Source organism: Musa acuminata, chromosome BXJ1-2 (genome assembly GCF_036884655.1).
Source record: "Musa acuminata AAA Group cultivar baxijiao chromosome BXJ1-2, Cavendish_Baxijiao_AAA, whole genome shotgun sequence".
NCBI classification, from domain to species: Eukaryota; Viridiplantae; Streptophyta; class Magnoliopsida; order Zingiberales; family Musaceae; genus Musa; species Musa acuminata.
This window is the reverse complement of record NC_088328.1, coordinates 28887529-28939227: the sequence shown is the minus strand read 5'-3', so window position 1 is coordinate 28939227 and position 51699 is coordinate 28887529. Positions and strand designations below refer to the sequence as shown.

Sequence of the window (51699 nt, the reverse complement as noted above, 5' to 3'; positions counted from 1 at the left end):
ATATCAACAACTTAATGCTTCAACTAGTTATCTCGAAAAGCATATATATAAGTATGCAAAGGAAGTAATCATTTAGATTCATACGCATAGTGCACAAGGCAAGACGACACACACGGGAGGAGAAATAGACGCGTGATTCATATGGTGTGATAATTAAATATACGAAAAAATAAGTTTCTTATTATTTTTTTTAAAGCTCTAGTAATCTCCCACAAATTATAAATTATTTCAAAATAAAAATTATTAAAAAATAAAAAAAAAGTTTCTATTGATGCATCTATTGTGTGGCATTAAGATGTTTTTTTTAAAGACTTAACCTTATTTGACGAAATAAGCATTTTTCGGATGAAATTCGTGAGAACCAATTAAATATTCTTCTTTGAAAAAAAATTCAGAAAATTTAAAAGAAGTGAAAAAGTCGGATGGGTATCAGATGAAAACTAGTACTGCTAAGAAAGGTTCATGAAAACCTAGTTTCCAATCTTAACCATGAACAGGAACCATCAATTTGATCCCACCTCCTTCTTCAACTGAGCATACGATTAAGTCGTGGCTAAATGTAACTTAATTCCCTGAAATTTCAATGCATGTCCAAAAGCCCACAAAAGACTGAGCTACTCAAATTAATCTCAATTTTGTCGGTTCTGATTTGATTCGATTTTTCTTGGATCAGTTTGATTTTTTTTATTTTTCTGAATGTGAACCAAAACCGGTTGGGAATTTTGATTCGATTTTTCGAGCATATATTTCCGTGATGGTATGATTGGAATTTTTTCTTGCCCTAAGAACATAAAACGTCGTTAAATCTAAAAGAAAAAACTTGAGATCAAATATTAATTTTTTATTATTTTTTTAATTTTATTTCCACTGGATAGAAATGGTCCCTGAATTTAATATTTAATTTTTTTTCTTCATCGAGAATCACATTCATATTTCTTTTTTTCCTTTGATCTTGATGAATCAGACGGTGATAGTGGAGAGAGAGAGAGAGAGAGAGGGAGCGAGTTTGCTTACGTCCACGCGAGAAGCACGTGCAAGTTCCGAATGCTGCGGAGTCCCTGACACGACTCCTTTGGGGGCTTCTCCGACAAGCTTGCGCGCCACGTACACAACCCAAGCCAAAGCCTGACGACCGCCAGCGTACGGCTAAAACCCTCGAAAATTACCGCACAGGGGCAAAAGGTCGAACACCCGTGCGACATGTCGGCGGACGCATCGCTGGCGTCCAGGACCAACAACAGCCTGGCCTTCTTCTTCCTCATCCGATCACTGCAGCAGCCATCACCAAACACAAGCAGCAGTTTCAAGTTGCAAACAATAATCCGCGATGATTAATTACATACAAGGCACCAATACGATCCAAAAGCGAACAAAAGCGTAGAAAAGAAAACAGATGATACAAGCTGTTGTATTTATATGGTCTCCATCTCCTTCCACAGAGTGGTGGTAATCATGCAGTAGAGCAAGATACCGATCAGATCCATCGTTGCATTACACGGTAGCAGCTTGAAGTGGCCCCTTGGTTTCGAGACCCTGAGCACGCTTAGGCCTCCACTCGGTCCGACCCCTCACGATCTCGGCCCCACATTCGAGACGCAGAAGATGCCGGCACTCAATGCCAGCCCCGGGTGATCCTTCAGGGGCGCTGCCATCGCCGTCATCATCGTCGACAGCCGTGAGCGATTGCAGCATGCTATCCTTCCCGCATTCCCTCCTGTATTCTAATGTCATTCCGGCGAGCTCATGGCTCTCCAGGATTGAGATTGGGGCACTCTGCATGCATAATAAAGATCAAAAAAGGAAGGGTCATCATCAAATAGTACATAAATACTTGATCATGGAAGCGACGGGTTCGCAGTAGGTCCACCAGCCTAACATTATTATAAAATGATGCAAGTGGATACTATTCAAAAGCCAAAACCCAACATAATTGCTGGCCAGGAATGTTCATAAAAGATGAAGCAAACATGAGAGGCAACATGGGGTGTTACTCCATGGACCCAAAACCATGTGCAGCCACCAACCCTAAGACCTAAGAGTTCTTTAGGTTGTAAAAGGTTAAAAGATCCTCCCACGTGCGATTCGATACAGAAGTCAGAATGAAGTAATTAGGAGCTGATGGTTTGAAATTTTGTAGGTCAAGAAAATTAAAAACTGACAGAAAGATGTTGCATATAGCTTCAGCAGCTAAAATAAGATCTTGTAATGCATCATAACAAGCCTGTCGGTGTTTAAAAATGTAGAATTTATGAATATTCAAGACAGCCAGGCATGGACAGAAAAGTTTGCTGAAAAACCTAATACTAAAAACATTCAAGCTAGAACTCTAATAAAATAGCTTGTTATGTGACCATACAACTAGTAAAGACCTTATACAACATCTTCAATACTTCCACTATAAGAAACTTAAACAAAGACATTTCTAAGAATGAACCTGGCTATCTTTGATTTTCAATATGATGACAACATGGAGAACAAAATTCTCCAAAATGAAAAAGAAAGAATTAAGCAGAGTCAAGGTGTAAACTTATGCAGTTTCAAGATATCATTTTCTATTTCTAATAAATATCTTGTGACCTTAACTACATTACCTCGATGATCCAGCCAATATACTTAACATTGTTCACATGTTGGTTGATATCCAAATCACCCCATCGAGGCTGCATTTAATAGCAAAGAAGATGCTTATAAACCACATATGTGGCATGAACAGGAACAAATAGATGATATAATAAGTACTAAAGATGGAGTTCACAGACATACAGTCAGCCCCTTTCGAACATAATCTGCAGTACTATCATCAAGCTTTGCTAGCTTTCTGCTATCATCCTCTATAATAGGACCACGATCCACAAAATAGGATCCTATTTCTGCCCTAACTTCCTCTGGAATTTTAGACAATTTCCTTGTCTGTTTGTTCATCATTACCCACACACTGAAAGTGGAAGGCCAAAGCCAAGAAACATATATAAGCCACATAACATTTGCAAAAAAAAAAAAAACATTAAGAGGTGAACAATCGCAAATTGCTGTCGCTGCATGAGAGAATCTGTGAAACTAAATGCAGAAACCAACCTGGTTGCTCTCAGAACAGTTTTCCCTGTTCGGTAGTCACGAACATGCCAGTCACGGCGCATCCCATTTTTCCCAGATGGAGCCACCCATGAATCTACTTCAACAACATCTTCCCTGAAAAGAAAAGGTAGGTTGTGATTCCCAATTTTAAAAACAATGCATACAGAAACCACTATAAGATGAACAAACAGTACATCAGTTTGTTCAATCTAGCAATGAAAAGCTATATTTAAGGAGGGTGATCTAGTAACTGAATATGAACCCATTAATGAGGCTGATCTAGGAACTGACATAAAAAATCAAAAGCAGTCGTAATCCATAACACAGTCCACGTTAGGCAAGAAAGGAGGTAACAGTTAATGCAAAATCAAAACAAGAGTTCAAACGACTATTATGAAGAGCTTGACTTTTAAAAGAACTTAGTCAGCTTGTAGGTCACAACACTGCCATTAATTTCGAACTTAATTAAGACAAATTCTCCACCCATGCACTGAAGAAAATTTATGGTACACACAGAACAAACAAGTGGCAAACATGCATGCGGAGAACTAAAACAAATTCCTTGCAGCAAAAAACTTGCATAGAGTTCAAGCAAATGTATCTAAGGAAGGTACTAAGATGGGTTATCCTTTTAATTGATTGAGAAAAAAAAAATCTGACATGGGGAAAGAACGCACCAGGAAGGATATTTTTCTACAATGACCTGCATTTTTGTGACAACCCAGATCAAATTTCTCTTGCTCATTTCAGGGGTCGAACCAAAGCCATCACCTAGGAGGCCAACGCTCCTTACATGGTTAAGAGCTGTTTCCTGCACAATATACAGAATAAGAGGATGCGTTATCATTGTGAAATCAAAAAAAAAAAAAAAATCAGGTGACCCGAGCAGTTATCTTCCACCAAACCTGTAGATGGTTCATTAAAGTCTCTATAGAAGCTGTTCGATCTGCCCCTATCTCATAAGACCTGATGGAGAAATTCTGCCTGAAAACTAGCCCATCTGGCATGATCTTCCCGAGCCCAAATGCATCAGCAAGCATGTCAGGCCGCCTGGGCTTCCAGTCAATCAGGGTAAATTGCTTCTCCGCAGCCAAGAAGATAGTTGTTATGGCAGCAAAAAGAAAGCTCCAGTCCGGCAGTTGATTGTAGAATGTTCTCGGTGCCGATGGAGAATCTTCCTCGACCTTTTGGGCTTCAGTTTTCAGGCCGACCTTAGTACCGTTGACCTTAGGAAGTGCTTGGGCCTGCGCCTTAACCTCCATGGCACCTGACACTGACATAGGCTTGGCTACAATGCCTCGGACGCCCAAGTTTTCAGGGCCTTCACCAATGGCTTTTGATGCTTTTGCTGAAACCACAGACGAGGAAGACGGGCCGGGGAAGAAGGCCGAGGCCACCGCCATGGAAGCAACCATGATGATCGATGGAAGGTTTTCACGCTCCCTCTTGATTACCCGGAATTAAAGATCAATGACAGCACCTGGAGACGTGCCAAATACTAAATTTTCATCAGAATGTGGAAATTAAAGCTCAAAAAAGATTGGTGGATCTCATTAATCATCATGGACAACATCTTACCACCATTTCCAAAAAAGGAAGGAATTTTTCTACCTTTATTTTTTCTAGAATCTTATGCACCAAAGGCGATCTAACTGAGACAATATTCCCACAGAAACTAAGGAAATGAAACGAAAACGGGCAATCTGAACAGTGTTGAAAGGCTAAAACATTGACGAATTTTCAAATCAAAACATTTGTGTCCGGAAATATCAACAAGCAGAAATTGTGAATCATCAAAGCCGCCAGCAAACCAAATAAACTATAACGAATTTGATCAAAAAGGAATAAGAAAAGGCCGCATCTTTCCATCAGCAGATTCAAATGCTTCGACACGAAACACAAAAATCCAAGCGGGATCCAGATGTCAAAAAATCCCTCTTTGAATCACCCCACATGGACATAGCTCAGAGCGCGTCATACCCAAACCGTAGCTTCACGAAATCTTCCTTCAAACCAACAAAAAGGGGGAAAAAAATAAAAAAATAAAATAAATGACAAAACAGAAGCAGAAACCCCCAAGCCGCCGCTGCAAAATCCGATCGAGATGGACCGTACTCCGGATCCATTCTGCGAGCAAATTAAATCCTCGAGAGACACAAATGCTGAAAGAAGGCAACGGAAGTGGGAAAAGAGAGCGATGGCAAGAGATCCGGTCATAACCTCGGATTGGATGCGAGGAAGAGGAGACAAGTGACGAGAAGCTTCCACCGGATTCCTGCGCTCACATATGGATCACCACGCGGCCTCCTCCTCGATCCCTTGCCCTCCTTCCTCTAGGGTTTGGGCCGCGTCCTCCTTCCAGAAAAGAGAGATGGAGAGAGGGGGCGTGGAAGAGAAAGGAGCGAGCTTTTTTTCTTCCTCTCTTTTTTTAGCCTTTTGTTATTCCAAAATCCAAAGCCAGCGGTGTTTTGGGAAGGAGGCCGAAACGCTTTATTATACATCTACGAGAGTCACCTCCCGCCCGCATAGATCTTTCTAACGTTTCCAACGCATAATATTACATGTATTACAAATGAGAAAAAAAATCTCTAATTTAATTTACTCGACATTAAATACCATGAAATTTATGACTATTTTTCCTGCAATATGTTTACTCGACGCCTGTAAATTGCATCTCATTATTTGGATTTTTAATGAATTCAGACAGTTAAATCGATTTCAAATTTATTTACTCACAATTCTCATTTAATTAATTATTTTAATTTATATATGTACGTCGCCATCACTTCTGTGTGACTTTATATCTGCCGTCCATTCGACAAGGCATCAACGATGTGGTATCATCTAAAAAAAACACTCTCTGGATATATACTCACATTTAAATTCTTCGAACTAATATTATTCTCTTAAATTCTTTTAATTAAATTAAGTAGAATCTTATTTGGTGAGCTCATGCTTCATGGTTTCATAAGATCCACACCGAACAGTCAATAAATGATTAGGTCGAGTCAATTTCATGACCACACTAATTACCTGAGCAATATTTGATCCTGTCCATGTTTCTCATTCCACCTCTCATTGTTCAATTAGAAGAGAAAGCCTTAACAGAAGAAAAATCTAATATCGATGAATTACAGACTAATATAATCTAAGAATACAGCAGTTGGTCGATGCAACAATACAGTATTTTTTATGTTATATTAGTGTGTATATATAAAAATTAGGCAAGGTAAGAAAGATTCGGAGAGAATCCATCCCAGAGATCAGTTCCAGGGGCAGATCCAATTTAGGATCCATCTACTTACAGTTGAGGATCTGATCTGCTCATTAAATGATGCTTCCTATTTTAGCTCATCAATGGAGAGGTCCATCTTGATGGAGGTTTGTACTTGAGAGGAACACATACCAGTATGATATGGATGGATTGCCACCCTTTTAATTCCACGTCCAAGTAAGAGGAAGTCCTTTACCTCTTCATTACGTAATTATCGTGTAGGCTCCAGCTTTGAGTAAACATACTGCATTCTTCTGCATCTGAGTTTTTTCTGCTGCTGTCAACTTCCACCTGATGTCAAAAAAGAGATGTTTAATGGATGCCCACCTCGATCGATGTTGGCGAGGAATAGGATCCTATGCCTGTTGATTGAATACTATTGTCCAGGCTCCAGTTTAGCAGAACCCATCGTTTTTCTTGATGTGATATTTCAGCTACTGTCAATTGTCCCTCCTGTAGAAAAGGATGATGTTCATTGAATTTGACCTGCTGTTTGATGTGAGAAATCTGGGAGACCATGTCATTTCTGGCTCGTTAAAGATTGAAGTATCATTAGAAATTTGATTTGAGGTTTCAGCTCATGTCTTCTACAAGCCAAAAGCATGACAGCCAACTACTCCGCAATGCATCCACCTGCTATTGACTTCCACCAAATCCAAACACGACGAGTTTGTTGCCTCCTTGGGAGAGGAGAGAGGCGTTCTGAAGCTTCGCAGATGTGTGGCTACCCATGCAAAGGTTTCCAACGTCAACAGTGCATGAAAGTGAGCCTCTTTATGAGACTGCCACCCACAAGCAAATGGTCAACATCACACCTTTGTACCTACTTTGGGATCTTGCTGCTGAAGACGCCCCCAGTGTGTGTGACCAGCACGGCAATTCAACGTGTGATACTTGGAGCTAAAGAGGGAGAGGAAGAAGCTGGGTTGGATGTTGTGGCTGTCGAATTGACAATGCAGCACAATGAGTTCCACAAGCCCAGTGCTAGAAATTTCCATCGTCTTGCTGTGTGGAATGTGTTCATAATATATTGCGTCGGAAACTATGCAAACCTTCTCACCTTAGTCTTCCACATGGCTCAGTCAAGATTGTTGTGTCAACATAATCTTCAACATGGAATACTGACTGACAAGCTGCATCCTTAAACAAGCCTCGAGACATCACATTTGTTTTAGACTGCAGGAGAAGGGTATTTCCAGGGTAGAGAGAGGAGGTCAGGGTTAGGTCATATGGCAACAGAAGAACAGTGCATGCCATTTGTTTAAGATCTTAAGAAAATGATCATGTCACTTTTATTCGCTGAAGAAGCTTGTGATCAAATCTATGTATCTGACTTTGGGAAAACCCAAAGAGATGAACTTGGTCAGTCAATGAACAAGGCAAATTGAATTCTTTCTATCCCTGAAGAAGGCTAGTCAAGGTAGGAGAGAGTTGTTGAACTACACCTGCAAGAACACTTGAGATAAAGACAACATTGTGATTCTACAAATGATACCATGGTAGTGTGCCCAACTCAAACTTTAATCTTGGCCAGCTACATAGTCCAAACATGAACTTGGAAGCTAAGCCTTGCTAAATTATTTTGAAAATATATATCCAACATAAAAGGTTCCCATCAACAGGGAATCTAAAGTGGATTAATGCATGTAATTTTATCTCTAAATATGAAAATTTTATTTCCATGGTTCAAATTTTAGTATCGGAAACCTGTCCTCTTGACATGTATAGAACATAATAAATTTATATTTGATTTGTAAGAATTAATATACATAGTCTTAATTTATAAATAGATTTTTTATTTTAATATCTTACTTCATTTTGATCTACAACTTTTGGATACTAAGATATTAGTGTAATTGGATCTAATCTCTCTTAGTTCCCAAGCATCATAAATGATTGAAAGACGGTATATTTCTGCTTTATTATGGTTGGAGTTGTTGTTGAACTAAGAATCAATTTCCTGTTCTGGTGGACTACAATTTTTTCTTTTCCAAAAAATATTGAAAAAAATTAAAACAAAATGAAAATTGGTGATGAACTAATTATTCTTAAAAAATATTTCTAGATAAATGTCAATCATTGACATGATTGCGGCAACAATTTACATATGAAGAGATTTGATAGGAACTTGCAATCCGTTCATTAAATTTTTGAAGACCATAAATATGGATAGATAAGAAACAACATCAAATTTGGTGGGTATTCAATTTCACTTCTGATTTGCTTCGTTGTGGTCGTAGCAGTTGGAACTTAATTCATCTCTCATTTACTTCTCTATGCTCCAACTAATTCAAATCGACATGTATTTAACATCTGAATTCATTAAATATTGAGGAAATCATGTTTACAAACACCAAGCAAAACCTACCTTCATCCGTGACAAAAAAACAAAAGAAAAGACAATAGAAAGAAAGTGTTACCAGTAAGCTTTCTTTTTCGTCCAATTCTTCCATAGTAAACATATAAGTTACTCATGAATCATAACAGCACCAATAAATTTGTAAATCCTAGTTGTTTGGGTTTATGAATGTTTTATCCTAATTAAGATAGGTATAAAATTTTTATTTTTATTTATAGTTTTTTATAATATATTTTTAAGTTTTATTTTATCTTCTCGTACTATTAATGACTTTATTATTAGGTCTCTATATCCATTCATCTTAAATGATTCTCTTTCCATCTATCTTTTATCGTCATCTTAAATGATTCCATCGTAATTTATTCTCTACTAAAACGATACTTAATTATTTATAAATAAAAATATTTTTTAATAATCTTTCACAAGAATTTCATACATTCATCATGACATTTTCATCTTAGTTATACAAATCTTTTATATATACATTAACTACTTAATACTTAGATCCATAAAATATTGCTGGTTTAACAACTATCACACAAAAAAAAATTTTAATCTTAAAGTACTCTATCTATAATCACTTATAAAATCAATGATTTTGATAATTCAAAAATAAAAACGTGATTTTTATAATTTATGGTACATAATTTTTATATTTTTCTGACGTAATACCCATAGCCTTAGGTTGGATCAGTTAACTATTAATTGAACCAGTGGATGAACCAATCGAATTATTGATTTAATAATTTTATATTATATTTAAAAAATTAAATATATAATATTATAGGAATAAATTTTATGAGGATGATGGAGAGTACCATAAGAGAGTAATAAAATACATAATTTTATATGATAACAAGTAATGAGTTGATGATGTTGCAATCTTTTTACTCTAAAATAATAAAATTAATAATATAATATGTTAGAAGTTTAGACGTCCATTTTTTCAAGTCTGAATTTTATAACTATAATTTTAGTTTTGGGCCTTATATTTATAAAAAAATCCTTCTTTTCACATTATAAATTTTGAAATTAATGAAAATTAAATTACATCTCAAAAATCATCTAATAAATATTACTATTAATTAATGTTCAGCTATTAAATCACAGATGAGAAGCACATCGAGTGTTGATTGATGGACTGTTGATGTAACTGGGCCGGGACACGTGCGATGGTTCAGATCGACACGTACGTTGGTCCAGTCCGGCACGTGCCTCCCGGACGAGTCATCCTCGCTTGGTTCGGTGGTCCCACTCGCGTGAGGGCGGCTCGTTCGACCAATCCTCCCCCTCTCCCTCTTCCTCTTCCGACATCGTCTCTTCCTCTCACTTCCTCGGCATCTTCTCCTGGCCTCGTCGTCCTTCTCCTCCTCCTCCGCTGCCGACCGAGGAGCGGCGTAGATAAGAGCGGGACGGGTTCCGAGATCGATCGGCGAACGACGCCTTCATTGATTTAGCGATTAGAAATTGCCAAAAAAGATGTGGTGTTTTGATCGAGAAGTGAACAATTGAAAAGGAAAAAGTCGGCAGCCTGAAGGCGCCGTGGTCGGGTTACGAGCTGCGGTGGGCAATCGATGGCGGAGGAATAGTGATTTGTGGGGTGAGTTTCCTCTCCAATCCCCTCTCGTTCTCGTTCTCTTGTTCTGTAATCGCGTGGATCTCCTTTTGGTCTCGTGGTTTCTGGTCCAATATCGGTGGATTGAGGCCGAGCACGTCTGAAAGATGCGTTTCTCGTTGACTCCATTCTTGCTCGTCTTGGATTCTTCGGTTAGGGTTTTGTCGCGTGTTGTAAGGGTGAATGACATGGAAATTTCTCCTGGATAGATCAGGCATGGGTTTCTAACGATCTCCTGCCTCACTATTGATTGATTGTTTCTTGGTTTTATGGTAATTTTCCCCGTTTTTGTATTATTTGCTGCCTTATCGGAGCTGATGCACCGAGATTTTGTTCTCGATGTTAGCCCTAACTTTGTGAGTTAATAGAGACTTTGGTGCTATCCAGTGCAACGAAAATATGCTTTAATGTTTCTTATGTTGATCTTCTTATTTTAATTCTTTCGAAGTCTCTTTAGCCGACCCCAAATAGTTGGGACTGTATTCTTTTAAGGTATTTTTCTATTGTTGTTCATTTGCCATCAATTACTGCGTTTTGCTTGGGAATACCATAATAGGAATGATATTGAGGAAAGCCCAGGCCTGCTAGTTGAGTATAATCAATCTATCTTTATTTCTCAAGGTGCACAGCCATAGTTTCCTATTTCCAAAAAAATAAAAGACTTAGCATTTGCCAATTACAGTTGGTCGTCTCCATATCTGAGGCAGGGTATAATATAGCTTATCTGTCGTTAATACATGTTGGCCTTACTGTAATTAACTTGAACTTTGCAATCTAATGATTTATACCTAATTTGTTCTGCTGCACAAGAACTACTTTAGGCTTTAGGGTTCACTTTGAATTTTAAGTTTGGTTCAGCTATATCAGTTTTCTCTCTGTCAACTGCTATTTATAATGAAAGAAAGGCAAATGGTTCAGAGTATTAAGAAATAGAGATGTATTTAACTGTGTTTGTTCAGCAGTATTAATTTCAAACTCAATGCTACAAACTTTCACTGAGCTGAAGTTACAGTTGAGAATTACTTGTTGTTGCTACAGATCTATATTTAGCACTGTGGAAGAACAAGAAGCAGCTTAGGAAAGTGGTGGATTACTACTTTTCTATGCTAGTTTATCTCACTTGCTTTAGTGGATGTTGATGGCTGTTCCCTCTGTGGAACTACATAGTGAAAGTGAGACTGATAGGCATCCTTTGCTGATGGATCGGGCAACTCCTTCTAATGGACATGAACACATAGTCGATATACCACGAGGCATTAATGGAGATGAGAACAATTTGTTAGGTGAATTGCATAATCTGGATAGAAATTCAACCAGCGCAACTGCTCAGATCTCTCAAACTTCTCCAGTGTCACCGGATGCTGCAAATTCTGGAAATGCTACTCTAACTGCGAGAAGTGATAACTATGGTCGGCGTAATAGAAGCCCACTGAATTCTGGATTATGGATTTCGGTGGAACTTATTGTTAATGCGAGCCAAATTATAGCAGCTATCATTGTGCTCTCCTTGTCAAGAAAGGAGCATCCACGAGCTCCATTATTTGAATGGATCATTGGTTATACCGTAGGCTGTTTTGCTAATCTTCCTCATCTATATTGGCGCTACATTCGTCGCAACAGTTCTATGCAAGAACCAGCTCGTTCAAATCAGAGTACCATTCATAACAATCCTCCTGAATCAAGTGGTTATACAACTAGTCCTGTTACTCAGGCCTCAGAACAAGAAAATGACAATACCATTGTTTCAGCAGCACAAGTCAGACAAAACAGAGCTATTGCTAATCCAAGGTACTATTTTAATGAACTACCTATATGGACACTGCAAATGCTTGTTTATTTCATCAAAGTTTGTTGCTTTTTATATTTTTTAATTCTATGATCTGAACTTCTTACTTGATATAATAATATACCAATAGTTACTTTATATTAGAAATAAGTTTTAATGTTGTCGTCACATTAATCATATTGCTGCTTCAAATTCTACTGAATGTTTTCACATAATTTTGTTGAACTCTAGTCTAGTGTCAGCTACTGTTTTTTCCCCCTTCGAATTCTGTTGCTTCGCATAGGTCTTCATGGCCAGCCATTTGTTGCTTGCGCTTTTGGTTGGATATGTTCATTGGAATTTTTGCAAGTGGTAATAGTTGAATTTGCACATTGTCATTTGCTGCATGGGTTGATATCTTGATGTAGAAGATTGCACTAATCTGTCCATGCCGTTATGATATTTTCTTTTGATTGGTGTCAAATCAAGCCTGGAGTGATTGGACTAGACTTGGTTGTTTAGGTTGGTTTACTTTAACCATGCTTGAATTTCTACTGGGTGAATGGACTATAGTATGCTTGTTCAACTGTATGATACAATGACCTATCAATTTTAGGACCTTATGAAGGTTGATGGATTATGGCTACCTGTGTGAATTCTTTATAGGTGGAACTGATTGGTGAAGAGAGATTTGCTGGTCAATCATGGAATGAGCAAATAGACTGGTGAAAGATTTTTTGCTCAAAGAAAGAATATTTTACAGATTTCATGACTTTTAACTAAATCTTATAAGGTAGAAGCTATAATCAGAGATGAGTTAATTACCAGACAGCGGTATCATGCTTTGCAAATGGCACTGCCACATTGACCAGGGATGAGAAATGAAATTTATAAACTTTAGATTTCTCCTCTTGACACTTTAGGTTAGCACCTGGAACCCTTTCATCAGAGTGGCTTGACTAAGAATGCATATATCATCATAAAATTTAATGCAGAATATATGGAGAATAAAAATATATCTAGTTAATAATTCATGAAAGATGGCGCTCAAACTTTTTGTCATTTAGTTTCTGAAGCAATCTAATGATAGTCATGAATTCTGACTGAATGACTTTTGCTAAGATGTTCTTATAATTTAAAGTCCTCTCTCTGGAATATGGTTAAGTAGTCCCCTTTCTTGTAACTGAGAATAGTTGAAGAACAGCGTTATTTACTCCTCCAGAGAAATTGAGAATTATCAAACAAGATATCCTAAAAAAGAAATCCTTAAACAAGATGTTACTTTATGCTGAATCTGATACTGTATTCCATGTGTCTGACTTGGCATATGTTTCTGTTATTTGATTCTCACCTTTTCCAAAAGAAGTGTTTTTTTATAGAATCTTTATTAAGCAAGACTTTGAAGTTCTTATGGACCACTGCATTTGCCGGTTGCTTTTTAAAACTTAATAATCCTAATAACCTTATTGAGTTGAATGCAAGTTTGTAAATGAAAATTGATCTTCTATGTCGATTGTTATATCCATCCTTTTCCTCCTTTTCTTGAATTCCTCACTATCTTTTTTAATTTATATGTATCGGTTTGGTTTTATCTATGCAATGATGCTGTACAGATAATGGGTAGGATACATAAAAGAAAAAAAAAAAGAGGGGATGGGAGTTGGTTGTTAAGCAGAGAGAAATTATCTCGTTTGAAAGATTAAGGAAATTTTTGAATGCATGTTTTGATAGTCATATTTTGATAAGTTGTGCTGGATCGGCAGGTCATGTTTTGATAAGAGAATATTAAATCTTCCTGGATCGGTAGTCCATGTTTTGATAAATTATTATAAATGTTGGAAAGACCCCCTGGATTAGGCCTTAGTGTCTAGAAAAAATGTGATATCTCAATAATTGCTTGATCTGATCCATCAGTTGGTTGATCGATTCAGTTGTGGCCTGTTCAATATCATTTGGACTTAAAGTTGGATTTATTTTGATCTCGCCAATTGCCAGCCTGGACCGCAGGTGATGATTGGCTGAATGTCTTCACCTGAACTAGAAAGTTTAGAGATAATAATGCGTTGCATGCAGAGTATTGGTGCAGGGTAATGTAGAGTTGGGATTTAATGGCCTTATTTAGGTTCAATGTTAATTTTTGGAGCATGTTCAGCTGAACGCATTGAAGTTATATGATGCTCCTGTTAATCCAGACAATTTTTAGCTTAAGAGTTCTCTAAACTTTCTTAATAAGAATGTGAACAGGAGTATTTGCTTTAGCTTTGAAGATGAAAGTGACAAGAAAGCCAATTCGGTAGACTTTAGATGTACTCCTGTAAAGACAAGTAAAATACTGTCTTTTGGATTCTTATTTTTATTATCAACAAAAGTCAATGATGTTGAATTGAATTAAATGAGCTAGCTTCCATAGGAAATCATGTAGCTAGTTGCATATAAGTTAATTGTATAAACTGCAAATCATCATAATATCTCTTACAATCTGTTTGGTGCTTTATGCTAAGAAGCCATAAACTTTGTAGGTTTAAAAACTTCAACTAGAGCTAGTCAATGAGAAAATTCATACTGGAATGAGTTATAGACGAGAGAAAAGACAGAATGAAATTGGAAGCAAGAAGAGAAAACTTGGTTAGGAGCAGTGAATTAGCATATAGCGGCTTTTCATTCCCGGTGACATTGATAACCAATTCCTGAAAGGGTTCCTAAAGCCAGTGTAATACCATTCATATGATGTATTTTCACTTGCTTTGTATGCTTATTTTTATCTGTGGACTTAGAATGATCAAAACAGATGCATAATCAAGCCCTTAGCGAAAGCCACATTTAAGAGTATTTGTTTTGATGACTTATTTTCTACATTGTTAACCAACTGCGGTAACCAGCTGCAGATTTATAATCAAACACTTGTGCTGTTTTTACAGGATTAATGCACTTGTCGATCACTTCAAGATGGCTTTGGATTGCTTCTTTGCCGTGTGGTTTGTTGTTGGAAATGTGTGGATATTTGGTGGGCGTGCCTCTTCTGAGGATGCACCTAACTTGTACAGGTGTGCATAGAATATTTTTCTTATGCATCTTGATCATATATGGTCATCAATCTTTAATGTTACGTATTTCTTTAATCACAGGTTATGTATAGTGTTCCTTACATTCAGCTGTATTGGATATGCCATGCCTTTCATTTTGTGTGCAATTATCTGCTGCTGCTTGCCATGCATTATATCCATCCTCGGCTTTAGAGAAGATATGGGCCATGACAGAGGTGCTACTTCTGAGCTAATAAATGCACTTCCAACCTACAAGTTTAAATCTAAGCGGCATTGTATCAAGGACGAGTCTGGAAGTAACTCGGATGGTCAGAGTGATGGTGGGATTTTGGCACCTGGCACTGACAAAGAGCGAATTGTTTCTGCCGAAGATGCTGTGAGTTCTATTACATTTGTTGATATCCATCATCGAGTCATATCTGCTAAAAATGCACAGCAGTTTTGAGCATGATCTTTGGCTTTGTATGTAAAATTAATGTGTGATTAGCAACGAATACAGATTATAAATGACCATATTTGGTTTGTTTATTCTGCTGTTTTTTTTTGTAGGTCTGTTGCATATGCCTGGCGAAATATGTGGACAATGAGGAGCTTCGCGAACTTCCATGCAGCCATTTTTTCCACATGGACTGTGTGGACAAATGGCTTAAGATAAATGCGCTCTGCCCCCTCTGCAAATCCGAGGTCGGAAACACCACCACATCTTGAGGGACATGCAGTTGACATCTTGATAATGGCAGTAAAGAGTGGGAAGTGGTGTAGAAACAGTGTAAAGCAATGTAGATGCCTATTCTTACTGGCAGAGATGTACCAATCTACAATCTGGAATTGAAAACTCTTCCGAGTCCGCCTGCATCTGTAAATTTATGTATGGAAGAGTCTGTAATCGATTAGGCTCTTGTCATTCTTTTTAATGGTTGCATTGGGTGGTTCTTGCAGCTTTGATGGCTATATATATCGGTCTGTTTATGGTGCTTTCATGCACGATATGAGAAATATGTTGTTTAAATTGTTCGCCGTGCTTAAAGATCACATCATGCAGAATTGTAGTTTCTCAAGACTTAATTTATGAGGGTGGAATTGCCGAGTACTTGGCTTATCGTCATACTTAAATCTCATTCATCTATGATTACACGTTGACAAGGATATTTTATGCCAATAAATTCACTTATAATAAGTTTTCATCTACGTGTGAAAACAAGGAATATAAAGTCTACAAATATTAATTATGTTTAAATGAAAACATACTTATATGATGTTAACTTTATAACTATTGGTTTAACAATAAATTATAAACCCTTTACGCATATCCAATAGATAGGTCCTTTCTCGGTGGTAGTTGACATGATACATAATTGGCTAGGACGACTAAATAATTTATTTATTTTTTATCTTCTTTTATATTTCAAGATAGGTATTGATTATCCTAGAACATAATATTTATTTCGAGACCTACGATGACTATATAATTTATTCTCTTTTTTTTGTCTTCTTTTATATTTCAAGATAGGCACTGACTATCCTAGATCATAATGTGTATTACCTCTATTAAAAGATAACTATTATGCTTTTAAGGTACTTACGTGCTTAGAATATTTTTTTGTTTAATAAAGAGCAAAAGGGAATACTTTGAAATATGTTTAATTACTTAAGATATTTTTTTTATTATGATCAAACAACATGGGTAAAGGATACAATTCAGAATATATTAAGCATTTCAAATTCTTCTTTGTCTCAACGATACATCACACATCGTAAAGGAGACATTATGAAATGTGTCAATCGCATTAAATGCTTCTTTGTCTTAGGTACGTAGACATATAAAGACAGTCTTTGACATTTTAGATATATTTTTGTCCTATGAGATATTGTGCCAAAACAAGATAACTTAATTTGGTAGGCTCCAAATGAGCTAATCAGGCTGAATTAACTCGACCCAAGTTGGTTGAAGAACTTTGCCTAATGGTCAAACAAATTAACTAGACCTATGCTAGTTGTTCAAATCAACCCAAACTAAGTCGTTGATCAAAATTGACCCAAATCCAGTGAGTCAATTAAAGATGACTTGACCTCAGTTGGTCGAGCAAATTGACTCGACTTAGATTGGTCGATCAAAATTATATGATTGAGGCATAGGAAATCTTCTTATATAATTATGTGCAAATATTAAACATGTATAGTTTATTAGTATAATGGTAAAAATTAAAGACTTTCAAAATATCACCTATATGAAGACTTAACGGAAAAGAAGTAAAAATTTTATTTATTTATGATATGGGCTTAAAGGAAGAGTGGTCTCAATTGTATTCAAGGAAATGATTTTCTTGATTCAAATAGAAGACGATCGAAGTTAGGGTAAAACTTAATGTTATGCCCACCCGTAATAAAGGCTAATTTAATGTCCCTACCGAGAGGATAATGTCCAAGGACAAAGGGCCATTCTCTTAGTAGACGGCTGGATAGGTTTTCTATACACAAGATTAGGGATGAGATTAGAAAATAATTGATTCTTTAGTCATCTCTCGTTTTAAGAAAATGCATGTCCTGAAAATTATTATCATTACAAAAGATGCAATCATTTTGAAGATATAACCAACTTGAGGAAGTGATTAATGTAGAGAGGTTGAATTATCCAGACACATAATCTTTCCCTTGCTGAGGCCATCTTTTATCCTCAACTAACTATTTGGACTTATCATTGGTAGTATTAAGAACATTACCTAAGGCTGATTGTGCAAGTGAAGTTAGAAGATGAGTCTTTTCATCGATATGTTCTCGTGCGATTTGTATGTTTAATCTTCCTTATGATATTGCTTTGAGGATTATCTTTCTAATGCGAATGATTTGGTCATTAATTTAGTTTGAAAAATTAGTATGACCTAATTCATTTTTGATGTAATATCATGTATAGTATTAAGAATATAAATGTGAAAAATATATTTATAAAGATAGAGAGAGTTGAATCGTTAATAGTCGATATTTCATCTATAAAATAAGATTATATCGAGTGTTATTAGTAAAATTTCTTTGTCGATTTAGTATAGTTTATATGTGTCTACATATGGTAAATAAATATTTATGATTATTTTTTTTAATGAAAATATACTTGAGAAGATTAATTTATATAATATCATTATTGTAAGGCCCATCCAATAAGCTCTTCGTTAGTTGCAGCAAAATGGGAGAAGTCAACGGTTTATTTTGACCAATAACCCGGACCGACAAAATCGAACCGAACCGCACCGCGCCGCCCGGTTCGATCATAGCTTTGCAAACATTTAAGCCATCGGAAACCCTCTCCTGCACGCATTCTCTCGCCCCCCTTGCCGATCTTAGGGTTTGGTTTCTCCGCTTCCGCTCCACATCGCCGCGAAAATGGTGAGCTTCTCATCGATTCACTCTTGTTGGTCCCGAATATACATGTCGGTTCTAGCTCGCCGTGTTCGTTTGCAGTTTTTTGTTAATCGTCTGCCCTTTCCGTAGTTTTTTTTTTCTTTTAATTTTTCTTGTGGCGGCGTCCTTTTATCTGGTGTCGAGATTATCGTGTTTCGTTTCCTCGTGTTGTTACAGCTGGTGTTTAATCTGAACAATTAGTGAAGAAGGGTCGTAATAGTTTTATGAAAATAAGGGGATTTTAATACAGATTTGCTTGCTTGGGAAGAAATTGATTGGAAGTTGGTTTCAGATCTGTTCTCGTTTTTTTAATGTTCCTGCCAATGATTTTAACTTGGCTATGAGAACCTTGGGATCGCTGAACTAATTTACACAAATTTCTGGGTAGAATTCGTCGTAATATTCTTCTATATCAAAAATGTATTTTTTACCACAATTTTTATGTTAAATGTTTACCTGCGTTATGAATTCTGATATAAACGATTGGTCAATGCAGGAAGAGAATCTAGATGCTGCAATAGAATCCCTATTGAATGTGGAGAAGCAGATGAGGCTTGCCGGTGATGTGGCTGGCACAAAGAAAGCTGTTCTTGACATTGTGGAGCTTTGCTACAAAGCACGTGCATGGAAGACACTGAATGATCAGATTGTTCTTCTGTCAAAGAGAAGAGGACAACTTAAGCAGGTAAGCTCTTGGAAAGTTAGCTTTCCATCAAATTTTTGTAGATTTAACTCTGTCATTGTAGAAAACACCTATGTGCATGTGTTTGCGGTGTAAGCCATTTTTTGTTCTACTTGTGCGGTTGAGCCTTAGGATTGTGAACTCACCAATCTAAAAACACAAGTGTTTGCCAACTAAGATTTTTGAGCATATAAAAGTATATGTTGGACTTAGATGAATCACATGAATTATTTTCTGCCTCGATGTTAAATGCTTTGCAGGTAATTTCTTGCTCTTCTGTTTGATGCATAGTGGAACTTGTTGTTCAGCAATTCTGTTGACAACATATGGACCTTAACTTCATGCTCAGATGTTTTCTGTTGGCTCTTTGTATTACTGACTGAAGTATGTTGTTGGGCTTCTATCAGATTAAGTATTACAGAAAACTATCAATATGGCTATGTTCTTTGTTTGCAAATAACCATTCTTTTTCTTCAAGATTTGGATATAGGTCACGTCCGTTGTGTAGCATCTTGAGTATATATTTTTCATCTGGGGAATTGAATCTTAGGAAACCACTGTATGGAACTTTGTTATTATCCTTTATTGCAAGGTGCATCATCATGTGCAGAAAAGATATCTGATGATCTTTTCTTGATTGAATACTAGATAGCTATGGTATGGGCCTGTTTTGTGGCTGTAACTCAACTTTGCCCTACATTCCAACTGTTTGCTATGGTGATTGTATAACTCTTGTGGCATTCTCATCTTCCATTTAATGCCTTTCTGCAAACTGATATAATTGTGACTGTTCTGATATTAGTTAGATCTTTGATTTTTAAAAATATTAAGTGAATTACAGTGTTGTTGATTTTAATGGTATAATGTGCCATTTGCATTATGATATTTATTCTTTTCTTGTGCAAATTCATTTATGTTTTTCTTCTGATATGCTATTGTTCCTTAGATTTGAACATGAGATGTTTAATTGAGTGAGCAGATGATGAACCTGGTTTGTTATACCTGTTGTTACTTTTCTATAGAATTACCCTAGTTGACACTAGCTATAATTTATAACTCTAATAACCACAAAGCTACAGGATTACACATCTATGTGTTTCTCGGAGCCAAGGTTAACAAATTCAGATTCAATTTCAGGATTTTATTGGGGACTTGGGATCATAATCAGTTTGAATATGAATCATGGGATTGACTCATAAGTTAGTTGAATTTCAAAAGTGATGATAATTATGTAGGGATTTGTTAAAGATCAATGCAGCCTATTGAATCTGCCGAGATTGGTTATGTCTGTTGTACCTGTTGGGATGATCTGGAAACCACAAGAACTTCTTTGCAATCTGCTTTGTTTCATGTTGCTCTCCTTGTTGCTCACCATCTAGCATCTACCTTGAATGCTCTTCTTGACATGTGCCTAACCTGCACCATTTATGTCAGCCCATATAAAAAATGCAAGAGTAGTCAACTTTCTAGTTGATAATAATTGTGTATATAAGATCATATCCTTACTGGCCTAAAACTTGTGTGTTGCAAGAAGTCAAACAAGGAAAAGAACTAGTGTTTGTACTTTAAAAATAATTTTATTCTTTAGGGTTCATTTACAAAATAATGCTCAGTGCAGCTGTGTACATGACCTTTCACAATATGAAAAGAATACTTGGATCTTACTTAGGAGATGACCGTGTTTGGAATGTTGTTTTAATTATGATGGTGATAACTTTATGTTGGTTTTTGGTTTCCTGTCAGTGATATTATCTCCTTGTTTATTAACTGAATGTCTTGACAGGATCAAGTGCCAAATTCTTAAGTAATTACCTTTGAGTATGTTTTATTTGACAATTAATATTGGATTGTTGACATTTTAATGCTTTGATGCTTTGATTTCCTTATTCCCATTTTATGGAAGAAATTGGTCTACCTATTCCGTACACATTTCTAATTTAGTGCTGGTTTAACTTATTATCTGTTATCATTTTCTTTAAGGCTGTAACTGCCATGGTGCAAAAAGCAATGCTGTACATTGATGACACACCTGATCTTGAAACACGTATAGAGTTGATCAAAACACTTAACAGTGTCTCAGCTGGGAAGGTGAATGACATATTTAAGTTGGATTTCAAGGCTGCTATTCTAATGTGTCATATCTGCAATATTCTTTATATGGACTCAGAAGCTATTTTCTTGTTCCTTTTTTAGATATATGTTGAGATAGAGAGGGCACGCTTGATTAAAAAACTTGCGAAGATTAAAGAAGACCAAGGCCTTATTGCTGAGGCTGCTGATTTGATGCAAGAAATTGCTGTAAGTTGAGGCTTAATTTTATATTCTTATGTTTCACAGGCACGTTGTGAAAGTCTAAAATAGTGCCAGGAATGTGTTCCTTCTTTTTAGTTGTCTGTTTATTCTTGATAAGTTGTTTTATTTTGCAATTCTGTTGATCTCATTTTGGTTGGCATGATTCTCAGGTGGAGACTTTTGGAGCAATGGCCAAAACAGAAAAGATTGCTTTCATTCTTGAACAAGTATAATATCATGATAACCTTTTTTTTGATAAATGACCCAATTTTAGTGGCATAAACACTGTTGCTTACAGATGCTTAAAAAAAATTCCAGGTACGATTGTGCTTGGATCGTCAGGATTATGTGCGGGCACAGATATTGTCAAGAAAAATTAGTCCTAGGGTGTTTGATGCTGATGCTTCAAAGGAAAAAAAGAAGCCAAAGGAAGGTGACAATATTGTGCAAGAGGCTCCTGCAGATATACCTTCACTCTTGGAGTTGAAGCGCATCTACTATGAGCTAATGATTCGGTAACTTCATTTGATACTTTCTGGATCAATCAGTTGTTTGATTGTGGATCATCTATCTTATTCCAATTGTGAAACATTTGTCATAATGTAATTAATAGGTTTTTGGCCCTGCCATAAATTTTGGAGTGTTCTTGTTATATGCTGTTGGATTCTGGTGCATGAACATGATATATCTTGTGGGACAGTGGAGGTGCTTGTTTGCTTAATGGCATACCTTGGTGTTTTTGAATATAGAAGTCTAGTTATATCAACTGATAAAAACATATATCAGAGATTGATATCTCCTATAACATCATTGCCTAGTCTTAATCTATATATAAACCCATTAAAGCATTTAATTTTTTGAAGATTAATATCGTTGTTTAATATATCTAAGTTCTTTCATTTTTTTAGAAGAATAAGGATCTCATCTGGTTGAACAATGTCCACTTGTCATCTTAAGACAAGAAACTTTATATGTATGAACGATAGGCCTATGCATATTAATGTTGATGTAATACAACAATAACAATAAAAGCAAAACTGTGAGTCTCAACTATTTGGGATCGGCTACATGAATTTTTTTTCGTTATTGAGATCTGTATGCTTAGTTAAGTTTAGAGTACTTAAAGTTTTATTTATAGTTTCTATTAAAATCTACCTCGCTGTCATTGATGCTGATATAATAGTTCTGCATAATACTCATATGAGATTTCTTTTATAGTCATGTAGTTTAGTGCTTGAGAGAGTGCAGGCAATGTTGTTATGGAAATTGCCTAGATGCCGGTGGCGATACCTGAGTTGTAAAGACGCATTAGGACATCTTGGCTATATGCTTACTTAGACCACCATATGAAAACACATTAATGCATACATTTGTGTGTATATGATATGAATATATATCTAGGATGCAGTGTATTTACTCATATATCACTTTACTTGAGACTTGTATACACTTATTCAAGTTTAGCTGCTTTTGTAAATGTGGTATGTTTTCAAGTTTTTGCTATGGAGCTGTTGGGCCTGGACCACCCATGAAGAGTTTACCTTTGAGTTGAATATTCTAAATTTTCTTATTATTTTCAGATGTATTTTGGTCCATATCACTAGTTATTTTGGATAAGGTTAAGCATCATTCTTGAGTTGTATTCTCTGTTTTGAATCTTGCTTGTATTCTTTAATGAATAGTTTCAGCTATCTCTCTCAAGTAGATCCCTTTTAAGTCTCCATTGACTTTTTAGCTGGAGCCAAATAGGACATTTGATATCCAAAGAAAGAGGAAAGCCCCTATTGGCATTCACCACATTTTATTGGGGGATACTTGGAACTGTTCCCTTGGAAGTTATTTCCCTCTGTGGTGCTTGCATCTTGCACTAAAGTGATCTGGTTTTTCTATGGTTGGGGCGTATGTATTAATAAAGTTGCACCAGAGATGAGATTCATGAAAGGGAGAGACTCAATGGTTGAGGCTGCTGCTAATGTGGGGTTTGGAGGGGATTAATCTATGCAACTTTAGCCTACAAGTAGAGAGGATAATCCTGGGACATTAATTCTGATCATTTAGGTCGCAAAAGAGCAAACTTACCATTGTATAAGGCCTACTTCTAGAAATAAGATGCATTATTTATGAATATTTCTTCTCAAGTTTAAGTCATGAAATCTCTAAGCTGATGCCCCAGGAATGAATGACTGATAGCTCCTTTCCTCCTTACGGTGCAGCTACCATTCTCATAACAATGATTACCTGGAAATTTGCCGGAGTTACAAGTCGATATATGATATTCCATCTGTAAAGGAGGACCCAGCACAGTGGATTCCGGTAAAAGTTTGTTTACTTGTTGGTTTCCTTGGAATATTGGACAGAGCTATTTTTCTTGGAATAATTGTCAGAGCTATTCTCAGAAGAATTCTTCTTGTAGGTGCTTAGAAAAATCTGCTGGTATTTGGTGTTGGCGCCACATGACCCTATGCAATCAAGTCTTCTCAACTCTACTCTAGAAGATAAAAATCTTTTTGAACTTGCTAATTTTCGGTAGGATGTGTTCAATGTTTTGTACATTATATAATTACTATTAACTTAGTTTGATTATCAGCTACTTTGGTCTCATATGCTGTTTCTATTTTCTCCCCATTTTGCTAGTTTTATGTTGAAGCAACTTGTGACAATGGAAGTTATCCACTGGGCAACTCTTTGGGAGACTTACAAGGATGAGTTTGAAAATGAGAAGAATCTTCTTGGAGGGTCTTTGGTCCCCAAGGCTGCAGAAGATCTAAAGCTGAGGATTATTGAACATGTATGTATCTTTTATTGACTACTATCAAGTTTTTTAACTTGTCTTTTTTATTGTTTTCTGGAACTAAAATTTTATTTTGTCACATTTTCAGAATATTTTGGTAGTGTCAAAGTACTATTCAAGGATAACCTTAAAACGTCTCTCTGAATTACTATGCCTCAGTTTGCAGGTTTGGTTTATCATCCTTTCTTGAACATATTGTTGTTTGCTTGATTATGTGATCCCCATCTCTTTTTTTTTCTGAGTTCTCTTGCTGTTGTTATTATTGCATAAGCATGATAAGTAGGGAAGTCTCTCTAGCATGATCATTCTTTTCAAGATTTTTGATTGACTAGGTATGGGAACTAGGAATAGACTTTTGATTGGATAACTTTTTAAGATTTGGTGGTGGTGTTATGTTGCTTGTCACTTGATCATAGATCTCAAGAATAAAATTGCTTGTGAATGACATGCCTCTGAATCTATATCACTTGTACACTGCAGGCACTTCCTTCAACGAATTACTTTTATTTTTCAATAACTTCTCATAATGATCTAACATCTAAACCTGTTACTTGGTCATCTTCTTATTTAAAAAAAAAATGGGATTAGATTCTTGCAGCTTTACATGAAAAATGTTACTTGGTCATCTAAACCTGTTACTTGGTCATCTTCCTATTTCAAAGTTTGGAACTATAATTTCTTTATTTTGTGGCAAACTGGTCTGCGGCATCAAAATTTGACTTCTTTTTGAAGTTTGGAACCAAAATTCCATTCCTTTTCTTTGTTTGCAAGTTTCAAGTTTAAATGTTTCTCCACCTTCACGGTGAGTGGGGGTTCAGTTAATTGTCATATGCAAATAAGTAATGCATAAATTAAGTGCATTGTCATATGAAAATAAGATGCTTAAATTAAAATGTGCCCATCCGTTGGTTGCTATGTGCTAATTTGGCTTGCCTATATCCTAATATGAGCTGCATGATATTTGATTTGCAACTTCCTTGTTTTAGTGTTCAGTCACTTATATCACTCAATAGGGGTCCATGGTTTATTAAAAAAGAAAAAAACTTAATTATAAAGAAGTTGAGTTGCTGTTATGCTTTTCAACCAGAATGAGACCTCATCTGCAAATTTCTTTTTTTTTCTTCTCTTCTTCTTTGCTAGGTTTAGGATACCTTGTAATATCTTTTACCTTCTATTTTGCGTCTCTAATTTATCTATCACCTATTCACAAATCTCCCAAAAACTGTGGATGTCTAAATGTTCCTTGTCGCATAAGTTATGAAAATTTCATCAAGGAGATTGTTGATGCATAATTCTTACAAGGCATTGGAGAGGCATGGATTACTAATCAGATGATTTCATATCATGACTACATGACAAGTTAAAATTTTGATTTTTGTGGAGGTAATGACTGACTCTTTCTGATTGTTGATGCCAAAACTTTTCTAAATGTTCCATTATTTTAATTCTATATATGAACTTGTACTCTTGGCTGCTGGCCACCAGCCTCCAGCCTCCAGTCTCCTCCAAATGTTAATCTAGAATTCATTAAGTTCTTTGTTCTATGTGGAAGTCTTTTGTCTATTTTGATTTACAAGTGCCAAATTTTATCAGAATTTGGAAGTGGCTTCTTTTTTTTTTTCCCACAATTTTGGTTGCACAAAAGCTAAATAGACATACAATACGTAAATTTATGAAAATGCTCATGGAGAACCTTATGTTGACCTTTGCCTAGGTGAAACATATAACTTTGATCTTTGTAAATATGGTGCCTGATGTCATTTCCAAAACTCCAAGATTCCTTTCTTGTATCAAAGAGATGGAAAAGAAAAAAACAAACAAACAAAAGGGAAATAAAGGGCTTAGTTGATGATTTATTCTTTCTGCACTAAGCTAGTGCTGCCTCTCCTGATCAGTAATATCTTATTGCCTTGATTTTTTTTCTTTCTATTTATCGATTTCTTGTGACATAGAAAGTAGCATTCCTCCAGTCAAGCTAATTTGAAGACTGGCATTCTGCCTATTATTGCTTTGTCTGATTTAAGGTTGAAAGCAACATTTTGTTCCCTTGTAGTCCTCTCAGCATATTGGATGAAATTGTGAAGGATGGTTTTTGCATTGGTGCTCCTGTTTAAGTAGATTTATCACGGGAGTATAGTTCTCATTAGATTTGGTGCGTGATCTGAAGCCACTTGTTACTCTTTCAGGAGGTGGAGAAGCATCTTTCGGATATGGTAGTCTCGAAAGCCCTGGTTGCCAAGATCGACAGACCCATGGGAATTGTGTGTTTCCAGAGAGCCAAGGACAGCAACGACATCCTCAACTCCTGGGCAATGAACTTGGAGAAGCTGCTCGACCTCGTCGAAAAGAGCTGCCACCAGATTCACAAGGAGACCATGATTCACAAAGCTGTTTTGAAGGCCTAGGTTTAATTTAATATCTTGATCGGAGTATACTTTTTGTATTGTTTCACCAGAATGTGTCAGATTTAAGCTGATGATGATCCTGTTTCAGTATTCCAAATCTCCTCGGCTATCATTTCTTTTGCTGGGGCTATTGCATGTGGAAATTCAAGGCATTCATTCCTTTCATATATACTGAACAATTTCTACCATCCTATTAATGCAACTGTCTTGTGTTTCTGATATCATGGTGGTAAAAACTATATGCAGGCTTTGAATCTGATTACGTAGATCCGAGCACAACGCTTCGTGATTGTGATCCCAGCAATTGCGCATGAGAGGAGGGAAGCTTCTTGGATTCTCCTGTGCTGAATCGCTAAGGTGCATTATTCAACTACTGTTGTTGACTCAACCATATTCATCTATTTCCATCCCTCTTCCATCTTTGCTACATCATCAATCTCATCAACTGCCATTCTTATTGACCAGTGGATTTGAGGTGATATGATCAAGTTAATGATGCCCTGTGTGTTCTCCTTTTTCTCTCCTTTTCCTTTTCAGATGCTCCATTCAAAAAGTTAATTTGTGTCCAGAGCGTTGACCAAACTACCAAAATGCATGCCAACATCATCGAACAGTATCCATAGGCTCTTTGACTACCTTGAAAACAAAACTTCTTCCTCCAAAGCTAATCATTTGACTAGTTGTTTCTCTCTTAATTGCTTGCTGGGTCCATTTTGGGTGTTCTCGCACCAACTAAGTGGGACCTGATGTCAACCTCTTTATGGGGTTCCATCCAATCATGAAAAGAAAATTTCTCATCACGCTTCGAGACTTCTTGTTATACTCGATAGTATGTATAGTCTTAAATAAGATCGTGGTCATGAACATCCAAAATGCATCCAAACTTAAATATGAACTCGATACATCCCATGAGATTCACATAGAAGCTAAGGATTCTATGAGTTGTGTCACATAATAAATTTGTGGAGTTACATTTAAATTTGTCAAATACTCATAATTACACTTCTTAGGTTGGTAGTGTCTTTCGTCTTTCTACATCAAACAATTTTTTAGATAGCTATTACTTCTCTTATGTCATAGTAACCTTGTTTGTAAGGTTATCATCGTCGCAAGATGATTGTGATGATTCTCTCGCAGATAGAGAATTATGATAATATATTATCATAAATTTTAATATTAAAAATTATCAAAATTATCACAATCATGATAATAATCTTATCGTGTTTTCTTTCATCATATATATCTTACATCTATTATTGATTGAGAAAATCATATAATTAGGTGTAGGCATTCAAGGTAATCCGTCATTTGAAATATTTGTTTGTGTATATATATTCATACACACTTTCAACGAAGATTCAAGATAGTTGTTTCTTTCAAACCTAACCATCTAGTGACCAAATTCATGTTCAAATCTAACTAGAATGTTAAGTAGGTGCAAACATTCAAATAAAAATTTTAATTATTTATCATCTCAAATTATATTTATAGATATAGGACCTCATAATGCACAAACATCAATCGACTTGGGTTTTTGGAAGCTAATCGTGTTCGTATGGGACTACTAACACAAACGAAGAACGATTTAGGGTTCATATGGCAATGAGAATGACACTACAAATAGAACAGACTGTAAAGTTGGCCACCTAAAAAGCATACCGACCGATGGTTGGGAACATCAAGTTGCATATTGACATCTAAACCAACCCCGGTTTGGTGAGACTCGCTTTAACACATATACACAAATACTTCCTTAAAAATTAAGTATTTATTACAAATGGAATATCACACATGATCGGTATTATCCAATCTGATTCGAATATATTTTTTTGTTTCCAAACACACACACACATATACATGTACATATACATATACATATACAAATAATCTTATTTGTTATAATGCTATCAGTTGCATTAATGAAAAATACAACATATGACATCGCACGTTGGATCAATACAAAAATGATGAATAAAAAATAATTTTAATATTTTTTTTTTATTTTTAATGACTTTATTAATAAAAATATAATTTTAATATCTCGTATGTTAACACTTTTGAGTCGATCCAATTTACGATATTGACGTTAGGACAAATAAAGTTATTTATTTTACTTTCGGATTTATAAAAACCTCATTATAAATTTTTTAATACAAAAAGAGCTTAGCCCCATGTTCTCCTTCCTTGTTATTAAGCATAGTATTGACTTAATTCATGCCCTTTCTGCAAGATATTTAGTCCACTACTAATTAATTCAATAAAGAATAGTTTGAGTCACATCAAGTGTCCACTTATATATCCCCCATGCCAAACTCCACCAACCCATCATCAACATGAGAGTCCACCACAACAAATTTCTTGACCCAAACCCAATTCAAGTCTAATGGTTTGGGAATTTAGTGTGTGGTTAAGCAGAGCATTTGTAAATGGGCACAAAACACAAGGAATCCCAATCACATGAATCACATGTCTCTCTCATTGATGATAAAAACATGAACAAACATCTCAGATTAATTTACTTGGCAACAAGATTTATTGCTTTATTTGTGCTAACATAATTCTTGCCTTGACGCTAACTACATGAAGAACAAAGTCACCTTGGTGGCTTCCTCACCAACCATTCCAATTAATCTTTATTGGACACATTCACATGGAGGGGACAAAAATGTGTGGTCCTATTCTTTATTTTAATGATAAGCACATAAATAAATAAATAAATAAATCATGTCTCATCTACTGTCTTAGCAGTTTAAACAAATTAGTAATAACTAATAATTTAGCATTGATTTTAAAAGGTCTCATTACTTGAAAAAGGGAAATAAGAAATTTATGGATTTATTGACATATTTCTTTCTTAGAAGTTACATGTATTGTGTCTTTCTAACCCTAATTTCATATGAAGATTCAAAGCATCATTAGTGAATATTAACCTAATATTGGTTTTAAACTATCTATCTGAATAGATTATAAGAAAATTCTATTATTAGTATTTATTATTGTTATTACTGTTACATACTGTTAATTTTTATGTTTTAACCCATTTAGGATTTTCTCTACACATTTTTTACGAATTCATGCACCACTATGCAAGTTGTGTGAGACAAATTTGTAATATAAGAAAAACTATTTGAAAATATAGAGTTAAGTAAAGTAATTTAAAATTTTATAATAAAATCTTATAATAAAAATATTCACTTTTTTGGCGGATAAGTTCCTCGGAGAAGTCCTTCTTTCCACATTTTCTTTTCAAATTCCTCATCCTTAAACTTTTCTCAATTTATAAAAAAAAAACTTTTACTTTTTTATTCATTTTTTCCCATCATTTTGATATTATTAAAAAAAAGGATGTTTTTTTGAGAAATTTCTTAAAGAGGAACACTATGCGGGGGAAAAAAGAAAGGATTTTTTTTTCCAGAGAAATTATCCTATTTTTAATATTATATATTTATTTACGTGATTTTTCTAAAAATTTACTTTTTTTAGGCTTTTCTAGGTAGGTACCCTTATTATTATTTTTTTCACAAATGGTAAATATCTCTTGTGATCGTCTATCACTCATCTATCACTCACTACTTTCGTCTTATCGAGGTCTCACTCTAATGAATATTTTTTATCTTCGCCTCACTACTTCTGCACCATCGTGAGTAAAGTGGCCTGGTTATCCATGACATAAAGGTCTAACTTGACATTGAAGACATTGCAGAGGAGGTTCGATCATTCTTGTTAGAGGTCGGATCGCTCACCTTGTGCTTCCCTCATGAGAGTCTTCGTTAATAATCTCTATCTCATGGTCTGCAGTACCGAACTGTACCGCCCGGTACGAGCGGTACGTACCGGTTCGATCGGTTGTCGGTACGCGCACCGTTTGTTACCGGTTCGAGTGCACTGTAGCAGTGCACTATAGCAGAGCTACAGTACTCGGTACACCTGGGTGTATCGCTCAGTATATCGTACCGTACCGGTACCGAGCCCAGGTCGAAACACCGGTACAATACGGTATTACGAACCTTACTCTATCTCACCATTATCAATTGTCTCCTAATTTGTAACGATCTTCTTATATAGTACAAAAGTAATATATCCTCACGATGAGAGTTGGCGAAAGTAGCGAATACTTCACGACGATGTCACAGGGACAAAGGTGGCAACAAGAGATGATGATAAATGGAGCGACAAGGGAGGGGCCTCACAATGGGAGGTAAATAACGTTGAAAGATATTTATGAGATTATAAAAAAAATATCATCTTGAAAAATTTAAAATAAGAGTATCTTTTGAAAAAAAAAAATCTGAAAATAGGACTTCTTCTGGTAAATCACCTTATTTATTTTTGAGAGAATTAAATTTTTTTTTTGAATGTTTTCAATGGTGGGTCCAGTGTAGTCGTGCTGGTCATAACTTTGCTACCATCTTCCCACATTTATTTGCATACCTATCACCTTCCTTTGTACTCTTCCCTCTACCTTCCCATAGAATTCTCCTCCCACATGAGAGAGAACAGATCTCTCCATCTCCGACTTATATATTTGTCCCATCCTTCTCTTGTTTGAAAGGAGAAGCGTAACAAACCAAGCCTTCTCTTCCTCGCCACCGACGTCCCGCAGCGTCCGTGCGCACCACCAGCCATGGGGTTCACCGTCACCAAGGCGTCGGAGGGGTACGTCCGGCCGGCGGAGCCGACGCCGCCGGGCTCGCTGACCCTCGACTGGATCGGCCGTTACCCGACGCACCGCGGCCTCGTCGACTCCCTCCACATCTTCAAGCACGGCAAGGAGCCGGCCAAGGTGATACGAGAGGGTCTGGCCAAGGCGCTGGTGCCGTACTACCCCCTCGCCGGCCGCATCGTGCAGCCAGAGGGGTGCGACCCCCGGGTGGAGTGCACCGGCGAGGGCGTCTGGTTCGTGGAGGCCTCCGTCGATTGCAGCCTGGCGGACGTCAATCACTTGGAGCGCCCCTTGATGCTCGCGCATGAGGATCTCGTGCCCTACACCGAGCTGGAGACCAGCCCCGCCGACACCATCATGATGATTCAGGTGAGCAGCTTCGTTCCTTTTTCCTTTATGTTCTTTGATCTTTGCCTTGTTGCTGAATTCAGGGAGATGTGCCATAGGAATACAGATAGCTCAGGATTTAGATCTAGCATGATCTTGGCTTGTGGATCTACACCTCTAAATACAGTCTCTGATTTCTCGGGCTCCTAGATCTGAGAGGATGTATAGGGTCCAATTTGGTCAAAGTTCTTGAAGCGCCCCCAAACTTATTTGACCTTGTCGCCGCTCTTGTTTGACTTTCCATAGGCTATGAGAGCAGAGATCGAAACATTCAAAATGGAGCAGGTAAGTTGTTTGTAGAAATAACTATTAGACATATGGATCCACTTGAGTCTTGGCCTGGTCGGTGCTCCATCTATTCCATACTCTGCTAATTAGCTGGATCCCATGATGTAACTGAACAAGGTGAGAAGGTGAATTTGAGACTTGACAAATGGACACATAGGAAGGAGAATGATGTGCTCGAGAGCAGTGACCAATTTGAGGAGCCAAGATTAGGGAAATAGATGATGCTCCAAGCCCCTGCTTCCCAGAATATTTTAGAACTGTCTGAAATGAGTGATTCTGTAAGCTGGCACGAGATCCAAACTTGAGCTGTTTCTATGAACGAGCAATCTTAATAGCAATGGTAGGTGGGGGCTTTTTATCTGGAACGAGAATTAGGACTAGCATATGGAATGAAACATAAACATCTATTTTGATCTCATGGAGGTCAAAAGGAACGTTTTTTTTGTGGGAAAAAAAAACTGTTCCTTTTTTTTTTAATACAACACTTTTCTCAGGAGGAGATATGTTTAGGGGCATGCAGTCCAAAAATATGCTCATTTTATTAACTTATCTATTTTTTAGTTTAACAATCTTGTATTGTTGTTGTTTTGATGATTCTGCTTTTTATTTGAACTCGACTTTGGCTCTGTTCATTAAGTATACAAACTGGCTTTCAGGCTCAATGATCTAAATTTAAAATTGCAGATCTAAAATGATCCATTATTTAAGTTGGTCATTCTCAAACTTCTAGGCAATGAACATGGAGAACAAATTCACCTCTTTTATTGCTGTTGGTTGGTTCAACTAGCAGTAGCACATTTTTTTCTTACTATATCTATCTTGTTAAAGAAAAAGTCTATACCTGCCGACTTGCATTTGACAAGTCCCAACCACTCGAGTTTTGATGTGGTAAATTGCCAATTAAATTATCCTGTATTCATTGGTCAATTGGAAATATGAAAGATGTTCTGAACTAGTAAGAAACTGTAGACCAAAGTAATGAGACTCTTCCTAATCAATCCATTACTTTAGCTGTCATGGAAACTATTTAGCTTGCCTAAACTCTTCAACCGTTTGTTTAACAAGTTCTTTTTTTCCAACTTTGGATCTGAAAATTGAAACTTTAGCGGATTTCCCTGAACAAGCAACTATTTGAGATGATACTGGACCCTCAAATGCCATTTCTTTTCTAGGTCCTGATTCCTGTGAGCATCATAGGTCACGTACTGCAGTATTTGTTGTTTTAATGTGCCACAGTTATGTGAAAGCCAAGCATGATATGTCCATGATCATTGTGAATGAAATTATCGACTAGCTATTGCAATGCTGTAACGATATGCTGCTAACCATCTCTCTCATGCTTGCATGACAAGAACAGGTCACTGAATTCACATGCGGTGGATTTGTCGTCGGCATACGCTTCAATCACGCGTCTGCAGATGGCATGGGATCGGCACAGTTCATTTACGCCGTCGGCGAGCTCACCAGGGGTCTTCCGGAGCCAACAGTCAAACCAGTCTGGGACAGAGACAGCTACCCTAACCCAAAGGTCAAACCTGCACCACTCCCTGACCTCCCCAAGCTAGCCTTGGATTACTCTGAATTGAACTTCCCGGCCCACTACATCAACCAATTGAAGAATCAGTACTTGGAGCACGCCAATGGCCGATGGTGTTCAACCTTCGACATTGTCATTGCCAAGGTTTGGCAGTGCCGCACTCGGGCAGTTTACTCCGACCCCGACGTCAACATCCGCATGTGCTTCTTCGCCAGCACTCGCCACATACTGAAGGTCAACAAGGGATACTACGGCAACTCGATCTTCCCGGTTAAAGTGTCGACCACCAGCGGCGAGATCATGAGCTCCTCGGTTGTCGAGATTGTGGACTTGATCAAGAAGGCCAAGGATCAGATGGCGGTGGATGTCTTGAAGTGGGCGAACGATGAATTCGAGTCGGATCCCTTCAGCATGACCTTCAACTACGAGACCATCTACGTCTCGGACTGGACGAAGCTTGGATTCTCCGAGGTGGACTACGGATGGGGAATTCCCATGTACTGTGGTCCATTTACCAACAACGACTACATTGCGTCCTGCATTCTCCTGAAGGCGCCGGCGCCGTTCGAAGGTACTCGGCTCATCGCCAGATGCGTCTCCAGTGAGCACACGGATGCCTTCAATGAGCAGCTTAACAGATTCGACTAAGAGTGTGGGAGTGTCTCTGCTTTATAATAATCTTGAGGCTTTGTGCTCGTCATTTGTGGAACTGGTATTGGTTTATCGTTGCTTTTACTTGATATTATGGAAGGAATTTTATCGAACAGATCGTCTTAAATTTGTGGAACAGATCTCTTTGTTCTATCCAACGATGATGATTGACAGAAGCCAAAGGAGTAGTTTGCGGAACAGATCTCTTTGGTCTATCTAATGATGATGATTGACAAAGAGGCCATGGGAGTAGCTTCGAACGGGGATGACCCAAGCACTTTCTGGCTATATATATATACCTTGACACCTCTTGAAGGAAACCATGTTCCTTGTGTTTTATCTGCATCTATCCTTTGCTTTTACCTTTAAAGATCCAAGGAGTCATGTGCCAAGGGCCGAAGGCAAAAGCACTCATTCACCAGTCACGCTAAAGTCCTCGAATCATTCTTCCTTCATGGACGTAGATCTCCTCAAATCCCACGCACTTGTAATAAATCTCTGTTCGATCTTTTAATTCGTCGCAGCGTCTTCGCCTCCATCTGTTCTCTTTTGGATCTCGGTGTTGATCGAATCTTGGCAGTATTCTGAAACCCTAATATCGAATTCCTCTGCTTTGAGGTGGATCGAAGCGACTCTAAGCCAAACGTCGCTTCGTGATCAGCGACGTAATCCATCAAAAGGTACTCCATGTCAGGCTGCTGAACCCCCCAATCAATTTACGGAAACATGCATCAGAAGATATATAAACATTTCCTACATCATTAAGCAGAACCATCTGTTCTCTGCCATAACTGCTCGATTGGATCGACAGCTTCTATCTTTGGTTTCTTCTCTTTGTCGCATCAACAGATTGTTTCCAAGCATTCTGTTTAGCGTGTATCATTGTTTTATTGTTACAACATAAATGATATTACACATTTATCATTAGATCAACTACAAAACAAACCAATATAGAGCAATGCCTATTGCTTCCTCATGGAAGCTTTCATGAACAAGCTAGGGAAGATGCAGCCGGTGTCGGTCAATGGAGAATGTAAGTAACAAGGAGAGCTACGAGCATAAGCGCGTAGGCGACGCCTTGGTCGATCGCCTTGCCGTCGATGATCCCCCGAGCTGGTGCGGTTGCCTCGCCGTGAGCAAGTTGCATCAAGCCTGAGATGAAGAAGGTCAGGAACAGCAGCTCGAACACCATTCTCGTGGAACAACTCATTTTGCTTCCGTCTCCCAAGGAATCTGAACGTAGTCTTTGCTGCGGAGAAGAAGACACTGGTGAGTCTCAGTGAGGTGAGAGGTGGTGGGTATTTATAGGGGCTTTACTTGGCCGACGAGTGTTTCTTCCGGTCTTCCTTGCCAACGCTGAGACCGGAAATGGTCTAAAGAAGCCGGCGGTTTAAGCTGGACCAGGAGCCGGTCCAGGACTTGGTTGATACGGCAAGCTAGAAATCGCGTGCATTAAATTAGGATTAGGAATACAAAAGATATGATTCAAACGTTGTCGTTCTCTCTGTTCTGTACTTTGACCGGTAACTCAGCATTGGATTCGATCTATAAAGCATATTCTATTGTTTCTTTGATTGCTATAAGTTCATCGTAACAATTGCCTTCATCGTGGATGCATCGCACACTGCTCGATGTGATCAAAAAGTCAAACCTCTTTATTCTGTACATTATTGTGCCAAATTTTCTAGTGAATTAGAATATGACATATCTCTGCTTGACGTCCTTCGAATCCTTCCATTAATTAACAACTCGTCTTTTTATTTTATTGTCTAAAGTTATTGTCTAAAGTTGTTAGGACATGAATGCGAGGTGCAACCGGTAAAACTTATTCGAAGGTTAGAGAACACATGAAGAACCCGAGCTTTTAGTAAGTTTAATTCGTTCATAATTAAAATATATTTGATGAAGAAGCACCTCTTGTGGTATTCCTTCTGCAACCATACGAAATATTTCTTTAGATGTGATGATAATGTGGCATGTCGAATACATTAGATAGGTAGATATACATCGTAGTTTCAAGCAACCAATTGACGCCCCTCGGTTGACATATGGTTTGCAAATGATCTGAGATCAGCTCGGCCCCTGCAAAATGGTTGACGGAACGGCGAACCTCGCCGAGAAGGACCGAGACGAGCTCTCCGGCTCGGCCCACGTTGACCCTTCGTCAAAATTCTGCGCATAAGTGTGGGCATCATAAGGAACAAGCGTTCGCGCCGCCGCCGCTGCCGCCGCGGCGGATCCCGACGCCTTGCTCCTCTCCGCCATCATCCTCCTCCACAGGCCCCGTAGCCCCGTCACGGTCGACGGAGATGACGACCGGCCTTCCCACGGGTCGAGCTCGTCGTCGGCGAGGAACCGGGTGAACCTGGCCGTCCCACGGCGGCTGCTGCACCGGTTGCCGACGTCGAGCGGCAGGCACGCGCAAGATCTCTGCCTCTGGAGCTTCGACCTGCGGTCCATGATGCAACCTCTATCCCTCCGAAGCTGTGTGACGATCTCGGGATGAGCACTTGTGAGTGACGTTTTGACCTGTGATTCTCATAACAGGTGTTATTAGACGGCTGGTGTTTAGATATCTCAGCTGACGATTTGGCGACGGCTGCAGGAATATGGGTGGATGATGCTTTCGCCACGGACACTGGTTGGCTTGCACCACGCAATCTAATTGCGGTCGGATCTAACCGTGCCTTGTTTTGAATCCAATAAGTCAAACTTCGACAGCGTTGTTGACCAATGATTCAGGATCGATAAATTGATTCGTTGGTTGATCCGATCCATCGGATCGTACCATAACAAATGAAATAAAAGGAAAAAAAACTCATTTGATTTTATATAGCTATCAACGTTGATTTCTGTATAATTTAATCAATTAGGACAAGCTTGTCCAAATCATCTAACACAATAATCCAAAAAGGAAAAAAAAAATACTGAAACCCAAATAGGTAACTTTCAAACTAACATCTTACTTTTTCATTTTTTTTATCTTGCAGGTGAAAGAAAACAATGGTTACCAAACCATTTGAATTGCCACAATACATTTTTGTGATTCCTGTACTTGAACACAGTTCCAACAAACCACAAAACTTAGATACAAGTCGTAATCAGATCTCAGAATCATTTCCTGACAATTACACATAAATGCTAGTTCAGTTAAATGAACAATAAGGGATACTGATTAGACATGGAAATCAGTGAGATTTCGAGTGCTGTAGATGTACAAAGTTACATCCTGGAGTTTAGCATTTTAGTACTGGACATCATATGTCAGAAGGTCATCTCATATTAGATGTGCTGTCACAAAGCTTGCATTCTTATCTTTCTACAGGCCATGGCAATTACGGAATCAATGACCAAAACATCTGTTGGCAACATTCTGTCTGTCTGCAATAGAAGGGAAAAACTATCAGGTCTCCAGATCAGAAAATTGAAAAGTTTTGAAATGCATCCATGCTGCTTGTAATCAATCCGCCAAGATCAATAGTTTCCCCATCATTCATCTCTCTAGAGCAAGGGGCAACGTACTCCAAGGGACCTAGGGAATCAGGCTGTGCGGTCATGAAGATACAAATGAGTAATAGCTTAGAAATCAGCTGAAGTTCTTTAGATAAAGCAGATTAAGTCTTGAAAGCGTAGATGAGTACCGGACTGAGGTTCATCCCTGCAAATTGGTTGCCGCCATTAAGTGAATCTTCTGAATGAGATTTGGGTTCCGAACATGCATCAACTGTTACTGGTATAGGGCAAATATTGTTTAGTGATGTCTGCCCCACCTGAGGGCCTAGCTGCAATTTGAAGTTGGTAAGCAGGTCTTAGTCTTGCATCAGCTACCTATGTCTAAATAAAAGAAAATATAAAAGAGAATAAAAACATGCAATATACCATATTAGCTACAAACAAGTTCAGCACAGAGAAATTAGAAAGTACCATATCGCTACAGTTCTCTGTGGCAGGAGGATCTCTAGTTGAAGCTGGATGATTATGACTTGAAGAAGCAACCTTTGCAAATGGAAATGCATGGCATGTTTCTTCTGCTTCCAAGATGGATGAATGGATCAACCGGTTTGATGGATTTGAGGGTTGATGACGGGCCATAACGGAAGCAATAGCAGCATCAAATGAATCACAGGTCATAGGGATCTGCTGAAGACTAGAATTTGGAGCAGGTAATGGATGGCAAAGGTTGACAGGAGTTTCCGACACTTCAGATAATATAGCACCAAAGCTCATGTTAGATAGGCAATCAACCCATGACATATTGACACTTCTGCTATTGTTCTTCTGGTCAACCTTGTTCATGTTAAATAAAAAAAAAAGAAAATTTTGAGTAAAAAGAAAATTTTGAGTAAAAAGAAAAAAAAAGACAGATAATAAGGTGGAAGATATTTGATACAATTACCCCATTTTGGATAGTTTTCTCCAACAAAAGGTGTGTTTCAACTGCTTGGTTCGCTGAATCATCCATATGGCATGGCCCATGTCCTTTGCTCGACTTACAAAGCAGTTTATCACCACTGGTGATATGCTTTTCGAAACTCTTATTAGGCTCCTCATAAGAATGCGATGTCATAGATGTCTGGCATGCTGTTTGCTCAAGATTGGAGAACCAACCATATCTTTGAAAACGAAAGAAACTATTCAGCTCAACATCCTTATCACGACCATGAAAATCTAGAGAATAAAAAAAAAGCACATGCAACCAGCATAGGGTAAAACAGTTAAACCTTAAACGAAACATGGCAGGGCTACCAAGTGAAGCATGCACATCAGCCGCGGTGACATCAGAGTCTTCTAAAGTCCATCTTATGCTGTTGGCCAAATTATCCAGGTAAACATTGTACGGAAAAAGCATGAGTTCTCCTGTTGCCAATTTTGAACTGCCCCACTTGAAGTTGAGGTGCTTCACCACTGAAGAGATTCTTTTTCTAGTTGTTAAAGTTAGTTCCAGGTAAGGGTTGTGATTATTCTGTAACATCACAAAGCAACAAAGCAAATGGTCATATGACAACTTAAATTAAAACTAAAAATAACAATAAATAACAGACTCTCCTTGTTCCCTGTGAAGTCACCACTAATCATATGTCTTAAACTTCTTAAATTTACCTTCTCCAATGCTTTCCTAGTAGCTTCATCTATTGGAAAAAGCTGAAGCTTAACTTTTCCATTGAAATCTTGAAATTGTTCTTGTACAAATTTCAAATCTCCTGGTGCTGCTTCCGGTAAGCTAGTTTGCATATCCTGAATCTCCAGCTGAGGTAATTGGATAGAAGAAGTGTGAAGTTGTCCATCTAACTCAGAACTCTTTTTTCCTGGAAAAAGAGAGATGTCAATGAATGTAAACAGCATTTAATATCCTACAGCCGGAATAAGTTGCTACTCAACCCAAATGGTCATCAAGATATCTAATCATGATTCACACATTACTATTCATTAAACTGCTGGAATGGAAGGAAAACCAAATTATAATATATCATCATATGTCCTTGGTTATCTAAGCTACGTGCATTGTCATAATTACTGAAGTGGAACATGCTGAAGAATCACTTGGAAGGGAAAAAGACTGACAAGCAAGACAGAGGTATGGGGAAAACAGCTTATGAATGACAGAGTACCCGTGATCTCCCATTTCTGCTTTGTGATCTTTAGGCTCTTGGACTTGTTGCAACCAAGACATTTTTTTGCAAGACCTTTATGCTGAGAGCCAGAAGCTTTCATGATAAACCCTCTTTTGCTCTGAAGATACTAATAATTATAGCCTTCTTTATGGATGTTGCACTACAAGATCACAAAGGTGTATTCGGTGTTTTCCTGCAGGAACAAGATTGTTAAGCTAAAAATTTTGAGTGGTTCAATCAATAAAAAATTTAGATTAGATATGAATTCAACCTACCTTGTAAATTGTTCTGGATAACATATCTAAATTCAGATATCCAATTTCATATGTTAAAGATCTAAAAAGCCAAGAATCACAAGTATTCTTGTCAGCCATGAATTTATTCTAATTTGCAGATATTTATAAACAACAGATGCAACATAATTACATAGGACTTTAAGTTTATTTTAAAAAACAAATGCAAAGTGTCAAAATTCCTGAATTTTCTATCAAGACTACTTCAACAAGAACTACATCAAATAGATAAACTCCACAAATGTGGATCCTCAGGGTAAAATGTGTAATTAACTCCGAACAATTCGTTACTTATCCGAAGCTGGCTATACAATTAACTTAATTCTCAGCAAAAATGAGGCCTCCCTTAACCCCAGAAGCTTTATGTTTCCATGTGCATCACTAGATCGCTGAAATCAGATACCTTTCAACGATGAATAATGTTGCATCTCACTTCTTTCAAGAAAAATACATTATGTTCTAGCTGGTTCACTTGTTATCTTTCAACATAATCCGTTCTCCTCGCTTAGAAGCCCATGTTCTTCTTTTTTTTTTTTTTTTTCAGTTTTCATCTGTAACTTTTATCCAGTTCATTTTCTTCAGCTTATTGAATTCTTTTACATATAAATTCTTTGTGTACATGCAATTTATATTGTCTGGGAGCAGCGAACAGAATTAGAAAGAACAGAAGATTTGCATGGTTCAGCTTTTAGCATAGGTCCACGAGGGAAAGTGAGAATATCTCTAGCATATAACAATAATGGTTACAAACTTACAACATCTGATAATTCACTGAAAAACAAAAGCCAAGGTGCTGTATGCAAATTCTCAAAATGCTCGGAACATGAAGAAACCCTTCTCTGATCGCTTCACCAACGCCTTGTGTGACACAAGCAACTTACGTCTATGGTACAAGCCATACAAGGACTCTGTTTTTGTAGTATATAACCAAAGTTGATTCACCTACCAATAGCAGTGACTATACGTGGTTGGATGATAATTTATGATCTCCAACCTCTGGCAATAAAAAACCATAAATATCAGACTTACCTAATCAAAATCTTACTTCAAAGGCTAAATGAGAGTTGCCATTGAGCCACATGCAAAGAATTATTGTACCACTCCATAAATTTTGAAGCCCATTATCACTTTTATATCTCAATGTGGAAACCAGAATGTTGCTCCAAGTCAAAAAAAAAATCTCTCATCTTAGCTGTAGAAAAGTAAGCAAGCCTGGCTGGTTTATTGCATAAAGAAAACAGGAATCCATACATCAACAGTGGAAAATTCCTTCTCTTGATGGGATCCAAATGAAGTGCATTAATCAAGCTTATGTTGATAACCATACAACATATATTTCACCAGACTGTTAATACTAACTATACTGTGGATGTTACACCCTGAAACTACCTACCACTACAACGAGAAAATTCATTTGGTGCGTAAACTACATTAAATATGATTTAAAGAAATGAAAATCTTTAGATAGGATTTATAAGAAAATTAGAACAATGTTAACATTAAAATAATCAAATTTAAATATATGCAGACATGAACATCATGGAAATTTAGGAAGGGTTTAAAAACTTTAGTGTCATGATTCAAACAATTAAATTAACATTAATCAAAACAATCTAGATTAACACATGAAGGCAGGAACATCATGAAAATCATTAATTATGGTTTATTAACTTTCATGTCATGATACAAATATTTAAAGCAATTAATTGAATCTAAAATATGCATCATAGTATCATACTTTTTTATTATTAAAAATCCAAAATGAATTAATATAAAAATTTTATATTAAACAATTAAAAAAATAAAATCAAATATATCAAAATTTAAATTAAAGGGAAAGAAATTGATAATAATATTTTAGTTAAGTAACAAAAAGTTATAATGATTACAGTAGATTACATTGTGAATTTAAAAGACACGTACTACATAGAGCTAGAAATTTGACAAAACTCATCCATTAGGGGACCTTCGTGATCAACTGATAACACTTTTGATAACATGAACCTTTTTGGATGATAACAGTTTGAACCAGCGGCTTTGGATCAAAACGTTCTATGCCAAGGCTGGTTGCAAGTTTGTAGATGGCAGCTATGCACATAGTTAATAGATTCAATTCAGCAGATCTATGGACAAGGATCAATGAGTAAAAGTATATTTTGGTTGAATGTCAAAGCAGATTAAACATTTTATTAAGATTAATAAGTATATAAATATCTTCAAACGTATTGACAGAAAATAAAAGTGGAAAAAAGGTGAACTAGGGCTAGTTTCTGGATGGATTAGTTACCCAAATATCACTAGTCAAAAAGAAAAAAGGGACACTAGAATCTATTGATATCAAACAATTTTGGTTCAACGAATTGGGGCATGAAAAGTTTCAACGATTTTTCAACGGCTAAGAACGGCAGAATCACCGCGAAGTCATTTCAATTAGCCCCAAAAATTAAACTCTTTTCACCTGAAATTATAACGATGACATATAGAACAACCTCCGAATAAACTAATTCCAAATTAAAAGACAAGAGCTGGAACGAGAAAGGCAACGGAACCACACAAATCGTCACCATCAAACTACACAAAAGCAAGAAAAAAGGTACAGGAACCCTAACACAAGTCTCAAATATACGAGCAAAGGGTACCAGATCCGCACCAGTACGCAATCCTCGCGTGGGTATTATTAGCCAACGAAGAACGCTAATCTCAAGAACGCGCGCCAGGCGAAACCTCCAATCTTTCCCCAAAACAACACTGGATTGAGAGAGAGAGAGAGAGGGAGAGAGAGAGGGAGTTGCCGCCTTCGCCTTCCTAAAGACCACTGCTAGATTCGAAATAGCCTCTACATAGAGCTCGTTCATCCTTAGTCACGTGTCGAGTCGGTAAGTGGATCATGACATAATCGGATCCGGATAGTCACCGGGTCGAATCAGATCGGATCGGCTGGTAATGGATCCTGAAACCATCATAAGTAAACCAAGACTTTCGTCATCAAAAACCTAAACGCTGCCTAAACCCACCTTCACCTGCCCACTGGCTTATCACCACTTGGTTCTGCTTTCCTCGTCTCTACCCTTCCTCTCTTCGATCGCCCATGGCGGACGGAATCGAAGAGGTGGCGGAGAGCGTCTCCGGTCTCTCCATCGGCAATCCACCCGCCGCGGAAGCTCCGAGCAAGAAGTATCGCCTCGATTCCCTCCTCCGCAGCCTCTTCCCCTCTTCTGTTGGAATGTTCCTTATTCATCTTTGTTCGTTGTTCTCGTTTAGCGCTTTGAAGAAGGAGCTGAAGAAGAAGACGAAAGAAGAGGAGAACCGGTTGGGAGGAAGAGAAGAAGAAGGAGGTACACTTTTTTTGCCCGCTTGATTTTCTTTGAGTTACTTGCAATATATGCTTTTCTCTTGTTTGTTTGAAGCCCTAAAAGGGCCTCACTTTCCTGCTGCCTGAGAAATCATGCACAAGATTAAATGTTCCCGGATTTTGTGTCTAATTGATTATGATGACTCGCATTTTTGTTGCAAAATTAGCAGGCTGCTGCAATGCCACAGTCGCAGAAGCCATCGGCAGTTGCTGATGATGAAGACATGGACCCAACGGTTTGTTTGACCTCAGTTTCTCCCAATCTTATAGCAGAGAAAAAAGAGATTTTAAGCTTTTTCGATTTATAGGTTCAAAACTCAGTTCAGTTATCTGCCATTTGCAGCAATACTATGAGAATAGGCTGAAGATCCTTACATCGTTGAAGGCAGCCGGAGGAAATCCTTATCCTTACAAGTTTCAAGTGTCCATGACCATAACTGAATATACCGAGCAATACAGAGTTCTGAGTGACGGGAATCACCTTAAGGATGTCGAAGTCAGTTTGGCAGGTACATTTACTTTATCATATGATTGATGTATGAGTATTAAATTAATGTGGTTCTGTTATCTCTTGATGCTGTATTGAGTTGTCCTTTGTTTTAAGGGAGAATCATGAACAAGCGAACTTCTTCATCGAAGCTTTACTTCTATGACCTGTATGGAGGTGGTCTTAAAGTTCAAGTTATGGCTGATGCTAGGTACCACTTACTAAGATTAACTGATCTGTTTTGCTAATCATATTCATTTTTCAGTTTTAAGTGGAATATATTGATACAGATATCTACTCTTTGGGTTGAACATGCCAAGCATTTTTATCCCTTTGCCCTCCGTCAAAGAATTAGCCCTGAAATCTGTTGATTTGAAATGTGGCAAGATTAGTAAATGAAAGGATGATTTGAAATGTGGCATATGTTGATATTTCATAGCAGTAAAGCATTGATAAAGAAGGCATAAATTTGATGCAAATAATAAAACAAAGAGAATATATGTTGCATATAAGGAAACTTAATAACACTATCCGTATCACTTTCAACTAAACATTTAATACTATTAGATGTGTTGTGGGAATATACTGCAAGGCTTTATTGTACTATTTAAAGGAAGCCTTGTGTATAACTGGATCCTATAAGGCTATAACCATGCTGTCATGACATCTTGATTTTGTTACCGGTAAAATGGAAACTCAGTTGAAAAGTGGTAGCATTTACATCATATGGAATTGGGTTCCTTGAATAATGACAGTGAAACTGAGGCATTATGGATATATAGTGCTGTCAGTGGCAAACAACATGTACTGCTATGATTTCTCTTTAGGGAACAGTGTTTTTGCATTTTAGTATTTATCCTCTTCATGTCTCCGGATGAGGAATTTAAGGCAACTTGTATTTGTTGGTAGGCAATTGAAAAATAAAAATTGATCTTGCTTCCATGAAATATAATGGTATAATGATGGGAAAACTAGGCTTATCACAAACACATTCCTTTCTTTTATCCTTATTTACAATATTGTTCTTTTAAATTTGTTCATGTGGCATCTTTTGTGTAACAACGATATGCATCTGTGATTATGAGATTTATTTATGAATGTTAATGTTCAAATCTTTTTTTTCTTCCATGAATAAAAGAGTATGTAACTGCTAATTATTTACTTATTTTATGATGATTACTAGCTTGATTTTTCCTGCTAATTAGGGATTCAGACATGGATGAAGTTGAATTTGCAAAGTATCACTCAAGTGTGAAACGTGGTGATGTTGTTGGAATCTGTGGATATCCGGGTTGGTAGCTTTTTATTTGGTTACTAGTATTCTTACAATAATTAGTGAACTTTTCTGGTGTCATTCTCATTATATTGGCATGCAATACTATCAGATCAAGATTTGCCTGTTGTAACTTCATCTTTCAGGAGAGTCTGTAGATAACAACTTGTAGATTACAGGAGGAACTTTTAGTTGGGTGGGAAACAGATACACATTTGGTTATTTGGAGCAGCCAAATGTTGGCAACAATGATCATTTGAACTGTGGAAATTTGTTAACGTTGAAACTCATATTAAATTTATAGAAGTGGCAACAGTAATAATGTTCCACACTGTGATTTTTGAACTAGGAAATTTGTTGATGATGAATTTAAATTTCATATAGCTAGAGGACAACATAGATTGCCTAATGATCATTTTCTTTTATGAATCACATTAAGTGATGTACAATTTGATCTTTTAAGATGTCTTATTTGAAAGTGCCCTCTCTCTAAAGAAGTTTTATGTAAAAGCAAAGGTGGCAGGATTGATTGGTTCTTGGGATGAATTTGGATTCACAATTGGACTGATATATTGAAGAGTCAAAGTTACAAAAGGATGGACTGATATACTTAGTTTTTACATATTTCTATAGCATTGAATTTTTTTATTTTAGAAAGACAAGAAAGTTGATTTTAAGAAATGCAATGCATCGATTAGGGACATGTCTTTGCTATGGTTTGTTGGATTAGCTACAGGTGACTCGATTCTAGTTGGTTACTGAGCAAATTGTTGCAAATTAGCTGACCTAGGTTAACATTTTATTACACACGTTCTGATCCATGGAAGAGGAAAGGAGGAAAGGAGTGCTATAATGTTATTTACTACTATCATCTGCCATCATTGTTTCTGCCTTTGGACCATCCTTGCCACTTGGTGCTACTATACTCACTACCATTGGATGGGAGAGAGGAAGAGAGGAGGGTGAAAGAAGAGGGGAGAGAAGAAGGAGAGAGGAGGAAGATCATGTGTTGGATTAAAAGTAGGCAAAGCCAGAGGAAGGGGCATTATGATTGTCTGATCTTGTGCCATATATCATACAACTTAGTGATCTTGTATCTCCCTTTACTGTGACCTGATTAGATGAATTATGAATGCATCGTACCTGATTCTTGGGTGAATGCAAGGAGAGACTTAGGATTTTGAAGTATTCTTTTTTCTTCTGTTGTTCAAAATTATACCATATGCCACAAAGAAACAATGCATATGGTGTTCTTACTATTTTTCGTTTTGCGGGAAAGAGCAAAAGAGGAGAGCTCAGTGTCTTTCCAAAAAGATTTATGGTTCTCTCCCCATGCCTACATATGATTCCAAGACAGAAAGCTGGTCCTGGGGTTGAGAATACTTCTGTTAAGGTATGAATAATAAATCTTTATTGCCAGCATAATACTATGAGCTTTGATTCATATGATCTCATTTGAATTGTCCCTTTCCTTCTTTAAAATTTTATACTTTCCAGAAGAATGAAGGGAAAACAACACCAGATATTTGGGTTCCTGGAATGACAAGGAATCCTGAAACATATGTTCTGAAGGATCAGGTATATGACTCTTTTTGTTTGCTGTAAAGGTTTTTATAAGTTATGGCATTAGCTTCGATGATGAAATCAGAAAGCATCAAAACTGCAAGTATGATTTGTGCCTTTTTATGGTATTCAGTGTTATTAAATGGTGGTGTGCTCTAAATGGAATTACTTGTCTAGTCACTACATATGTATTAGCTTAGGTGGATGATGATATCATATTATGGATATAATCTTCTTCCTCAACTTTTTTGTATCTAATGAACCATTAATTTGCTTGCTTCTCCAAAAACATTATGTAGTCAACATGCATTTGCTCATCAAAGATTATCAGAGCATGCTTCATCTGAAATTGATTTGTTTTCTGTAAGAATCCTTGCATTATTTTCCATTCTTCCTATGAATCTAATCATCATATCTCTTGTGTACTAAACAAATAAAGGTTTAGCTGATGTGCTACCTAAAAGGTTTTGTGAGAAGAAAGGAGTGATGGTGCTTCCATAAGATAAGAAATTGGAAAGGAGGGTGATATATGCTGGAACAGTTGCATATACCTATATATTGATAGACTGTGACACAGTTCCTTTGTTGGAAGAATTCATCCCTTAGTTTGAACCTAGAATTTCATTATGGTGTCGGGTACATGCATGCAAAAAATGTATAGGAGAATATCTACAGCCCCTTTATGAGACAATTTAAGCTTCACTTTTTCCAATTAGATCATCTTCAAATTTGTTGGTTTTAGATGCTTGATTTATGCTGGGATAGAGCATTGTGCCTTAGATCATTTAAATTTATTTCGGTCTTCTGGTTTATGTTGTCTGAATCAGTACTTTCTAGTGTCTTTGATGTTTTAAATCTCTATGTTGTGTCATGTTCCGGACACATATATGGATTTGTCTCATATGCTTGGCTAGCACTTTTCATATTGTATCAGTACTCTGGCTTTATCTGTATTTTGTGATCCTGATAATTATTAGTTAAGAAACTGATCAAGGAGTACTGTTAAACTTTTGTTTGAATGTCTTGTGATGGCAGGAAACACGATATCGCCAACGGTATCTGGATCTGATGTTGAACCATGAAGTTAGACAGATATTCAAGACTCGTTCCAAGATTATCAATTATAACCGAGATTTCCTCAACAAGCTTGACTTCTTGGAGGTTTGGCTCTATCCTTTTATGTACTTTATTTTGGGGTGCTCCCAAGGCTCTTTAGTTTTCCTGTAACTAGTATTGGTTTTCTAGTTGAGAACATTTATGGTGAACATGATGACTCAAGCCCTTTTATGTTCTTGAAATTATGGTACTCTCAATGCCCTTTACTTGGTTATAAATTAGTTTTGCTTTCCTGGTGGAAACACCTATGATGAACATGATTGCTGGAGGAGCAGCTGCCAAACCCTTTGTTACCCATCACAATGAATTGAATATGAAGTTGTTCATGCACATTGCCCCTGAGCTATACTTGAAGGAGTTGGTTGTTGGTGGACTGGACCGTGTTTATGAAATTGGAAAGCAATTTAGGAATGAGGGCATTGATTTGACTCATAATCCCGAATTCACTACATGTGAGTTCCATATGGCCTTTGCTGATTATAATGATCTAATGGCTCTCACAGAAGAAATGTTATCTGGTAAGCAAGTAGCGTTGGCATTCGCATTCGCATCTTAATATGTGACTCATTTCCAGTGGGTATTGAAAATATTCTAATGCCGAACAGGAATGTTCAAGGCTCTAACTGGTGGCTATAAGATCAAATACCATGCAAATGGAGTGGATAAAGATCCAATAGAGATGGATTTTACTCCACCCTTTAGGTGTTTACTTGTCTTTTTAATTTAATTGCAATTTTTGGAAGTAAGAAAATTGATAGTTTATTCTTCTTTCTTCAGACGAATTGACATGATCAAAGAATTGGAGACAATGGCTAATTTAACTATACCAAAAGATCTTTCAAGTGAAGAAGCAAACAAGTACCTGTTAGATGCTTGTGTGAAGTTTGATGTTAAATGTCCCCCTCCTCAGACAACAGCAAGGTTATTGGACAAGGTTAGTTCTTAGATTAGAAGAGAAAATTAATTTTTCTATTGTGAATCAGAATTTAATAATGTTATGTGCAAGAGGCAACAAAAGAAACTAAAGAGGCAGGGCATAGATAATGGAACAAGAAAAAGAGAATAATTATATAATATGAATACAGATTAGCCATAAATATTGATGATTCATTCAAATACATTTTGTTTCTGGTGAAAAAGGTTTGTCTTCAGGAGTTTTTTAATCTGAATTTATCATGTCTCATGCAATTTTTATTGGATAATGGAGTAAATCCTATTTGAATATTTTATTGCATGGCAGAGTAAACCATTTTGTGTTGATTGATAGCTTGTTGGGCATTTCTTGGAAGAGACATGTGTAAACCCTACATTTATCATTAATCACCGAGAGATCTTGAGTCCATTGGCAAAGTGGCACTGATCAAAACCAGGCTTGACGGTTTGAATTATTCATCAACAAACATGAGGTTTGTGACAACAATCTCATTTTTGGCAACAGATTCATGCACTGTTTTCTTATGGTGTTGGCATGTCATTTAGGTTTGTAATGCGTAGACAACTGAATGATCCAGTTGTACAATGGCAACGATTTGCTGAACAACTTAAGGTACTGATGCAAAATTTCAGAACATCTCAGATGCAACTATAATATTTTTTTCTTTGTTTATTTTCTTTCCATTACATTGTCATACTAAGTCTGGTTCTGTAACTTGTGGACGGGGACATCAGGACCGACAATCAGGTGATGATGAGGCAATGGCTTAAGATGAAACATTTTGTACTGCTCTTGAATATGGCTTGCCTCCAACTGGTGGACGGGGTTTGGGGATAGATCGCCTTACAATGTTTTTCACTGATTCACAAAAAAAATATAAAGGTATCAATTGTTGTATAAATTCCTTATAAAGCCACTACCATTTTTACCCAGGCCAGGCCAGAAACCTAGCTAACATAATAATGTGAATGCTGGAATTCGTGGTGCAGGAAGTACTTCTTTTCCCCACCATGAAGCCTCAGGATGAGCCTTCGACCAAAGGTATCCTGTTAACTCTGTGCTATGTTGTGAACCTAGGATTTGAATGCACTTAATGTTCAAATAATGCCTTACGATCTAATGTCATTTTAACTTTAGCAGGCTACCTTGATCTTTGACAATTAATGAGGCTATATTTATTTTGAAAAGATCTTCGAGAATTTATTCTCTCATGTCATCTCAAATACAAGCATGTGGACCAATTTTAGTTATTCTTCTGTATTTCAATCGATAGAGAATTTGTCCATTTCTACTATATCTTTTCAAATTCAAGTTGGCATTTTTTGTTATGGCACGTTGGCAATTGTTCTTTCAGGTTCCTCTGTTCTGATCCTATCTTCATTTCTCGGGACCTGGTGACTTAGACCCCCAGAGTTGAACCTAATTGTATTTTATTGTCATGATGGTTCACATTAGAAGCATGTATCCAATAATAGGATAATGGACACTCACGACTTTGGGTGAGACCTCAACGCTAGAAAAGAATCCCTGGGGAGGCTTTCTCCTAAACCAAAGTATGGATCAGCGATTGCTTCACCGGCATTTCAAATGAACTATGGCCTGTGGTTCCTGTCTCATAGCCAAAGGCCAATTCTCGAGGATTTTAGACTTGGCAGGAATAAACTATCTTTTCATTTGCGCAATCATATTTATTGGGGTCACTTAAGTGTTATTGGATCAAAACGCATGCAGAATCACATTTTAACTAGAAGTAATTTGGGGCAAGTTAACGGCAAATAACCTATAAATTCTACTCCTACACCGTATGTAGGTTCATCACATTCTCAGAAATGACTTTTAAATTCAAGCCTGATAGAACTCTAGACGGAAAAAATAAACATCCTCCCTGACAAAAAGCCTTGCAAGAGGATATTTAGAAGCCAAATCCCAAATAGAGTATCAACAATGTGAATGTCGAATGAGCCTATTTCATCTACGAGCTCATCTCCAATGGAAGCCGGGCAGTATCAGTAACAGAGGCATCACACTCGTGTACTAACCATTCGCCATATAAGTCATATAAGTGAAAGAGATTGACAGTGTAAAGGCTGCATGTGCAAACCATGCTTCGATAAATGGAAGTTTAGCTCACCCTATCGCCTAGTCCTTGGCATGCAGCTCTCATGTTGGAGCTGAGAACAAAATAATAAAAAGCACTTACATCGAAAAGTTGGTTATATCAAGTTAATTACATGTTACCTGAGAATAATTATATCTATTTAGCATCTCAATCCCTAAATTTTAAAAAATTATATTAAAATTTTTATAGTTAGAAAAGTAAAATATATAATCTCATTTAACATGACATGATCGATTTTATCGACAGAAGCACAAAAACGATGGACAAAAAAATAATTTCAACGTCCCAATTACGATTTCGGTGGTGACAAACGATGACGTTGCTGAGGGCCACGAGTGACTATTATAGATGAGGGAGAGTGACGACGAAAAGTGAAGCAAAAGGAGAGGAGAAAGAGAATGACATAGATACATCTACATTGATGCCAATGTAGATGTCGAGTGACCATTTCGTTGCTTTGCATTTACGTTAACATCACTCAGCAACTACGTCAGCACCAATGCAAATATAGAGCAACGTCTTTCTGCATCTAAATAGTGTCGATGCAGATGCATCTATGTCATCTGCCACTACTGAAAATGTAACTGGGACGTGAAAATTATCTTTTGTCCTATCATTTTCGTGCTTCTGTCGATAAGACCTACGATGTTATGGTAAATGAAACTAAATGTTTTATTTTCATAATTATAAAAATTTTAATATAAATTTTTTAAGTTTAATGACCGGAAT

General features: G+C 37.1%; 5 protein-coding genes and 1 pseudogene across 10 annotated transcripts; 4 read left to right on the top strand and 2 right to left on the bottom strand.

Annotated features, from left to right (window-relative positions):
- Positions 1-1308: 1308 nt before the first annotated feature.
- On the bottom strand, positions 1309-5558 carry LOC135607982 (palmitoyl-acyl carrier protein thioesterase, chloroplastic-like). Of its 2 annotated transcripts, none has more exons than XM_065100342.1 (7): positions 5296-5558; positions 3981-4573; positions 3753-3886; positions 3076-3189; positions 2764-2935; positions 2592-2660; positions 1309-1773 (listed from the first exon to the last, which is right to left on the bottom strand). In XM_065100342.1, the coding sequence occupies exons 2-7, from the start codon at positions 4488-4490 to the stop codon at positions 1492-1494; spliced, it is 1281 nt and encodes a 426-aa protein (XP_064956414.1). In that variant the 5' UTR covers positions 4491-4573; positions 5296-5558; the 3' UTR covers positions 1309-1491. The 2 variants fall into 2 exon arrangements, with proteins under 2 accessions (XP_064956414.1, XP_064956403.1); XM_065100331.1 differs by having other exon boundaries at positions 3981-4555.
- Positions 5559-9989: 4431 nt separating this feature from the next.
- On the top strand, positions 9990-16070 carry LOC135607970 (E3 ubiquitin-protein ligase At1g63170-like). The gene is made up of 5 exons (XM_065100306.1): positions 9990-10308; positions 11362-12111; positions 15007-15132; positions 15214-15508; positions 15682-16070. Exons 2-5 carry the CDS (start codon positions 11456-11458, stop codon positions 15838-15840), a joined length of 1236 nt encoding a protein of 411 aa, XP_064956378.1. The 5' UTR covers positions 9990-10308; positions 11362-11455; the 3' UTR covers positions 15841-16070.
- A 2330-nt stretch (positions 16071-18400) lies between these two features.
- On the top strand, positions 18401-26914 carry LOC103975332 (26S proteasome non-ATPase regulatory subunit 12 homolog A). 3 transcript variants are annotated; one of them, XM_009390265.3, is made up of 11 exons: positions 18401-18510; positions 19022-19210; positions 21188-21295; positions 21401-21505; positions 21670-21726; positions 21818-22014; positions 23713-23812; positions 23913-24025; positions 24134-24287; positions 24379-24456; positions 26477-26914. In XM_009390265.3, the coding sequence occupies exons 1-11, from the start codon at positions 18508-18510 to the stop codon at positions 26693-26695; spliced, it is 1323 nt and encodes a 440-aa protein (XP_009388540.2). In that variant the 5' UTR covers positions 18401-18507; the 3' UTR covers positions 26696-26914. The 3 variants fall into 3 exon arrangements, with proteins under 3 accessions (XP_009388540.2, XP_018678147.2, XP_009388539.2); XM_018822602.2 differs by lacking the exon at positions 24379-24456; XM_009390264.3 differs by lacking the exon at positions 18401-18510 and having other exon boundaries at positions 19016-19210.
- Positions 26915-31139: 4225 nt separating this feature from the next.
- Positions 31140-34334, top strand: LOC135607961 (acyl transferase 9-like). Its single transcript, XM_065100289.1, has 2 exons — positions 31140-31727; positions 33391-34334. Exons 1-2 carry the CDS (start codon positions 31320-31322, stop codon positions 34216-34218), a joined length of 1236 nt encoding a protein of 411 aa, XP_064956361.1. The 5' UTR covers positions 31140-31319; the 3' UTR covers positions 34219-34334.
- A 2976-nt stretch (positions 34335-37310) lies between these two features.
- Positions 37311-42954, bottom strand: LOC135583936 (TSL-kinase interacting protein 1-like). Of its 3 annotated transcripts, none has more exons than XM_065100276.1 (8): positions 42766-42952; positions 39831-40026; positions 39322-39527; positions 38943-39184; positions 38618-38834; positions 38146-38508; positions 37863-38003; positions 37311-37766 (listed from the first exon to the last, which is right to left on the bottom strand). In XM_065100276.1, the coding sequence occupies exons 2-8, from the start codon at positions 39931-39933 to the stop codon at positions 37638-37640; spliced, it is 1401 nt and encodes a 466-aa protein (XP_064956348.1). In that variant the 5' UTR covers positions 39934-40026; positions 42766-42952; the 3' UTR covers positions 37311-37637. The 3 variants fall into 3 exon arrangements, with proteins under 3 accessions (XP_064956348.1, XP_064956345.1, XP_064956351.1); XM_065100273.1 differs by having other exon boundaries at positions 42777-42952; XM_065100279.1 differs by lacking the exon at positions 37311-37766 and having other exon boundaries at positions 37928-38055; positions 42777-42954.
- A 153-nt stretch (positions 42955-43107) lies between these two features.
- On the top strand, positions 43108-50008 carry LOC135612054 (lysine--tRNA ligase-like; annotated as a pseudogene).
- Positions 50009-51699: the final 1691 nt, after the last annotated feature.

Coding starts and splice junctions, on each gene's coding strand:
- LOC135607970 (XM_065100306.1), top strand. CDS start 11,456: ATGTTGATGGCTGTTCCCTCTGTGGAACTACATAGTGAAAGTGAGACT. Junction 15,133..15,213: donor GATGCACCTAACTTGTACAG/GTGTGCATAGAA, acceptor CTTTAATCACAG/GTTATGTATAGTGTTCCTTA. Junction 15,509..15,681: donor TTGTTTCTGCCGAAGATGCT/GTGAGTTCTATT, acceptor TTTTTTTTGTAG/GTCTGTTGCATATGCCTGGC.
- LOC103975332 (XM_009390264.3), top strand. CDS start 19,016: ATGCAGGAAGAGAATCTAGATGCTGCAATAGAATCCCTATTGAATGTG. Junction 23,813..23,912: donor ACCCAGCACAGTGGATTCCG/GTAAAAGTTTGT, acceptor TTCTTCTTGTAG/GTGCTTAGAAAAATCTGCTG. Junction 24,026..24,133: donor TTTGAACTTGCTAATTTTCG/GTAGGATGTGTT, acceptor CCATTTTGCTAG/TTTTATGTTGAAGCAACTTG.
- LOC135583936 (XM_065100276.1), bottom strand. CDS start 39,933: ATGAAAGCTTCTGGCTCTCAGCATAAAGGTCTTGCAAAAAAATGTCTT. Junction 39,528..39,830: donor GCAGAAATGGGAGATCACGG/GTACTCTGTCAT, acceptor CTCTTTTTCCAG/GAAAAAAGAGTTCTGAGTTA. Junction 37,767..37,862: donor CAGGGATGAACCTCAGTCCG/GTACTCATCTAC, acceptor ATGACCGCACAG/CCTGATTCCCTAGGTCCCTT.
- LOC135607961 (XM_065100289.1), top strand. CDS start 31,320: ATGGGGTTCACCGTCACCAAGGCGTCGGAGGGGTACGTCCGGCCGGCG. Junction 31,728..33,390: donor ACACCATCATGATGATTCAG/GTGAGCAGCTTC, acceptor TGACAAGAACAG/GTCACTGAATTCACATGCGG.
- LOC135607982 (XM_065100342.1), bottom strand. CDS start 4,490: ATGGTTGCTTCCATGGCGGTGGCCTCGGCCTTCTTCCCCGGCCCGTCT. Junction 3,887..3,980: donor CTTTAATGAACCATCTACAG/GTTTGGTGGAAG, acceptor TATATTGTGCAG/GAAACAGCTCTTAACCATGT. Junction 1,774..2,591: donor ATATTGGCTGGATCATCGAG/GTAATGTAGTTA, acceptor TTATGCATGCAG/AGTGCCCCAATCTCAATCCT.